General features: G+C 46.2%; 3 protein-coding genes across 6 annotated transcripts; 2 read left to right on the forward strand and 1 right to left on the reverse strand.

The window, feature by feature from the left end:
• Nucleotides 1–16,193: 16,193 nt before the first annotated feature.
• On the forward strand, nt 16,194–18,460 carry LOC123091574 (calcium uniporter protein 6, mitochondrial). The gene is made up of 2 exons (XM_044513120.1): nt 16,194–16,729; nt 17,837–18,460. Exons 1-2 carry the CDS (start codon nt 16,352–16,354, stop codon nt 18,293–18,295), a joined length of 837 nt encoding a protein of 278 aa, XP_044369055.1. The 5' UTR covers nt 16,194–16,351; the 3' UTR covers nt 18,296–18,460.
• A 4,418-nt stretch (nt 18,461–22,878) lies between these two features.
• Nucleotides 22,879–27,533, reverse strand: LOC123091573 (pentatricopeptide repeat-containing protein At4g18975, chloroplastic). Of its 4 annotated transcripts, none has more exons than XM_044513116.1 (10): nt 27,381–27,533; nt 26,296–26,386; nt 25,973–26,013; nt 25,772–25,881; nt 25,540–25,650; nt 24,802–24,945; nt 24,504–24,716; nt 24,188–24,386; nt 23,339–23,443; nt 22,879–23,245 (listed from the first exon to the last, which is right to left on the reverse strand). In XM_044513116.1, the coding sequence occupies exons 2-10, from the start codon at nt 26,382–26,384 to the stop codon at nt 23,157–23,159; spliced, it is 1,101 nt and encodes a 366-aa protein (XP_044369051.1). In that variant the 5' UTR covers nt 26,385–26,386; nt 27,381–27,533; the 3' UTR covers nt 22,879–23,156. The 4 variants fall into 4 exon arrangements, with proteins under 4 accessions (XP_044369051.1, XP_044369052.1, XP_044369054.1 ...); XM_044513117.1 differs by lacking the exon at nt 27,381–27,533 and adding an exon at nt 26,713–27,321; XM_044513119.1 differs by lacking the exon at nt 26,296–26,386 and having other exon boundaries at nt 25,772–26,013; nt 27,381–27,504.
• A 9,338-nt stretch (nt 27,534–36,871) lies between these two features.
• On the forward strand, nt 36,872–39,671 carry LOC123091575 (uncharacterized). Its single transcript, XM_044513121.1, has 2 exons — nt 36,872–37,481; nt 39,277–39,671. The coding sequence occupies exons 1-2, from the start codon at nt 37,016–37,018 to the stop codon at nt 39,339–39,341; spliced, it is 531 nt and encodes a 176-aa protein (XP_044369056.1). The 5' UTR covers nt 36,872–37,015; the 3' UTR covers nt 39,342–39,671.
• Nucleotides 39,672–71,842: the final 32,171 nt, after the last annotated feature.

The raw sequence follows: 71,842 nt of genomic DNA on the forward strand, positions 1-71,842 counted from the left end.
AGCACCCTTAAAAGCAACAAATTCTTCAAATTTTTTGATATCATAGTAACTATGAACACCCTTTGCATAAGAAGATAAGATGGCATTATCATTAAACTCACATAGGTAGGGAAGGTGTTTTTAGGGTTCTTAGAGCAACAAGTAAAATCATAAATTTCACAAAGATTCCAAGCATAACACAGCAAACTGTTTATTTGATTCCATAAGAGTCTTCCTTTTTCAGCCAAACGGTGACGCACAAAATGAGCATGCTCATCTAATGATTTTCCCTCAACTAAAGTAGTTGGGGTTTCAGCATGAGCACATATAGATCTAAGATGATCCAAGTAGAACACTTTAAGTGGATCCATATCAATAGATTTTTAGCAAGAAAATAGGCACATGGAAACACAAACAAAAATACATACGGGAAGATGGCAAAGAAAAGGCAAATCTTTTCGAAAATTGTTTTAGAGGTGGGGGAGAGGAAAACGAGAGGCGAAGAGCGAATAATGTAATGCATGATAGGAGAGTTTATGATGGGTACTTGGTATGGCTTGACTTGACATAGATCTCCCCAGCAACGGCGCCAGAAATCCTTCCTGCTACCTCTTGAGCTTGCGTTGGTTTTTCCCTTGAAGAGGAAAGGGTGATGCGGCAAAGTAGAGTAAGTATTTCCCTCAGTTTGAACCAAGGTATCAATCCAGTAGGAGACAACGCACAAGTCACCGAATACCTGCACAAACAATCAACAACTTGCACCCAACGCGATAAAGGGGTTGTCAATCCCTTCACGGTTACTTGCAAAAGTGAGATCTGATAGAGATAGATAAATGGTAAAGTAAATATTTTTGGTATTACAAAGATACCAAATCATGCATATAAGAATTCAGAGAAGATTCAAATAATATTCATAGATAAGTTGACCATAAATCCACAATTCATTGGATCTCGACAAATACACCACAAAATAAGATTACATCGAATAGATCTCCAAGAACATCGAGGAGAACATGGTATTGAGAATCAAAGAGAGAGAAAAAGCCATCTAGCTACTAGCTATGGACCCGTAGGTCTGTGATAAACTACTCACGCTTCATTAGAGAGGCAATGGTGTTGCTGTAGAAGCCCTCCGTGATCGAATCCCCCTCCGACAAGATGCCGTAAAAGGTCCCTAGATGGGATCTCACGGGTACAGAAGGTTGCGGCAGTGGAAAAGTAGTTTCATGGCTCCCCCGGATGTTTTCAGGGTATAAGAGTATATATATGCGAAGGAGCTAGGTCAGGAGACCCACAAGGGGCCCATGAGGTAGGGGGCGCGCCCTACCCCCTGGGTGCGCCCTCCTACCTCGTGGCCGCCTTTTTGCTTCTCCACTTCATCTCCAAGTCTTTTGGTTTCCTTCTGGTCCAAGAAAGATCATCGCAAATGTTTCATTCCATTTGGACTCCGTTTGGTATTCCTTTTCTGGAAAACTCTAAAATAGGCAAAAAAACTGAAACTGGCACTGGGCTCTCGGTTAATAGGTTAGTCTGAAAAATAATATATAGCATATAAATGCCTATTAAACATCCAAAACAGATAATATAATAGCATGGAACAATCAAAATTTGTAGATATGTTGGAAACGTATCAAGCCGTCTAGATCCGACGACCATCCACAACAACACTGCCACCATGGGATCCCTGGCACACCGGCCACTGCTTGTGTGTGCCACCACTTGAGCCTGGAAGGATGGTCGCCAACCCACTTTGCCAAACCATGAGAATCGCTGAGAGGGATCCACCGGCTCATCATCATTTCTGTTTCGAACCAATCCGGAGCCAAAGCCACCAAATCACCGGCGTAAGTCCGCCTTGGATAGGGACAACACCACGCCATGTCACCACAGGAAGCCCTGGCTTCACCTGCAGCCACCCCGAGATCCAGGATGAATGTCGTCGCCGCCACCGACCAGGTTCCGCCGCTGCCGAACCGCGAAGCGACCGCCACCACAGCCATGGCCGTCGTGACCACGCAGACGCACCAAGTGGCAAGCACCACCTGCTCTTCCACGTGGCCCTACAGCTCTGCCACCTCTACCCACCACCATGCTGCTGCCTTGCACCATAGCCGGAGGCGAGCCACCACGCCGCCGTGACCCAGATCCAGGAGAAGCGCCCTAGCGTCATTGGGTGACCCGCCTCACCCGATCTCGAGGCATGAGGGAAGAGGACCTCTACCACCGCCTTCGGCCGCCCGGCGGACCTCCAGCGGCGACGAAGGATAGGACATGGATGGAAGTGGCCCGACGGCTACATTACTGTAGGATGCTGCTAACGTGACACTACGATCAGAGGCCCTTCGACAAAACTGTGTGCGATGCAATAATCGCAAATGGTGGTGTAAAAAAACGTCAAAAGGTGCAAAAGGTTTGCGATGATGGATGCATCAGACATGGTTCAGATTTTGGTTCCATGTGTGATGCAGGGCATACGGTTCAGTTCAATTAACTGTTGGCGATGAGGAGGAACAAAAGAAACGCTGCCAGATGAAGGTGTGTGCGATATACAGCATACGCTTCACTCGGATGAACTTTTTGTGATTAGGCAACACAAGAGAAACGGTCAGCCAGATCAAGGTGTGCGCGATATAAGACATGCGGTTCACTCGGATGAATTGTTTGCGTTGAGACAAGAGAACAGAAACGATTCAATATAACAAGATGTGTGTGATGCACGGCAAACATGTGTGTAATTAGAAATGTGTGTGAAGACCGATCATAACACAGACGATTGCTTCTAATAAGACGTATGTGATATGCTCTGTCTACACAACATATATTGGCCATTGGGGGACGGGCGGTCATCCGGATATGCCAGAAGGATGCGAAGAGGCATCTTATATCAGCAAGGACTAGCTGTTCCACCAGTAGCTCATGTAAGAGAATTCTGAAGTTAAGTGTGCTCAGGCTGGAGCAGCCATCAGATGGGTGACTGCATGGGAAGTTGTGTCAATGTTAAATTAACTGATAGGATAGGTCATATCTGTCAAATTAAATGATGGATATGACTCATCCCATGAGTTAATTTAACCTCGAGGTCCTTGTTTTTTATTTTTATTTTATTTTTAGCACATGTTAAAGAAGGTCTACCGCATTACTTTTTGACAATGTGTATACGTGGCATATAGTTGATCCATCCAACCTGTTTGTGATGGAATAAGCTGTGTGTGTTGTGGGCAAATACTTGCTAGCGTCAACTGTTTGCGATTGATGAATTCATCACCGACGGGTTCCCTAGTGTGGTACGTGTTCATCTCATCATATCTACTTCTTGTGCTAGCTCGATGTTCCTTATATGCTAAGTTTCCACTAATTGATGGTGTTTTATGAACATGCCACCGTTTCCCGCCATTTCCTCACCTGTTTCCCGCCACCCAGTGATATTGCGCATAAACCTAGGCGCAGCGCGACGCACGGAGGCAACAAGCGCAGACTGTAGCACATCCACCTTTTCCAAGCATGCCAACCCACCAAAGCGCCGCCTCTGCCATCAACCTCGTCGACGAGGAAAACCAGAAGGCGCCATAGCTCATCGAGGTCGCGGTGCTCCCCGGTAATGCGATGGATGGCGTCATGATGTGCGTCATCGCTAGGGTTGAGCAGACCCTTGGCGCATGGCACTTCAGCGCCGCGGATCAAGATAGGCATGTTAGCACCGAGAGGCTGCAGCTTGCCGCACAACATGATTGATGGCGGGCCACAAAGCAAGCTAGGCGCGTCTGCGCCGATAGGCTGCGGCTCGCCGCACGGCGAGACTGTTGGAGTGTCACAGAGCGAGAGGTGCAGCGCGCCGCACAGCAAGAGCGGATCCATCGGTGCTTGCCTGCTGTCGACAGGGCATCGCAGCTCGGTACACGTCCCGTCAGTACCCCCATTCCTCGCCAGGAGTGGGCACAGGCCCTCTGCTTCGTACTTGCACCAGAGGCCGGCCGCATCATACTTGCACCGGATTCCCGCCGCACCGTTCGCATGGGTCGCGTCGTTCGCCTCGTCCGCAGCCCGCTCGATGCCAACGCACTGGTCGGTAGGCTCGACCGCGTCCTTGGCCCAGGTCTCCACCTGGGCGCAGTAGAGGAACATGGTCGTCTCATCCTTGAGGTGGTGATCTCCGATGAAATAGCCAACTTGGAGCTCGAGATCGCGCTCCAGATGTAGCGAGAGCATGTCGACCGCTTGGACGAACGCCTGCACGAGTTCAGGCAGAGCCAAGAGCTACCATAGGCAAGGGCTGCTGGTCATGGTCTCATGGACGTGTTTTATTTTGTTGAGTCGTTTCAACGTGGATAGCTATTTATTCACAGTAATCATAGTATTGCTCTGTTTATTGCTCTGTTTCAATGTGTGTACTCTGTTTTCCATTCTTATATGTTCTATTTCAGTGTTTGTTTATACGCTTTTCATTCTGTATATGTGGATGATAACAGATAGATTTAAATTAGTATACAAAAACAGATAGAAAATGAAATTCATAATATATATAATATTAATTCTTCATTAGTTCATCACAAAATATATATAATATCATCACATATACGTGATGATACTTAACTACTAGGTACAATGCATAAAATTGAACACGAACAATACTAAAACTAATAATCCCTCCTGGGGCCGGTATTCCGACAGCCCCTCGCCAACAGCTTCCTGGTGCGCGGCGTCTTCCTAGCACGGAGGCAGTACTCTGCCTCCTCTGCCTCGCAGCGCTTGATGTACCGATCTGCTTCTTGCAGACGGATGAGCGCGAACGATCTTGCCATTTCGTTGGGCGCCCACCGGAGCTCCTCGTTGGTGGCACGCTGGAGCTTATCGGCCTAGCTCCATGCAGCGATGAGGCGCCCCTTTGGCCTTCCTCGCAAAGTACCTGTCTTTGTACACCTCCTCCGCACGATGACGCGCTCGCCCCCAAAGCTCCGCCGCATTCTTTTTCCAGGCGGCATCACGAGCTTCACAGGTCGCCTGGTACCTGGAATCCTCCTCCGCTATCTCCTTCTTGAAAGCCACTTGCTGGCTTTCTTAGCCGGCGGCAGCGACTTCCCAAGACAAAGATCATACTGGCCTCAAAACCAATCCAAAGTTGGGGGGTCCGGCGCAACCTCGCCCGGTGGTGCGTAGGGGTACTCGTCGCTGCTCTTCAAATGAGCGTCCCCGACGCCGGCGACTCCTCGTCGGCACGTGGGCAGACCGGCGGCACCATGGCAGAGATTTGAGAGAGAGAGAGAGAGAGAGAGAGAGAGAGAGAGAGAGAGAGAGGGCGAGCAAGGGCACGATGTAGATGAGAATGCAGGCGGGACGACGTGAGCAAGGTAGTATTTATTGGCTGCCGGAATCTAGATCAACGGGAACAGTACACGCGTCGGTCGCTGGAATTTACGAGTACTGTAGTTTGAATTACACACGATTCCCGCAGCAAAATCCGTGTGTGAGCATAATAGCTGACGGTTTCCAATGCAGAATCATGTCTGATTAATAATGCCCGCCACTCACCTTCCAAACCTCGAGGCACGAAATAGAGTGCCAATCATGTGGAGGCCAGTTGTCTTGCCAAATTTTACATTTTATTTTTTGAACACCAGATATTTACATCGTCTGATGATTTTTAAACTCACACACAAGTACACAAAATATGATTTTTCAAACTGTTATGGTTAGTCGTTGCATGTAGATGTAGTTCAAATTTGAATTACGGTCATTAAATGGCTAGAAAATCACTTAAATGTCTTCAAAAGGTCAAATGACCCTTGAAATTTTCCAAATTTTCACATGACAGTTGTATTAGTGCATGTTACACGTAGAAAAAACTGAAGGCTGTAAGAGGAAGCTATCTCCCGTTCATCGTCAAATATGCATTGTTCCCTCTCGAAACCACGAGCCTTCTAGTGAGTTGCTCCGGTTTGTGAGGGGTGTGTGTCCAAACTTTGTCAAACAGGCCAATTTTTTTACCACATCATCTTGGTGGCATGACATTACATCAAGTAAGGTTTCATTTTTTTATCATATTTTAATTTTTTGGAATTAAAATATCATGGCACTCCATGCATGTGTCCATATCATGAGACCAATATGTTTGAAAATTCCTTCTAATTTACTGCACATGGAATTAACTCACACACAAGTACACAAATATGATTTTTACCGTTATGGTTAGCCGTTGCATGTAGATGTAGTTCAAATTTGAATTACGGTCATTAAATGGCTAGAAAATCACTTAAATGTCTTCAAAAGGTCAAATGACCCCTGAAATTTTCCAAATTTTCACATGACAGTTCTATTAGTGCACGTTACACATAGAAAAAATTGAAGGCCGTAAGAGGAGGCTATCTCCCGTTTGTCATCAAACATGCATTATTTCCTCTCGGAACCACGAGCCTTCTAGTGAGTTGCTCCGATCTGTGAGGGATGTGTGTCCAAACTCGTCAAACAGGACAATTTTTTTACCACATCAACTTGGTGGCATGATATTACATCAAGCAAGGTTTCATGTTTTTCTGATCATTTAAAAAAATGGAATTAAAATGCCATGGCACTCCATGCATGTGTCCATGCCATGAGACCAATATGTTTGAAAATTTCTTTTAATTTACTGTACATGGAATTAACTCGCACACAAGTACACAAATACGATTTTTCAAATCGTTATTGGCTACATGTAGATGTAATTCAAATTTGAATTACGGTCATTAAATGGCTAGAAAATCACTTAAATGTCTTCAAAAGGTCAAATGACCCCAGAAATTTTCCAAATTTTCACATGACAGTTGTATTAGTGCACGTTACATGTAGAAAATTTTGAATGCCGTAAGAGGAAGCTATCTCCCGTTCGTCATCAAACATGCATTGTTCCCTCTCGGAACCACGAGCCTTCTAGTGAGTTGCTCCGGTTTGAGAGGGGTATGTGTGTCCAAACTTTCGTCAAACATGCCGAACTTTTTACCACATCATCTTGGTGGCATGACATTACATCAAGCAAGATTTCATGTTTTTCTGACCATTTTTAATTTTTTTGGAATTAAAATGTCATGGCACTCCATGAACGTGTCCATGCCGTGAGACCGATATGTTTCAAAATTCCTTCTAATTTACTGCATATGGAATTAACTCGCATACAAGTACACAAATTTTATTTTTTAAACCGTTATGGTTAGACGTTGCATGTAGATGTAGTTCAAATTTGAATTGCGGTCATTAACTGGCTAGAAAATCACTTAAATGTCTTCAAAAAGGCAAATGACCCCTGAAATTTTCCAAATTTTCACATGACAGTTGTATTAGTGCACGTTACACGTAAAAAAATTTGAAGGCCGTAAGAGGAAGCTATCTCCCATTCGTCATCAAACATGTTGTTCCCTCTCGGAACCACGAGCCTTCTAGTGAGTTGCTCCGGTTTGTGAGGGGTGTGTGTCCAAACTTCCGTCAAACGGGCCTTTTTTTACCACATCATTTTGGTGGCATGACATTACATCAAGCAAGGTTTCATGTTTTTCTGATCATTTTTTAATTTTTTTAAATTAATATGCCATGGCACTCCATGCATGTCCATGTCGTGAGACCAATATGTTTGAAAATTCCTTCTAATTTACTGCACATGGAATTAACTTAGCACAAAAGTACACAAATATGATTTTTCAAACCGTTATGGTTAGCCATTACATGTACATGTAGTTCAAATTTGAATTACGATCATTAAATGGCTAGAAAATCACTTAAATGTCTTCAAAAGGTCAAATGATCCCTGAAATTTTTCAAATTTTCACATGACAGTTGTATTTGTGCAGTTACACGTAGAAAAAATTTGAAGGCCATAAGAGGAAGCTATCTCTCGTTCATCATCAAACATGCATTGTTCTCTATCGAAACCACGAGCTTTCTAGTGAGTTGCTCCGGTTTGTGAGGGGTGCGTGTCCAAACTTTTGTCAAACATGCCATTTTTTTACCACATCATCTTGGTGGCATGACATTACATCAACCAAGGTTTCATGTGTTTCTGATCTTTTTTAATTTTTTTGGAATTTAAATGCCATGGCACTCCATGTTTAATTGTGTCATAGCCGTTAGACCAATATGTTTGAAAATTCCTTCTAATTTACTGCACATGGAATTAAATCGCACACAAGTACACAAAATATGACTTTACAAACCCTTATGGTTAGCTATTGCATGTACATGTAGTTCAATTTTCAATTACAGTCATTAAATGGCTAGAAAACCACTTAAATGTCTTAAAAGGTCAAATGACCCCTGAATTTTTCCAAATTTGACATCATAGTTGTATTAGTATTACAAATTTTCTCGTACATTTAAAAACACCATCCATTGCCACTTTACTCCAAATTCGTTTTTCACAGCTAATAAAAATATCTACAACATCACACATAGTTGTTTTCTATGAATCATTTGCGATGCAAATTTCTGGGTCTATTTAAGTCTTCCTCCTTATGCTTCGCCGGCTCGTCTGCTCCAGTGTCGGCAACCCTAGGATCCATAAATCCCGATTCCCATTCCCGCACCCCCTTCTTGCAAATATGACATCGTGGAAACGCTTCGTAAAGGCCCGTACAATGGTCGCGCCCCCCCTCCCCCCGAGCGCCGCCACCTACGCCGAGAGTGCCGCCGCATCCGCATTGAGCGTGTCTGCTTCCACCGACAGGGCGTCTGCGGCAGCCAACAGGGCAGCTGCAGCAGTCGAGACGGCTGCAACTGCTGCTGCGACAGCGGCTGCAAACGCCGAGAGCGCTTGAGGTTGTCGAGCGGGAGCTGGAGATGCAGGAGGCAGCGGAGATCGAGGAGTGCCGGAAGGAGGAGGAGCTATCGTCCATGCCGCCAATGTCGCCCTGGCCCGGGTCAAGGCCATCCATGCCAAGATATTCCAGGCTACCTCAAAATCCAACATGCAACCCACGTACGAAAAGGCGGCGGCGGCCATGGAGCACCTTCTTCCTCATGAGGTCTTCGAGTGGGAGCTGGAGATGCAAGAGGCGGCAGGGATCGAGGAGCACCGAAAGGAGGAGTTGCGCGTGGCCCAGGTCGAGGTAGAGAAGAGTCTGTCCGTCGAGGAATTAGCGGTGGTGTACCAACGCGAGCTCTGGCGCAGCCACTACTATGAGTACTACAACCTTGAGGGCGGCATCGAGTGTTGGAAATATGCCCTAGAGGCAATAATAAAATGGTTATTATTATATTTCTTTGTTCATGACAATTGTCTATTATTCATGCTATAATTGTGTTATCCGGAAACCGTAATACACGTGTGAATACATAGACCACAACGTGTCCCTAGTGAGCCTCTAGTTGACTAGCTCGTTGATCAACAGATAGTCATGGTTTCCTGACTATGGACATTGGATGTCATTGATAACGAGATCACATCATTAGGAGAATGATGTGATGGACAAGACCCAATCATAAGCATAGCTCAAAGATCGTGTAGTTCGTTTAGCTAGAGCTTTTCCAAATGTCAAGTATCATTTCCTTAGACCATGAGATTGTGCAACTCCCGGATACCGTAAGAGTACTTTGGGTGTGCCAAACGTCACAACGTAACTGGGTGACTATAAAGGTGCACTACGGGTATCTCCGAAAGTGTCTGTTTGGTTGACACGAATCGAGACTGGGATTTGTCACTCCGTATGACGGAGAGGTATCTCTGGTCCCACTCAGTAATGCATCATCATAATGAGCTCAATGTGACCAAGTGTCTGGCCACAGGATCATCAATTACGGTACGAGTAAAGTGACTTGCCGGTAATGAGATTAAACGAGGTATTGGGATATCGACGATCGAATCTCGGGCATGTAACGTACCGATTGACAAAGGGAATTGTATACGGGATTGATTGAATCCTCAACATCATGGTTCATATGATGAGATTATCGAGGAGCATGTGGGAGCCAACATGGGTATCCATATCCCGATGTTGGTTATTAACCGGAGAGGCGTCTCGGTCATGTCTGCATGTCTCCCGAACCCGTAGGGTCTACACACTTAAGGTTCGGTGACGCTAGGGTTGTAGAGATATGAGTATGCAGTAACCCGAAAGTTGTTCGGAGTCCCGAATGAGATCCTGGACGTCACGAGGAGTTCCGAAATGGTCCGGAGGTAAAGAATTATATATAGGAAGTCAAGTTTCGGCCATCGGGAAAGTTTCGGGGGTCACCGGTATTGTACCGGGACCACTGGAAGGGTCCCGGGGGTCCATCGGGTGGGGCCACCTATCCCGGAGGGCCCCATGAGCTGAAGTGGGAGGGGAACCAGCCCCTGGTGGGCTGGTGCGCCCCCCCCTTGGGCCCCCCTGCGCCTAGGATTGGAAACCCTAGGGGTGGGGGGCGCCTCCACTTGCCTTGGGGGCAAGCCACCCCCTTGGCCGCCGCCCCCCTAGGAGATTGCATCTCCTAGGGCCGCCGCCCCCTAGGGGCCCTATATAAAGAGGGGGGAGGGAGGGCAGCCGCACCCATGCTCTTGGCGCCTCCCTCTCCCTCTGCTACACCTCTCCCTCTCGCAGAAGCTTGGCGAAGCCCTGCCGAGATCGTTGCTGCATCCACCACCACGCCGTCGTGCTGCTGGATCTTCATCAACCTCTCCTTCCCCCTTATATATATCAAGAAGGAGGAGACGTCTTCCCAACCGTACGTGTGTTGAACGCGGAGGTGCCGTCCGTTCGGCGCTAGGATCTCCGGTGATTTGGATCACGACGAGTACGACTCCCTCAACCCCGTTCTCTTGAAAGCTTCCTCTCGCGATCTACAAGGGTATGTAGATGCACTCCTCTCTCTCGTTGCTAGATGAACTCATAGACTGATCTTGGTGAAAGCGTAGAATTTTTTTTTATTTTCTGCAACGTTCCCCAACACCGAGGACGAGGACGTGGTCAAATTCAGCAGGGGGCGCGGAGTCCACCAACGGCGGCATGTCTCGGGACAAGTCATCAATGTCTCATCTCACACCGGCGATGCATAGGCCAGCGCGGTAGCGGATTTGTTAAAATTACGCGTACTTAGGCTTTGTTTTTAATGCTGGTCTTTTGTTAGAGCAATGTTTAGGTCAATTGGCTCTGTTTAATTACTAAAATTGCTCGATTCAGTAAGTCTGGTATGTGTGTTGTACGCTCTTTTGTGTGCCCAAATTAGCAAGCGATGTTAAGTTATGCAATGACGTACCTGGGGAAATTTCCACCAAAATTTGAATTATCAAATTCATCCCATGCGCGTAAAGCATAAGAATCATATGTGATGCACACTATCGTTCAAAGTGAATGGTGTCCGGCGGCACCACGCGCAAAGTTTCCCTCCATATTTCGAAATTTTTGGCCTACCGTCGAAATATCTACCCCCCCCCTTCCCCATCTCCTTTTCTCCCCGACCGCAAGTCACATTTCCCCTGTTTCCCCCTTCCTTCCTTCCTTCCTTCCTTCCTAAGCTATAGCAGCTTCCTTGCTTGCTTCCTCGCTCTCGCGTCTCGCATCCTACCGCCGGGGTCGCCATGGTCTTCTTCAAAGACCTCTCCAGCGGTTCCTCCTCCTCTGACGACTCCTTCACCACCTGGGTATGCCTCTCTTCTCTCTCTCTCGGGCTATGACTTGGAATGAATGATTTTTACCCGGCGGTCGATTTGAGTCATTTCTTCCTCTTCTAGTTCCCTAGGACAATCAGTTGCAACGAATGGAGCGGAGTGGTAGAAGATTTGTCTGCCTGTTGTCACCATCAATCTCCATGCGTGAAGTTAGTTGCGTTTAAATCTGTGGACAGTGGGAGGAAGTTTCTGACATGTGCAGAGAAGGTTAGACCCTCTTTTGTTGTTACAAATCATTTGTTAGATGTGATTCAGACACTGTCATGGTCCCAACCCATTCATACCACACCTTCAACCAAACACATCCTAAGACGGTGTCACAGTTTGTACCTAGTATCTAAAAATGTTGCCATCTCATCAGCGGTGCCATTAGAAAATTATTTGGCACCGCTTCAGCAGCTTGTGGAGCCAACTTGTCCACACATCCGAGCAGCCAAGTAGTAAAATACTAAATCTTTATGGCACGAAGGAACTGGGCGTCGGAGCAACTAGGTGCTCCGGAGTTCGGGTCCCTAATTTTTTTCCGCTGCATCAGCTCGCCAGTGCAGGGCACCGGTGCGAGATGTAGCAACAATTGTCTTTACACCGGTTTTGGCATATATAGTGGACGACCTTAGTTCTATTAGTTGTATGTTACTAAATTTGTGCATGTACACACTTGTTAGTATCAATTTGCTGTCATCCAAACACTGTCGCTATGTTGTTGTAGTTATATTTACCTTCCTCTTAAAATATTCAATTTGTTACTTATAGTACATGAGTAAGAACTTGTAGCGTTGTTGTAGTAAATTATAGCTTCTGATGTTTTAGAATTTGGTTGTTGTCTCAGTAGCAATTAATTCATTTGCACATTGATCTTTTTAAGAAGATATGTCATAATTAACCTGTTTCTCCAGTTTTTCAAAATAAGCATTGGTGATTTTCTATGTTGAACCCATTTCGCTACAATTGTTACTGATCTAGTTTTAAATATTATATGATGAATGGAAGTATTCTTACTTGGAGTGGGTTGATCAAGAGTGGCCACAGTCTTTGAAGATGTACCTAGCAAAGCTCTGGAGCATGTATCAGGAAGAGAACAGAGGTAGGCTTAGAGAAAGTGTTGTCAACATTGAAGAGTATTTGAAGATGCGGGATAAAAAGAGGAAGGTGAAGAATGAGCTTAGATTTTTTAAATCAGACTTTGCTAAGATGGTGTTGGAGAAGGAGGAGGCACTTTCCAAGCTGGCCAGTGCAAAACAGGTTCTTACTGAACTAAAAGCAGAGGTGGATAAGGCGAGCCTAGATGATCTTGATTAGGGAAATAAATATATTGTTCTAATACTGTTCTTATGAAGTTGAACTATCTATATGATGTATTGTGTTGTTTTCCGGTAGCTATCGTATTGTGATGTTAAAATATATCTATGTGCCTGATATGAAATTGGCAAACAGTTGTTCGATATGAAATGTGAATTTGTGTAATACTAGAATTATTAATTGTAAACTAATAAACCTTCTAAATGGTTCGTGGAACTTTGCAAACGGTTATAGAAGTAAAAGCGCTTGTGATGGATAGCCCAATGCCACATAGTTTTCTTTATCAAATCGTATGTGATGTAGTTGATAAAAGTAGACGGTTAACCAAGGCGGAGTGTGTGTGATAGTTACACCTATCACACACGAGCCTATACATAAACTTGTGTGGGATGTACATACAAATGGAAATATTTTCCCTGGATTAACTATGTGGGATGTATACACGAACAGAAATGTTTTCCCTGGATTGACTGTGTGGGAAGTACATAAGAACATAAACGTTTTTCCTGGATTGACTGTGTGGGATGTACATAAGAAAGGAAACATACTCCTTGGATTGACTGTGTATGATATACATACGAACGGAAAATTTTTTCTGGGGATTCACCGTGTGGGGTGTACATACGAATGGAAACAATTGGGTTTCGATGCCTCGCTCGATCGCACACAAGCTCATTTGCCCCAGCCTGTGTTCCAGGAGGACTATCCCCGGCGGTTTCTGGGTCATGTGGGAAGGACCCTCCTATCGCCCACACTCACTTGGCGATGGTTCCAAATGCCGTCGCGGAAATGGGTTAAAACCCGTTTGTATAGCACTGACGCGTACCAGTGCTAGGTTTAGGGTCTCCGCTCGAGTCGCCCAAGTGTGGGCGACGCGGGGGGCCCCTAACACTGATAATGTGGTCAATGGGAGGGGATCCTACCAAAGCCCTTCGCGGAGTCTCAGTTTGACAGTGACGAGATCCATCCATCGTCTCCATCTTGGGGCCATTGCCAATGTTAGGAGAAAGAGAAAGAAACTCCAATGAATGGCCTGGTTTATTGGACACAATTAAGAAGCTAGACTAGTCCTAAACTACGAAAACAAATATCCATTTGTCCTAGTCGCCATAGGCAAGCCGAGGAGGAGAGGAGAGAGATCGACGGGGGAACGGGGCGACTTGAACGTCGAGGCAAGGGCGAGGGTTGGCGGCTGGTTACATATCTTAATAATTAACAATTGGAGTTTGAAAGAAATAAATGTATGTTGCACGTGTATGCCTTCTAGGATTTAAATAGATAGTTTCATATACCAGAAGTTTGTTGATGTTATTTGCAGAGAAAATTTGCAGGTTGGTGATCACATTATCACTAAATTGAAAATGAAGTTGTGCTATGTCATGGTAGTATCTTGTTGCTTTTAGGTTGGAATGGTCATTTGGATAATCTTGTTTCAGTGATCTTTTTATGTAGATGAATCCACTTCTCATGTTGTTTCTCTACTTCATTTTTTTGTTATTAATGATTAAATCGTTGAAGCGATGCGGTGCAAAGTGGAGCTCATGGCAAAGTGGAAAGAACCTAGTGGCAGAGGTGTTGTTTGACACACAGTCAGAGTCGGTCTCATCGGCCACACATTCACCACTATTTCTAAATACATAGAGTGAGACATAAAGTTGTTATACTTAGAGAAAACACACCACCTCAGAGCAAAAATGAAGAAGGATATGCCCAATGAGTGGTCGTCAGAGAGAAAGCAATTTTTCCATGACGAAAGGGGCAACTTCTCGCCACATGACTAAAACGACAAAATGAAAAATAGTATACCATTTAATCGCCATTGCCACATGTCCCTTTTTTCGTAACGGTACACTGTTTGAAAAATTAGCCATTTGGTTAATGCAATGGAAGGTTTTAAAACCATTTCTACAGGTTAATAAAAAAGATTAACATGACCCCAAATCTCTACGAGGCTTCTAAATATTCTCTCATTTATTTTTAGTTTCTCTAGACTTCGTGTGCCATTTATTTTCTATGTTTTGAATCCACGGGAGGCAAGGTATGTCTCAATAATGTGTTTCTATTTGCTTTTTTCAAGTGTTTTGAAGTTCCATACCCTTGAGCAGCCGTCGACAACGGACAAAAAATGTGTAAGAAAAAAATAGTACAAAAAGTGCTTGACTGCACATATAAAATCTAAAGATTAGGTATATGCAGCATTTTCGGTCATGACGGCGATAGACAGAAATGCCTCCTCGTCCGAAAAGAGGCCGGGGAGGAGAGGAGGAGGGGTCAACGGGGCGACCTGAACATCCAGGCAGGGGCGGGGTTGGCGGCTGGTTACATATTTCAATAATTTACTATTGAAGTTGAAAATAAATAAATGTAGGTTGTACTATACACCTGCTAGGAGTTAAATAGATAGTTTAATCTACCAGAAGTTTGTTGATGTTGTATGCAGGAATTTTGTGTATGTTATAGTAGTATCTTGCTGCTTTTAGGGTGGCATGGTCATTTGGATAATCTTGTTTGAGTGATCTGTTTATGTATGTGAATCCACTTCTTATGTTGTTTCTCGACTTCTTTTTTTGTTATTAATGGTTAAATAGTGAAGCGATGCGGTGCAAGGTGGAACTCATCGCAAAGTGGAAAAAATCTACCAACAGAGGCATTGTTTGACACAGTCAGAGTCGGTCTTATCAGCAAACCTTCACCACTATTTCTCAAATACATACAATGAGACATAAAGTCATTATGTTTAGAGAAAACACGCCACCTCGGTGTAAGAGCGAAGAATGATATGTCCAATGAGTGCTTGTCAGAGAGGAAGCAATTTTTTCATGACGAAGAAGGCAACTTGTCGCCATACGGCAAAAATGACAAAATGAAACATAGTATAGCATTTAATCCCCGTTGCCACATGTCCCCTTTTTTTTGTAACGGTACTTTATTTAAAAATTAGCCATTTGATTAATGCAATACAAAGCTTTAAAATCATCTATATTTGTTAATAAAAACATTAACACGACCTCAAATCTCTTTGAGGCTTCCAGTATACTCTCTCACTTATTTTTCGTTTCATCTAGACTTCATGTGTCATTTACTCCCTCCGTCCCAAAATATAAGAACGTTTTTGACATTATGCTAATATCAAAAACGTTCTTATATCTTGAGACGCAGGGAGTAGATCTTATGTTTCGAATTCATATGAGGCAAGGTATATATCTCAATAATGTATCTCTATTTGCAAGTAGTTTTTTGAGGTTCCATACCCTTTAGCAGCCGTCGGCAGCAGACAACAATTGCATAAGAAAAGAATAGTACACAAAAAGTGTTTGACTGCACATAGAAAATCTGAAGATTACGTTTATGCAGCATTTCCGGCCCTGACGGCGATAGACAGAAACGCCTCCTCGTCCGAAAAGAGGCCATCTCGTGAGCTTCCTCGCCTTCGCACGCGGACCGCCGGCACCGGCCACCACCACCGTCATGTTGCGCACAGCCGCTTCCCGCCTCCTCGTGCCCCTCCGGAGGCCCTCCCTGTCTCCGGCACCCTCCACGGCGGCCTGCACTCTGCGGCACCTCCGCCTCTTCTCCCCGCCGCCGCAGCCGCGTCGGGGTCCGGATGCGGAGGTGACGCCGGCGGAGGCGCGGCGTCTGGTGCGGCTCGTGGGCGTGGAGGCGCTCAAGAGGCGGCTGCGGGAGGACGGGCGGGGCGAGGTGGTCGGCTACGGGGAGCTCCTCGACGCCTGCGTCGAGGCCGGCGCGGCCCGCACGCGCGGCGAGGCGGAGGTGCTGGCCCGGGCCATGGATGACGCTGGCGTCGTGCTTCTCTTTCGGGACAAGGCGTACCTCCACCCCGAGAAGGTCAACATTTTGCTCTTGCTAGGTTTTTCTTCACTGGCACCTTCCCTCTTTCGTACCTAAACCTAACTAAACGAGGTGCTTTCACGACGATCTGTTCTCCGATTCCAATTGGCAGCATTTATTTAGTGATTCGAGTCCTTCTGCACGGAGAGATTTACTCGTGAAAGCGCAAACTTTTTGACTACTACAGTTTAGTAATATTTGCGAATTGGATGTTCTATGATCACTAATTTACCAGATCACTACATAGGTTGAATAGGTTGCAACTCAAAGCTGATCAAATTTGGTAGAAATACAGTGGCTTCAAATGCAATTTCATTCACCTCAGTTTTTATTTTCGGCCTATAATTATGTTGTAAGTGGGAAATGTATGTATTGGGGTCATGCATTCCCTGTTTGAACCGCTGCGCCATAGGGAGTCATGTAGACTGATTTGCTGGCCGAATCAATTAGATAATATTGACCACTGTTAAATTGCGGAATTGTGTTTAATTGCGTGGATGAACAACGAACAGTGGAAAGGACTAGTGTTGGGTATAATTGGGAGGTAACAATAATTTAGCTGAAGTAGCATATATTCAGCAGGTGCGTAGATTAATTTTATCAGAGTTATAAAAAACAAGATTGGACAATTCACCTCATGTGGTAGAAATAAGGGATCTCCCTTCTCTTCACCTACCCTGGTCAGAATAAGGACCTTAGAATCCTGTGAGCAGAAAAGTGGACATTGTGTTCCTATTTAGGTGATGCCTACACCAGTTAAAAGCATCCAAGCATCCACCTCACATGTGGGCAATAAATCCAAAAACTTTATCTTTATTCAACAAGGATTGCCTCATCAATAATTCAGCATAACGTTGTTTCTGTTGCTTTCATATGTGGGCAAGTGACAACTTTGAAATCTTTTGTGGTGATCGTTTATGTATGGTTGTGAGTTACTCCCTCTGTCCCACAATATAACACGTTTCTGCAAGCTAGCCTAGCTTGCAAAAACATCTTATATTATGGGACGGAGGGAATATCTGGTTTTTCTTATGCTATACGAAAAAAGGCGGACATGCAGTTCAATTTTCAACTGATATATTTATGGTCAATCACTGTTTTTAGGTTGTGGACCTGGTCAGAAGGGCGGTGCCGCTTGCACTCGCACCAGACAACGACACGAGAAAGGAAGAGTTTAAGCAGCTCCAGGAAAAGAAGGAAGAGATCGACAAGCTGGCACACAAGCAAGTCCGGCGAGTCCTGTGGACTGGCTTAGGGTTCTTCATGATCCAGGTTGGGATCTTCTTCCGTCTCACGTTCTGGGAGTTCTCATGGGACGTGATGGAGCCGATCGCCTTCTTCACGACCACCTCGGGGCTGCTGGTTGGCTATGCCTACTTCGTCATCACCTCAAGGGACCCGACGTATCAAGACTTCATGGAGAGGATGTTTGAGTCGAGGAGGAGAAAGCTTTGCGTGAAGCATGGTTTCAACATGGAGAAGTACCTGGAGCTGCAGAAACATTGCAAGTGCCCTCTGGAAGACCATCATTCTCAGGGGCATGACTCGCAACACCTGAGCTGAAGTTTCTCAGTTGTTTCTTGATGCTGACAGTGTCATCTCTAGCTTTTAGAAGAGCGGCCGTTTGCATTATCTTATACTGAGTTTGTATTACCAAAGTGATATATATATATTTACATAAACCAGCTGTCGCCTAACAGGTTAAACCTAAGAGTTTAAGCTTATTTAGCCCTGTGTGTATCAAGTGGGTGTGCGAGCTGTGGTTGTGGTCACAGCTCTGCAAGTGTTCAACTATCAATCTTGCAGCGCCGGCAAGGCCAGGGCTTGGGCTGTCAGCCCAATGCGGTGACAAGCTGACAGCCACCATCATCTGCACTTCGTTAGAGCATCTCTAATAGAATATACAAATTTGGAGATGTAAACAGGATACAAATTTGGAGATGTAAACAGGATACAAATTTGGAAATGTAAACAGGAGATGTAAAAATTTGCATCTTCAAAAAGTGCATTTTGCATCTTCAAAAAAAAGGCAACTCCAATAGATTATGTATATTTGTGATGTAAAAGTGCAACTCCAACAGATGATGCAAACGAAGATGTAAACTAGTTCAACGGCGGCATGGAGGTGGTGCGGGCTGCGGACTAAGCGGCAGCGACCGAGCACCGAAGGAGCGCCAACGGCCGAGCGATGAGGAGCGGCGCGGCGCTCGAGCCTTTGCCTTCAAATGTGGCAGCGGGAGCTCAAATGGCCAGCAGCATGGGCTCGAATTGGGCGGCGGATTAACAGCGGCGCGGGCTCAAATTGGGCGGTGGATTAGCAGCGGCGGGGCGGCGCAAGAAGCACGAATCAAGTGGCGGCAGCATGGAGGCGGGTGTGCGGCTCGAATCCAGAATCGGCGGGGTGGTAGGGGAGCTCGAATCAGGCGGCGGCGTCGTGGCGACGAAAAAACGACAGACGCAGCCGATTTTCTAGCGGAGGGCGGCGGATGTGCGGCTCGAATCCGCGGTGGCGGTGCGGCGGAGGAAGCTCAAACCTGGAGGCGACGTCGCGGTGACGAAAAAACAGGTGATGCAGCCGATTTTTAGGCCGAGGACGGCGGAAAAGCGATGGCACCGGCGACGGGGGAAGTCGGGTTGGCGCGCGGCTTTCAGTTTTGCATCTGTGTTTACATCTCCGACGGTTGGAGATGTAAATTTGTATCACGAGGTGTTGTATTTTACATCTTCGTGAGGTGGATCTATATCTTCTGTTGAAGAGGGATTTGGGGACCTTGAAAATGAATTTAGTTATTTTTACATCAACATCATCTATTGAAGATGCTCGTTGCATATTTCGTAACAAGATATTGAAGCCCTAGGTTTTCTCTTATCCTTGGCCACCGCAGCTCATCCAATCTAGATTGATTTTCTTCTTGTTGTTCTTCTTCCCTGACTAACTCTCGGCCTCCTTTCCCTGATTGATTCTCGGTCTCCTTTCGATACAGATAGGTTTGTTCCCCGTCGATTTGTTGCTTCCCACCACCACCCATCAATTTACTGCTGCTCCACTCTCGCAACCTTGCCTGGCTGCTCTTCCCGTCAGCAGTCGTCCCAGCACGTCCTCATGTTCCACGAGGCCGCGGGCTAAACTCCAACCATTTTGTCCACGCGCCAAACGGACACAAAAATCGGCCCAAATAAACGTGCGTCCGCCTTTTATCCGTCTGTTGACCCATTTCCAGTCCAAATTTAGACCTCGTTTGCATCGATGCGGAAACAAGGAGGACGCGCGCGATGCCTGCCTACTTCTCTTCCTGGCCCGCTAGTCGGTGGCACATAGGCCATTCTCTTCCTCCCATGGACAGCCAGCACACCCGGCTGCCCCACCCCGTCGCCACCACCACCCAGTTCTGGTGCCTAGGCCACCCGTCCGCGCCCACATACCTCCCTCGCAGCACGCCACCTTCCAACGTCGCTGCCACCACCGCCTCGCCACATCGTGGCAACTTCCCTGACATCGCCGCCAACACCACCTCGCCCACGTGCCCCCGGCCCTTCCTGAAGCGGACAAAAGTGCAACGACCTCGCTCGTCTGACGCCGCCACGCTTGTCGGGCGCCGCCAAGGCCAGCTACCTGGTCCAGAGGAGGCGCGTGGCGCTTCACCGGTCAGCTTCTTCGACGATGCCCGCAAGCTATTCGACGGTTTTGCTCGCAATGTACAAATGGACTCCGCCGACGAGTTCTTTTTCCACAATTTCATTTGCGACTCTGGTGACTCTTCATCCGACAATGAGGAGCTTGCAGCTGCTGTGTTGGTCGTCCATGACCACCTTAGTAGGCAGCAGCCGATGTTCCGGGGCTCGATCCCGGGGCACACTCCAGCGTTGGATCGCAACCGAGAGAGCGGTCATTTCCTACTCTGGAAGGACTACTTCGAGACACCCAACCCGCTCTTCAAACATTACCTATTCCGGCGGCATTTTTGTATGGCTAGGCATGTTTTCAACCATATCCGGGAGGGAATGGTGGCATACGATAAATATGTCTGAGTGCAAGGAGGATGCCCTTGGGAAGATTGGCTTCTCCTCTTATTAAAAATGCACTGCAGCTATTCGGATGCTTGCATACGGAGTTTCCGGTGATCTCATTGATGAGTATGTCCGTATGAGCGAGTGCACATGTTTAGAGTCCATGTATAAGTTCTGCAAGGCTGTGATAGCAGTGTTTGGCCCTGAGTAATTGAGAGAGCCAAATGTTGCAACAACCCGCTTGTTGGTGATGAATGCCAGCAGGGGCTTTTCGGGGATGCTTGGTAGCATAGATTTTATGCACTGGGAGTGGAAAAACCGCCCTTCTGCTTGGCAGGGGCGGCAAGGGGCCATGTTAAAGCTCGCACCGTCATACTCGAGGCCATGGCATTACAAGATCTCTGGATTTGGCACTCTTTGTTCGGCATGGCCGGATCTCACAATGATATCAATGTGCTTCAACGCTCTCCGGTGTTTGCAAGGCTTGCCGAAGGCAACTACCCGAAGGTCAATGTTAACATCAATGGCCACAACTACAACGAAGGATACTACCTAGCTGACGATATTTATCCTCAATGGACTACTCTGATGAAGACAATCTCCAATCCTGTAGGAGAGAAGAGGAAGAGATTTGTCCAAGAGCAAGAGAGTGCTAGGAAGGATGTGGAGCATGCCTTTGGTGTTCTGCAATCTTGATGGGCAATCGTTTAGTATCCTGCTAGAATTTGGAGCACTAAGTTGTGGGAGGTAATGACTGCTTGTGTGATCATGCAGAATATGATCGCAGAGAATGAGCGTCCGGAACGTATCTATGACCAAGGGTTTCAGTTTCAGAGTGACAATGTTGTGCTTGAGCATGGAGGAGCAGCAACGTTTGCACGGTTCGCCTAATTTCATCATCAAATGCGTTGTTGTGAAACTCACATTTAGCTGCAAAATGATTTGATTGAGTATATGTGGGTTCATGTTGGCAACCAATAGATGTATCTTTTCTTAAATGTATCTGAGACAATTTAATTTTTATTTGTCTTGTAAACTATGATATAATTGTTTGGTTGTAAAACTGTGTAAGATATTTATATTTTTTTTGAAAAAAACACGTCCGCAAGTTGGGTGCACTGCCAACCCAAACGCAAAAGGGGGCGGACGACAAAAATCATCAGCACCTTGGAATTGCTCTAACGTTTGCCATTTCAAAGGCTTGCACCATTATTGGAGTGAGCAAACCTCTGCGAACTGAATTTTTGACAAAAAGGACCCCTTGACCAGCGAAAATGTCAAAAAAGACCACCCATGGACAAAAATGTCAAAAAAGACCATCTACACCGTGGCGGCAGGTGCGCCAGCCGACACGTGGCACCTGCCGCCACGGGATCCGGCGGCAGCACCTGCCGCCACCGGCTTAGGCGGCAGCCTCAGCTGCATAGAATTTTGACCGACGACGCATGCGAAAACGGAACGGGCTGGCGACATGGCACCCGCCGCCCCGCTCTCTGGCAGCAGCCTGTGCTGCTTTTCTGTTGGGCCATAGGTGGCAGACGCTTTGCTAGTCGAGATGCACTGGCCAGATGCCTTTTCTGTTGATTGAGTTAGACTAAACACCTCAGTCGGTCAGTCCTGTATTTAGGATTAATCCAGATGACTCCACATAGCACAGGGCAACGAGAGAGAGATGGGTGCACAGAAAACAAAACGGCAGAGGCACCACGGCCAGCAATGCGTCTGCCACACTAAGAACCAACGGACGTGCCGTTTGGCGTGAAAAGCAGCACAGGCTGCCGCCAAGGAGCGTGGCGGCAGGTGCCACATCGCCAGCCCGTTCCGTTCTTGTGTGTGCCATCGACCGAAATTCTGTGCAGCTGAGGCTGCCGGTCGAGCCAGTTGCGGCAGGTGCTGCCGCCAGATCCCGTGGCGGCAGGTGCCACGTGTCGGCTGGTGCACCTGCCGCCACGGTGCAGGTGGTCCTTTTTGACATTGTCGCTCGTAGGTGGTCTTTTTTGACAATTTCACTGGGCAGGTGGTTCTTTTTGACGAAAAATCCTGCGAACTCGCGCAGAGCAAACATCAACCGCAGTTCCAGAACCAGGATAAAAAAATGTAGCAAAGCTCCACAAAAGCAGAGAAATTAGATTGCGATGGATAACAGGAATTTGGCTTTCTAGTGTGAAAACAGAAATGTCAGCACAACAATTCTCACACTGAGTACATGAGGTAAAGTACTGGTTTCCTCATGTAAACCCTTGGTTGACTACAGCTATGCGCCCACTTGTTCCAATATTCAGACATTACAACTTTTTTGGCCAACGATAACGCTGGGAAATATTTGTCCAAGGCAACATGAAAGTCACCGCACTTCAATGATTTATGGAAGAATAAGGGGGTTCCAATGTTCATGCTGTTTCCTATTAGTAATGGACTATTGGCTGGCCCAGTAAGTGTTACTGGTACAGATTACTAGCTGCATCACGTTCTTGTCTGATACTGATCTCACCATCGGTGTTGTATCTGAAAGGGGAACAACAATAATATAACACGTCAGTGTCAGCGGCTAGAGAAACATAATTGTAAACTAATATGCCAGCAACTGCATTGCTTTACTTCTTATCTTGACACTGCTGGCAACCAGTTCCTTATCTGAAGGGCATGAATTAACTGGTAAGTTTTCAGATGTTTCCATCTCCAATTGTTTGCTGCCATCATCAGCTGAGAAAATAATATTGTTAATAATTAGTTTCAGCATCATAGCAAAAGAAGTAATTTCTAGTAGCTGCCAGAAATTTCAAGAATGTTTGCCGCGTGATGTCTCAAGAAAATTCTGAACATAATGGAAATTCACGAGCATGGTATGAAAAGGTTCTCAGAATAGTTCTGAAGAAAGTGGCGTAGAGTTGAACACTGGGAAATCCTACTACAAAATACACCAAGCACCTATGTCCATGTAACAATGACTGGTATTTTCTTGCTAACAAATCAGTGCAATGAAAGATGAATACCAGGTGCAATAAATTAGCTCCATTCAGAAATAGACGGCATTTTAGAAAGCAAGCAAATTCTTACTTTGACAGGTAAAAATAATATAAAATATCTATTTTCGATTGTGTAAAATTTAACCAACATATTCATATAAAATATAACGGTCAAACTTGCATACTGGAGACCATGCTCATGTATAAATGGTGTTTATTTATTAACTTAAGTAGTAACAAATTTGACTAGATAACCATGCAAATAAAGGGTAAAACTAAATCAGGTATTTCTCCAGAATTAGCACATTTTGAACTTCCAGTATCTTATTCTGCTTAAATGGGTGTGTGTAAACCAATCAGAAGGTTACATATACACGGAAATGGATTTATAAGTATTTAACAGAAACAAGCCATTTCAACTTGTCAGAAATGCTTGACTGTCATTGGGCAAATAAAGGATTACAGGCGCCACAGGACTAACCAGCTTTCTTCTCAGCCTTCTTGAACCGTCGATCTTTCTTTCTATCACTATTTGATGGCTTATTGTACAAATCCTTGTACTTTTCAAGCAAATCCTTCTTCTCTTCTAATAGACCAAGCATTTCATATGCAACTTCAACTTTCCGTATATATTCTTTACTAGGACACTTGCGACCACATGCTTCAAGGGCACCGAAAAGCTAAGCCATCAGAGAAGGCAAGGAATGGTAAGATAATATTAGAAATTACCAGCCAATAACGTGAAGGAAAAGAGTAGATAGAGTCAGTGAAGAGTAGAAGACGTTCGAGGTCCATACCTTGATAAGCCTATCTAGCATATTGTTTCTGTAGTAAATTGCCAACATAAGACCGCAGAAACGCCAAGGAACTGAATGCAGGTCATGGGCTATTTTCTTCTCCCAAATTTTATGTGCTTCCTCTGCTCTGTTGTCCTTCTCAAGTGCACGCACTAATTGCTCGTATGTTCTGATGGTATTTCCTTGCCCTTTGCTCAACATCCATTTTATTACCTAAGTTTATAGTTGGCAGAAATTTAATTCATACTGTATAAAAGATAAATTCAATAAAAATAAATTAAATTATAATCTGCAATACTTGGACAATTCTATGCCATTGTTCCTCCTTTTCAAGAGCTACAATTGCTTGCTTTAATGAGGCGAGTGGAAAGTCCTGCTCAAAGGCGATCCATGCATCAAGGGTGCTGTAAACAGCTTCTTTTGAGTCTTCAAGATCAAGAAGCTGCAATTTAGAGATAACAGTAGTTAATTAATTTGTTCCGGTGGCTAACTGCCAGCAATAAATAAAATCTCTAGTTGGGTTTCACATCTTATCCATACTGTGTTCTCTACATAAATAAAGGCTGCAATTTGTGTACTGAGGTGAATCCCAAAATTTCCTACTCTAGCCCAAAGTGCTATTTTTGTGTACCCAGTACTGCATGCTAAGCTGCATATGATAAGTCATTCCGTTGTTGAAACCAAGATAATGTTTGGTAAAACCTACTTACTTGTAAACAACTAAGCATATTGCAATGAATAAGCTACTAAAAGTTTTTAGGGACAACAGTTGCTAGTTGATTACATAGTGCAAGCTCATTACTTGCCTTGAAGGCGCAAGAAAACTTTTTATAGTTCATATTTGGTATATAACAAGTGAAATTGCACTTCTGCAACAACATTTTGATTGTTAGTTATTACATACAATCCTTTAAATTATGCGAACATGTGATTCGGAGCTCTACAGGCACCAGCTAAAGTATAAGTACCGTTGACGCATGATAAACTCAAAAGACAGAAAAGATAATATTAAGACTATCTTTATGTAATGACATACAGTGTTGGTAAGGAATTTCCTTTTTTCTGCTGATGAAAGGGTGTGCCCAACCGGCCCTTTTTTCAACCCCCTTGTGCTCTTTTGTATGCGATCAATGATTGCATCATTATCCTGTGAAGCAAAATCAAATTACTTAACCTGTTGTCCATCATATTCTTGGGATTAACAGCATGAGGCTATAAAAAAGTGTAAGGCCACATGTGAAGCACAGGGCTAAACTCTGTCGAAATACCTTCACGGCCGTACTTGGCTTCTTCAACTCCTTTTGCCGATACCCTCGACGACCATTGGTAACTTTATCATCTGTAGAGAAATTCCTGGTAGCATGCTTGCCGCACCAACCTGCCATGGATTGATATTTCATCAAAGGCGCCAATCATCTAGAAGAAAATGAAGGGTGATTCAATATGGCGAAGTGAAAGAAAGGTCTTGCATGAAACAAACGAGAGTGACTCGGCGTGTAAACTCCATCCCCTGCACAATGCAGACAATATTATTTGGAGAAGTCAGAGGTGAAAAAAGTTTTACTTTCTCAAAAGTTATCTTGTCATGGAATGGAATTAGAGGCAGTGAAGCAAGCAGAAAGCTTAACTCACGTGCTATAAGCTTATAATTGTGCCACTCAAATTTAGAAAAGTGTAATATTGCACCAGAAATGGAGCAAGAACGCCACCAGCTAACCGATAAGGAGCAAGGATGCTTTTAAAGTAAGGGAACGTTTTGACAGCGGATTGGATAAAAGGGAGCAAATCTCACGAGTATGCAGTGGCAGGGTCGGAGGGAGCGAAGCTGGCGATCGGTAGGCGGCGCAGAATGCCGGAGGATCGCCGGAGATGGCCAAGCATGGCTGCGAGAGGAATGAAAGCCCCTTAATCAGTGGCGGAGCTATAAACAAATTGCTGGGCGGCCAAGCTAAAGAAGAACACATTTCAATTCTGAATGTTGTCATTAATAACTATCATGTAAACAACAATGGATTTACATAAACTGTAAACAACAATGGCTTTGCATAAACTGTAAACAACAAGACATTCAGTGATTTATTTATGCTACCACAGACGAATAAACGATAGCCTAACGCTTCATTTGGATGTCTCCATTGGAGAGCTCCGTATTGAATTGGTCTGAATTCCAAATCAGTGAGGAAATGAAATGGCACGAATACGAATTCACCTGTTTGGTTGTCCAGTGAATTGGCCCTTGAAATGCCTCCGAGATTTCAATACCAGATCATGTTTGGATGACAAACTTTGGAATTAACAAACAACACGTACTCTCAAATTCGAAACAATAAACTTTATGAGACATGGCAGGAAACTTAATACCCATACTGAACACTTGTCTACATTCTCTTGATTATGAAATCAGACATCTCGGCAAAAATATTTTAATGGCTGAACTTTGGTACTAACATCTGATGTAAACATTATAAAATTAGCTAATCAGAGAGGGATATGGAGGGAGGAGGAGAAGAGGAGGTAGGCTATGGCCATGCTGGAAGAGTAGAAGAATTCATACAGGGAGCGGACATGGAGTAGAGAAGCAGAGGAGCTGCAGCTCTGTCAAGCATGGTGCAGAAAGAGGGGGTGTACAGGAGGACGGAGGGGCATGGCATAGGGGGACGTGGATCCAGGGGGTCAGGGCGCGGCTGATCCAGAGGGGGGCGCGGCTGATCCAGAGGGGGGCGCGGGCTAGAGGTCCCGGGCCGCCGCAGACCTCCATCTTGGTCGCCGACCGGCGCTGGGATGGGATGTGGTACGGGGATGGGATGCGGCGCGGTACGGGGATGGGACGCGGTACTGGGGTGGGGCAGAGGAAGAGGGAACGGGGAGAAACGACACCTGCGCAGCCGCCGATGCTCGTGGTGGTCGGCGCCGCCGAGCTCCTAGGTCGCGGCCGACCTCCCTACTCTTCGGCCCTGTTTGGATACTCTAACTCGGTTAAAGGTTAGAGTTAGATTCTAACCCAGAACTAACTCTAACCAAAAAATAGTACAAAATCTAGCTATGAACTAAGGACGCGTCTAGTGGGCGGCCGGCCGCCCTGGGATCGCTAGCCAGCGGCCACCCGAAAAAAAAAACCACCTGGTTCCCCCTCAAGCGAAAAGAGGAAACAGTCCCCCACTCGCCCACTCGCCCACGTGGTCCCTGCCCGTCGGAGCGAAAAAGGCAACTGCCCCGCCCACCAGCTGGCCGCGGGATCACGTGCACCCTCCTCGCCAAACCATGCCCTGCGGGATCACGTGCACCCTCCTCGCCAAACTACGCCCTGGCTATCTTCTTCTTCCTCACGAAAGAAGGAGGATCTGCCCAGGTTGCAGAATCCACTCCATCTCTCGCCCCCACGCCTCAGCCCCACCAACGCTGCCTTCTTCTTCTTCTGCACGCCAGAAACAGATCCAAACGCAATCGCCCCCAGCCCTTCTTCCTCCTCCTACACAGCCGCCATGGGAGCCCCAAAGTAGAAGGAGCTGCTTCAAGATCTAAAGGGCAGGGTGGTCAGAGCCATACCAGGCAGTAAGATCGAGCAGGTAAGCCCCCTCTGCACCTCTTCACTTCCCCCTTCTTCATGGATCCATGGAGAATCTGCTTCAAAAAAGAGGTGAATCTGGCACATCACACCAGATGTTAAACATGCTGGATGTGTTAAACATGCCAAAAACTACCACCTGGATGTGTTAAAACAAGCCAACTAAAAACGAGTTATCTGGCCAATTAAAACATGATTAAAGCCAACTTCTAGTTATTATTTGCAAAATGAACAAAAAATTGACTGCCCAATGCTTTGTTGAACATGTGCAACGAAAAATTCATAAATGTGCAACTAAAACATGGCTCAAAACTCCTTAGTAGGTGAAAGGCCTCCCTCAAATGGTCAACGAAAAGTGCTACAGAACAAAGATGAGGGTAAAAAGAAGGTTTTGGAAAAACTTACAGAAAACCTCAGTGGCATAACAACCTTCTTTGACCCTTCTGGTAAGTTATCCATGATGTGTAAGATTCCAGTCTCAATAACAATTTTTGACAACCATTGAACCGGCTTCATCGAATCAACTAACTCCTTTAAAGAAATGTAGAAAGCACCATACCTAATTATCTCAGGGCTGATTTTTTTTGAAAGCAATAAAAAGACAAGTTAGCTCGAAGGGTCACAGCAGCAAAAAAAATGTGCATGAAAATGAAAAAAGAACAGTGTGCAACTAAAAGTCCTGTTCTGTGCAACATACTATGCTTTCTGTGCAACTAAGTGGCTGGTGCTATGCAACTGAAAAAGATATGTATGTAGGCTGTGGGGAGTTAGTTTACCTGGTAGCTCCATCATTTGCTCCTTTGTGATGCCTGACCCAATACAAGAGGGCAGCGTAAAGCTTGTTCACTACCTCATTGGTGCTGAAAGTCTTGTTCTTGTTGTAGTCGATGAATGGAGACCTTTGAGATGCTGCGGGCCTTCTTACCCTCCTCTGTCTTCGTGCAAGAGGTGGCCCCGAAGAACTGCTCGTGCCAAGTTCTGGTTCTGCGCATATCGGGGTGTGGCAATTCTCTGGTAAACCAACATCTAGTTCTTGAGCTATTGCCTTGCCAACATCAGCAGCATCACATCCTTCATTCACAGCTGCTGGGTCTAACTCACACTCATCGATGCTAATCACACCGGCTTCCGCTGTATCTACTACTGGAGCATCACCATCTATGCCGAGGTCAAAAGATGGTGCATCGCAGAACCCATCATCATGATAAGAGTTTGATCTTCGTAAGGGTTCAAGGACCAGGGCATCTCCTTGCGGCACAAACATGGGTGCATCATTCACTGACTTGGTTTGCAATAGTGTTGTAGTTGGCGGCCTTGGAGGCTTGCACCTACTTATAATGTCGAACACCTCCTCTTGTGTTAATGGTTGCTGAAAGACAACTCTTGAGGACGACACTTTGATAGTTGGATCACCTCCTTTTGTGTTTGGCATTGAAGCATCTCTATCAGTAGGCACCTTGGGACTTGCAGTTGCAGTGGTGCCTTCCTGACCAGCTGTGGTGGTTTTGACTGTGACCATACCGCTAACTGACACATCAGTTGGCACACTGGTATCTGTAGTTGGCATCTTTCCAGTCTGAGTTGGCAGCAACCTGGCAGAGCTTGGCACCCTTGCATCAATGGCTGCGGCTCGCAGCTCTCTCTCGTCTCTGAACCCCGAATCTTTTGTGGCCTGTTCCCCCTTTGCGCCCCTGGCAAACTTGACAATCTTCTGCTTAGGTGGTTTTGGTGGGACTGTTGAAAGGGGAGTCTTCCCCTTGATCTGTTGAACTTCTCTGACATTGGTTGGCTCTCTGCTCACTACTGTTGGCATATCAGTTTGAAGCACAACTTCCTTGACCATATTTACTTCAGCATCTTCACTCACCATCTTCTCCTTGGTTTGAGGCAACTGCAGATTCTTCTTCATTGAAACTGCTTTACACTTCTGGACCATATGAGGGTTTGCCGTGGATGTTGCCTTGCTCTTGCTAGAGCTTAGGTCTGGGAGCTGCTTTAAATATTCCTTGTATTTTTCCTTTGAATGAACCCAGTCAAGACCCTTTCCTGCTTCCTCCATGTCAATTTGATTCTTTTCAGCTTTAGTTGATAAGAACAGGCTCTTGTCAATGGCAAAGTTGATCTTCTCACACATATCTTTGTCGCTGAAATCTGGCACGGGAAAGGTGGTTGGCAAAGCTGGCTTCAAGTTGCAGAGCTTGAACATATCAATGCTTCCCTGAGACTCTGCTTCGTCATTTTTCTTTGACTTTGGCAAATCCTTGTCTTTCCAGCAAGTCTTGTCAATCAACAACTGTAGTGTGCTCCTGCTACTCAATGAATTGCTGCTGCTCGCAGGGGTGGCGTGAATGCTAGTCCTCCTGGATGTGTTGCCACCTGTACCACCAGAACCAGGAGCGTTGTCATCATCATCGTCATCGCTGCTGTCGCTGCCTCCATTGGATCCCCCTTTATCATCACCATAATCATCCTCGTCTTCTTCATCCTCGTCTTCTTCCCTCTCACTGCCATCAGCTGCTGCGCCTTTGCCTTCTCCCCTCTCACTGCCATCAACTGCTGCCCCTTTGTCCCCGTCCCCCTCTCTGGCCTCACCTTCTTCTTCCTCCTCCTCTGCATCACTATCTTCTTCCTTGTTCTCCTCCTCTCCTTTGTCCTCTTCTTGTTTGTCCTCCTCCTCCTCCTCCTCCTCCTCCTCTTCCTCCTCATCCTCCTCCTCCTCTGCATCTTCTTCATTGTCATCCTCATCCTTGTCCTCCTCCTCTGATTCATCCGCATCTGTCTCCTCATCATCGTCAGCATCTATCGCTGCTCCCATTTCCTCATCTTCTTCTGAATCATCCTCAACAAATTCTTCTTCTTCTTGTATAGTTGACCGCCATCTCTTTCTTTTTGGAGCACGGCGTGATGCCCCAGTTTGCATTGATGGCTGCTGTACGTAAGGATCAATATCTGGTTCCTCGTCATCAATCTTGGCAACTTCTTCAATGAAGGTGCCAACCTGTTCAGTTACAGCCTTGCATAGCTCATTGACCACTTTCGCAATTTTTGCCTTTTTCTGCATCAACACAAAAAAGATTCAGTACTGATTCAGTTAGAAAAAATAATAAAAAGTAAAAATGTCTGTAACTGACCATGATGTGATAAGCAAAAACGACTAATACGCACTTTCTGCCCAACTAAAAAACATGATTCTAGCCAACTACACATGCACTGTGGCACAAAGTAAAAACCATGCATTTCTGCCAAAAGTTGATGACAATGGTTGTAAATGAACACTTTGACTATCCAAAAGAACATGTGCAACTACAAAAGCTTATATGTGCAACTGAACATACATCACAGCCAACTAAATTCTGAATTTTCGCAACTACAAAAGTTATACATGTCCAACTGAATATACATCCCAACCAATAGAAAAAATATTGGTAAGTGATACAAGTTTATGTATGCAAAACACTAACCTGCGGATTGTATGTTATTGGTAACTTGGATGCCACAAATGCTTCAGCTTGCAAAATTCCACCAAATAGTGGTGTCTGCTCCGTGCCTCTATACTCCTCTTTAAGCTGATGTAAAAAAAAGAGAAACAGAAAATAACAAGGTTATCAAAATAGATTTGTGTGTTGAATGAAACCACACATTACAACCTGTGCAACTACAAACAAGATACTGGGGTAGACAAATTCAACTATACATATATGCAACTGAACAAAGACACAAAAACTGTGCAACACACATGGCACCTAAAAAAAAGTTCCTACCAACTGATGCAACACATCTGTGCAACAAGATTAGTAAAACTGTGCAACTTAAAAAAGATAGTGTGCCAATTTAAAATGAACATGTGTGCAGATTGCCAAACTTAAAGTTATAATCTGTGCAACTACATGCATTGTTGTGCCAACTGATGACAATTTTCTGTGCAATTTCCAAAAAGAGTGACCAGACATCAAAAGAACATAGAAGGAAGACACTGTTGGAAAAAAACAAAAAAGAACTCACTTGTAATTTGCCGAACACACCAGGAGAGATAGTATCCTTCTTGATCACCTTGGCAATTAGAGTACTATCCCATGCATTCGATCGTATCGCGCAGTTGCTTACTGGGATGTCATGTACGAGCGCATCAAGGTATAGTATCTGCACCAGACCCAAACAAAAGAAAAAGCCAAGTTCAATTATTGTTATGAGAATTTCAGCAAACTATAACTGCACAGAAAGAACAGGAACAGATGGAAAAAAGTGGTCGTTTTCACTAACCATCAAGTGATACAAGCAGCAGCAAACAGTTTGCTTCTCCTGGTCCATGTTCCGGAAAGCTTCGTTAATGTGTTCTGCTACAAAGAGGCAGATGTTTGTATTCTTTAGCATTTGATGATCTAGCACAAGTCCATAACACTTTGGGCTGAGCTTCAAGGCCGTGGTTGGTGCTAGAAAAGTACTGAAGGCAATCGCAAGCCAGGCCATAAAAAATGTGTCATCCGTTCTTCCAGCCATATGCTCAATCATCTTGAGCCATGTAGTGATCTGGGGATGAGAATTTCCAGTTATGTTGAAAGCCTGTCTGAATCTCCTAGTGGCATCCTTGTCAACTAAATATCTGACTTTTGGACCCTTGTTTGGGAGATCAAATACCCTCTGAACACTGTCAGCATCGACACGGATCCTTCCCCTTCCTGGGAAAACCATTTCAGAGGTCTGTGGCTGGTAGGACTGCACCAGAAACTTAGTGAGGTCCGCTGGAAGTGTGTCTGATAAGTTCAATAGCCCCCCGACCGACCTCGAAACTAGCTCTGATTTCTGTAGTGGAGTTAGAGAGGCGTTGAAATTTGCAAAGCGCGCTGGTGATGCCCTTATCCTGCCTGCTTGTGATGGTCGCTCCACATCTTCCCCTGGATACACCTCAACTCCTTCACCGCTGCCCTGTTGATTAGAAAATGAAAGCATTACACAAACATTAAACACAAGAGAAAAAACAAGAATGAAAAAAAACTAGCAATCATCATTTGGATCAGTATTAGAATGAGCTATATATTCATAAAATGGATCATGCCAACTAATATGATGTATTTGTGCAACTAATAAAGCTCATGAGGACAACTGCAAAGACTGCCATTGTGCAACTGAATGTGCAACAATAAAACAGTAAATAAAAAAAGAACGAGACCTGGCAGCTACAAAAAGTTCTAGTGTATGTGCAACAATAAGAAATGATATTGCAACACAAGAAAAACAGTAACTAAAAAAAAGGTTTGCAAAGAACTATTCAAATAGCTCATAAAAACACACAAAAAACCCGCATACCTCAGCATCTGCTGTGGAAGATGCGACAGCTTCTCCAGCAACTGTTGCCTGCACAAAAAAATGACCACTGATGTCAACTATGAAAAGATGCCAACTAGTGAACTACAAGATGCCAACTAATGCCAACTAATGTCAACTGTATTTAAATCAAAATGACTAGAGATGTCAACTACAAAAAGGTTGTTATTGACAGACTAAAAAACAAAAAATAGTGTTCCGAACTGCTGCATAATTTCATCACTATCTAAAAAAGGCGAGAAAAAACACTTATATTTGAGATTTTACTTACCCTAGAAGATGACTCAGCTCCCTTGCCAAGTGTTGCACGTCTAGTCCGCTTTACAACACGGAACTGATCAGCATCCTAAGAAAAAAACATGAGCATGGGAAAAAACAAAAAAATGTTATATGACCCAAACAAAACCAAAAAAATGGACTTGTGTCATCAACATGCCACTTACCTCAACATCCTCTCCCTGCTCAACACTCTGCGCAGGGCGTGGCTGGCGATTAGCAGGACGCTTCGAGTTCCGACGAAGAGGTTGACTTCCAGAACGCTAATTAAGCAACCAAAAGAAAACATGAAAAAAAGACATTAGCATACATGCATAAGTTGAAAAACAACTCAAAAACAAAAGAAAAAAAGTGAATAAAAATACATCTCCTTCATTGCCACCCGCATCTCCTCCTATTATAACCATTTTTTCCCTGCGGAAGGAAATACAACAAAAAAACATAGTTAGAAGATGTGGACAACCAACTACTACAATCATGCAGCCAACTGGGCAGTAAACCTTGTGCAAACTGGACATCAAATAAGCCAACTAACTTTTTTCTGCCTAATTATTACTTGCCAACTGTGACAAGTAATACCTAGATAGAAAAAAGTTAAGTAAAGGCAACAAGCTCAGTGAGATAACTTATTCTGAAAAAAGCGTCCCTAGTTGAACATGAAGGGAGACACATGAAAACAACCACATCCACAACAAAAGACTTGCACACTGAGAAAAATTAAAATGGAAAATTGGCAAGCATTGGTACTAATTTGCACAAATCAAGGGGTCCTAGTTGCACAAAGCAGGAGAATAACACATAAACCACCACAGCCACCACAACGCTGGTGGATTGGGTAGATTATATTGGAAAATTGGCAAGCATTGGTGCTAAAATTGTACAAACAAAGAGTCCCTAGTTGCACACAGCAGAGGGGGGAACAGCCAACTAGTAAAAGTGTATAACATATGCAACTAAGTAAAACCAACTAAGTAGAGCAACTGGCACAAGTGTATAACATATGAATAGCCAACTTAGTAAAAGTGATGCAGCCAACCGAGCAGGCAACTTGTGCAACTGAACACAGTATAGATAACCACCTAGTACAAAAACAGTGAGCCAACTGACCAAAACAACTGCTGCAACTGCAGAGCATATGGACAGCCAAGTACTATATGGACGCAACCAACTGAGGAGAATTTTTTGCAACTAACCACTTAAATCTCTGAACACCAACTACGAAATCAGCCAATGCATTGCACACAAAAACAGTGAGCCAACTGACCAAAACAACTGCTGCAACTACAGAGCATATGGACAGCCAAGTACTATATGGACGTAGCCAACTGAGGAGAATTTTGTGCAACTAACCACTTAAATGTCTTAACACCAACTACGAAATCAGCCAATGCATTGCACACAACATTGCGCACATCTAATACAACTTACAGAATAACTAAGAATCATGAACAGATCTCAAATCTTTGCAAAAATTGAACGGAACATGAAGTAAACAGCCAAATCGCCCCTAAAATCGCGCAAACGGGGACTACACGTTGACCCTGTCCAGCCACCCCCGTGCCGTGAACTACGCCTCCAACGATTCCCCCGCGAGGAGAACCACCCGCAAGCCGTCGCCAACCTGAGCACTCCGCCGCGACGCCCCGTTCGGTGGAGAGGATGGCGAGGAGGAAGACGAAGACGGAATGGGGAGAGAACTCGCTGTGGCGAGGGATTTCAGGCCACCTTGTAGATCCCGACCACCGTTGGGCGCGTGCTGCGAGATGGGAGAACGGAACTCAACGTGACCAAAATCGAAGATAAGCGGGGGTAGTTCGCGTCGTTCCCGAACCCTAGAGAGCATTCCCCTCGCATTTCGGCACCATCCGCGCCCCGCGAGATAGAGAAAGGAAGGAGAAGCACGTAGAAGTGAAGGGAGAGCATACCTCCGGCGGCGAGGAGCACCAGCGATTCCCCGGCGAGGAGAACCACCCGCAAGCCACCGTCAAATCCGAGCACTCCGCCCGCCACGCCCCGTTCGGTGGAGAGGATGGCGAGGAGGAAGACGCTGAAGGAAGGACGGGAGAGAGAGCACGCTGCGGCGAGGGATTTCAGGCGCAGATTTTGAAAACCGCCGCCCACGACCCCCACTACTCTCTCCTCTACCACTGATAGGTGGGCCTCCCACGTCCGGATGCGGACAAAACCGCCCACGACCGTGGTGCGCGACCAATCCAGACCAGGTGGCACCTGGCGGATCTGGGAGCGATCGCTCGCGCGATCGAACGGCCACGGGCCGGCCGCCCGTTTCAGTCAGTTAGTGGCCGGCCACTTTTTAGACTTTAGGATGAACTAATCAGAAGTTTTGTCAACAAATCTAGTTATGGACAACTCTTGCTGACTTGTTGCTCACTAGCTCACTCCATTCGGCTCCGATCACTCCTACTTGACAGATCGAACCAAATAAATGGAGGGCGGCTGGGCATGCGTGTGGTATGTACCTTGACGGCGACCGGAGGATGAGCGGCAGCCGGAGGACGAGCGGCGGCTGGAGGAGGACGAGAAGCGCGGCGTCCGTAGGAGGTCGCGGTCAGAGGAGGACGAGCGGCGGCCGGAGGAGGTCGCGGCTTGGGTGGGCAGCGCGGCGCCCGGGCCGGCGGCGCGGCGCTTGGGTGGGCGGTGCGGTGGGGAACGAGATGGGTCGCGCGAGGTGGTGCGGGATCTGGCGTAGGAGGGCAACTTTTTTAGTTATTTTTTTGTGGGGCCCGGCAAAACTAGCCCAACTAGCATCTCCCCACAGGGATAGTTTTTCTACATAGGTTAGAGCCAACTAACTGAATCTAACCCACCTGTTTGGATTCTTTTGAGCTATTTGAACCCAAAACAACTCAAACTAACACTAACTCTAGGATCCAAACAGGGCCTTCGCCGTGAAGTGGATCTTTTGTCTCGTGAGCGAGCCTGAGTGCTATATGCTCTTGACCTTCGGCTTGTAATAGACTCGCTGCGAACTGCATCTGGCCTATGGCCGGTCCCGAACTTCTCGTGCCACCGCATTCGCGCGGCCTGAGCCTCCGCGCTCGTTTCGTTTGTCCTAAAGACTATTCTGTCACGCTGCCTAGTTGTGGGCTTTATTAATTTAAAGTCGGACGCCCCTAGCGTCTATGTTCTAAAAAAAAGTCCACCCGGAGTGGGATACATTAAACCCTTTAAGAGTCGCGCAAAGAGCGGTCGCTCGTGCGTGCCACGTCTCACAGGTACGACAAAGAAAAAAGAGAAAGATAAAAAGAAAAGAGCAGCGACTGGTCGGGCGCGTTCTCTTCCCCGGGCGGACCTAGGGTTGCCGCCGTCGCCGCCGTCCGCACATCCCATGCTCCCAGCTCCGCCAGCGCCCGCTCCTCCGTCGAGAGGGCAGGAACATGGTGGCGGCGACCGGTGGAGAGGGGGCGTCCGGGTCAATGAGACGTTGTGGTACGAGGTGAATCGGCGGCAAGCCCGGCGCCAGCGCTACGCGCCGCCTCTCCGACTCCTCACTCCGTCCTCGTCCACAATGGCCGCTGCCGCCCTCACCTGCGCTCGTGCCCTCTTCATCTCCGGCCGTGAGCTCCATCCCGTCCAACCTCATCTTCCCGGATCTTCTTGGTTTTGGTCCGGGAGCATACGGGTGCGGATCAAAGCGTTGATGGACAGGTTCGTGAAGGAGTTGCAGAAGGCGCTGGACGCGGACATCCAGGATCGCATCATGAAGGAGCGGGAGATGCCAGCTACATCAGGAACGCAAACGCGAGGTCGCCGAGAGGGAGGCCGTTTGGAAGGCCGAGCTCTCCCGCCGCGAGGTAGTAATCGAAACCCGTCCATGTCTTACTGTCGTCTCCTTTTCTGTCAAACCGATTCATCTGCGTGTTTATACCCTGGTGTTGATTCATTTGATGGTGTCGATGGCATGATGCCTTCAGTAAGGGATCAGGTGCTGAATTCTGGTGCATTCCAAACTATATATTAAATTTACATTTCCACTACCAGTAAACCATGTTGTCATCAATCTCTGATGTGTAGAGTTGACAGAGAAGATTCAGTGTTGCGATGGTCACACTCTCCTTGAATAATGTTTGTGCTGCACGGTCCTACGCCTTCTGGTGAAAGCATTTTTAGGACCTTCAATGAGCTCTTCACTTTTTCTGTTAGCAGTGCTGAGATTTAGTGGGTTTAACTGATATTGGAAAAATGATCTTGATATAGTGAGTTTAACTGGTATTTGAAAAGTTTGAAGGGTTGACGGCTTCAGGCACAACATGCATTTTCTTGCTGTGGTACAACCTAGGCTCAAAACATCATTTTCTGTCTAATGCTTCAATTAAACCTCTTTTTTTAGTCTACTCTTTTAACCTCATTTCTTTAAACTCTCTTTTGAAATAGTTTTGAACTAGTGATTCAAGAAAATTTCAAAACCTATTGCACTTGTTCAGTCCATAGATCAAATTTCACAAAACATAAACCTGAGACTAATCAACTCATAAGTTGCACGCTATCCTGCCTCCCCTCCCCTCGAGACCGCTCGCCACACAGCCTAATAGCCGGCCCTAACCCGGAAGGATTCCGCCCACAATTTTCTTTTCTGTAAAATGTTTGGCACCTGTGTTTTATAATTCCAGTGCCCAGCGGGTTCAATTTAAGGTACTCTTTAGATCTGAAGTTTGTAGTGGAGTTGCTGTTGGTTCATTCATATTCGTTCAGTACTGCCTCTGAATTTTGGTTCTACAAGTCTTTAGACCTCTTATCTTTGCTACGACTAGATTATAGGAGAATTTTCTGAAAAATAGATAGAGAGGGTGTATATCTGATCCAGCAAGTTGCAGGATGATGCTGAGAGTTTTCAAACACCATTAGGTTATTAGCAATCTTTTGTCAATATTTGCCATTGTTGGATATTCACAAAAATTTAGGAATGTATGTTGTCAAAAGATTTTAAACCCTTGGTCATCGGGCTGTGATCATATTATCCTTTGTTATCTGACTGGAGCTATTGTTGAATATTATTGACGAGTGTTTTGCTATTTTGGATTGTCTTCCAATATTTGTTGTTTGAGCTGTTGTGCTTGTTAGTGGAATAATATCTTTACAACAGGTAGTAGTCGCCGGCTCACAAACACAAAGTAATGCGACTTACTTACTCATCTGCTTCTTTAAACTATTGGGAGTTTGGGACCCACTAAAGAATTTGCAGCGACAACATATATGGTGATATCCAACGAAGCTTGTTTGGCTGTCTGTTCTCGATTAATGCAGAGGCCCGAAGCCGAACTCATTCATGGTTCTATCTTTTAGATACATGACAGAGAATCAACAAATTCACTTCGATCTGTTTGATGCAGAGTGTACAGAAAGTGACTGTCGACTGGTAGACTGTTGAATATACGTGCAAATACATATTTATATTGGGTATTTTATTGCTTAATATAGTAAGAACCAGATATTGTTACTGTCTGCCCACTAAGATCTGTAAACCACACCTTGTTGATGCATGTGAAGTTACATGTTAGTAGTTTCTTGGTTATTCCTTGGCTAATATGCTGGATTATTCTGCGTACATGTGTTATATCTTCTTACTTGCATGCTTGTTTGTCTTGACAGATGGCAACTTCTTTGGGGTTGTGTCAGCAAGCTTTATTCAACTTCTTTGGAATGTCGTAGGATAATTGCCATGATTTAGCTTTAGATTCCCACATGTTTCTTGATCTGAGTGTATGCTCATGTGGTAGTTAATTATTTGGTTCCATGACGAGGAATATGGAGATCAAGTTGCACACTATCAAGAGGCCTTCTCCAGAGGTATTCTACAAGTTATCGGAATAGATCCTCTTCATTCCCTGTACCTTGCAGCATCTCCATCTAAGGCTGGAGTTCTGCACCTACCTACCTGTTGGTGTAATAAATTCCAACTATGAAACTAAGCATCAATTTATGTCCTACACATAGTGTTGGCAGTGTGTCATTGGTGCTTATGTTAATTGTTGGGTAGATGTTCAGTACTGCCTCTGTATTTTGGTTCTGCAAGTCTTTAGACCTCTTATCTTTGCTATATGACTAGATTCAAGGAGAATTTTCTGAAAAATTAGATAGAGTGGGTGTATATCTGATACACAGGATGACGCTGACAGTTTTCAAACACCAGTAGATTATTAGCAATCCTTTGTCTAGGGTACAAATTTCGCCACTGGCAAGTCTGACAGTTTTTCTTTTTCTTTTCCTTCCAACTGATGTCTGTTGTAATATAAGATACTACACATTATGGATTTGTGTGAAAGTGAGTTGTTGCTTTTCTCCCTGTTGATTACCCCAACAAGGGTGAGGCTGGGGAAAACACATGCCTTTCTCTGTATTTTTAGTTAATGTGTTAACTTTTTTATTTGCAACTTAGATTGTCTGATGCATTTCGTCTCTGTACAATTAATAAGATCTTCCTCGTCTTCCTTCCTCTCCTTCTCCACCTCTTAATTTCCAAGTGATTTTAGTGTGGTGTTACTTTTAGGTAAACCTAGAAACTTCGGGAACTTAAAAATTAGGCAAACCATTCTTGCAAGAACAACAACTTTGTTGTTGACTGGATGCACTGTGCCTTATTTATGTGTGAGATCTGTAAATTGAGGTGTCTTGCCGTGGTGTTCAACTTCTTACACAGTCTCTAGCTCGCTAGGCTGGGACTTGAACCACCATGCAATCTGAAGGAAGACTACCAGTTGGAAGTTGTGTTAATTAATTTATATGTACTAACTTATATTTATGTGTTTTTAGAGTGGATGGTCTGATGTAATGGTTCGAACTGTTATCCTTCTAAAAAGAGACAAATCGTCGGATTGTTTTGCTATATAGTGTTGATGCCTCCTTAAAACAACCAAGGCTTCTTTTTCATCAGATATAGAACTGTGATTCTGTATATTATATTTATTACTATATCTTTTTTAACAGAATGAATGCCATCTTCTATTTTCTTCCATTCAACACTGTAAATTTCCATCTTCTATGAGGAATCCATAATGTCATGCTAACAACTCTTAGTCTGTTATTAGTAGAAGACAAATGTGTGTAAACGTGTGAAAATGGTTGCATAGGACATGATGAGGTGCTCGAGCAATACAAGTGCGCACAGATACGCCCAAGAGGCACGCCATGGGCGTGCCCCAGACACTAGTCTGATATCGCGGGGAGCACCAAATCAAACGTGGTGTCCCGGACCTCTAAAAAATGAAAATTTTGCTAAATTATGTGCTTCAACATTGACAACATGACTCTCAAACACAAAAGTACAATGAAATGAAGATGCTCTGAGTTTTATCTCATTAATAATTACTCCATACGTGCCCCTAGCATTCTTGTTGATGTCAGCCACCACCTATTGGCAATCAGATCCCACCACAAAGTTTTAAACACCTAGGTCCTCTGCAAGTGCCAAGGCCTCCCGACACGCCATTGCTTCAAGGGAGGCTGGGTCTGTAATCCCCTCAATCACTAGAGCTGAACTTCCCAGATAATTTCCTTCTTCATCCCTGCATACAGCCGCAGCGGAACCTCCTCTTCTGCCTAGAACACCCGCATCCACATGTATCTTGCAGTGTCATGTTGGTGGCTTCTTTGGCCGTGTGTGCACCCGAGTGCTTGGAACCACTCTTTCGGCCCCTCTCTGATCATTCTCCTTAACAATGCCGAGGTCAGCTATAAACCTTGTGATGAAACCGTGGGTCGTATGGGGACTCTGGAAGCTAGCTTCATGGATAGTCTTGCGCCTCGCATGCCATATGGACCATAATGTTACCACTACCAGCACAAACTCTTCATGAGATAGCAATTCCAAGAGCGTGAACAACCACTGCTTCGCCTTAGGCTCCGATATAGCTATGATTTTATGTGTAGTCTCCTCATCGACAAGGGCCCAAACGCTTCTCGACGAAGTGCACTCCAAGATTGAATGACGCCAGGAATCCCGGACTCCGCACATTCCGCATTGAGGGGAATCAGCCATATGACGATGAGCTCAAACATCATTTGTCGGAAGTGAATGTTTCGATAGTCTCCATAAGAACATCCTTACTTTGCCTGGAACTGTTGTTTTCCACAATGTTTTCCAAGCCCCCTCGTCAGCCCTGGAGTTGGAAGGACCTGAAACTTCCTCAAGCCATGCTTCTCATCGGTTCCTGGTAGCAACAAGCATGTTATATGCTGATCTCACAGTGAAGGATCCATGCTTTTCATAATGCCATGCCCAAAAGTTGGCGATATTACACGTGCACAAAGGAATCCCTAGTATGACCTGAGCATCCATCGGCATAAAAGTTGCTTGGACAAGCTGTCTATTCCAGGAAGCGGTCACACTAGTTATGAGCTCAGAGACCAAAGTAGGTGGATTTTGTGAAATACATCCATAAGGCCGCATCATTTCCTCTCTTGGTAACTAGTTTTGTGTCCAAATATTTGTGTCTGCTCCATTCCCGGTCCGTTTGATCAAGCCTTGCTTCAATATGTCTCTTCCCTCGATGAAAGCGCGCCAAACCTGGCTCGGGTGGCCTCCCAACTCCGCTTCCAGGATCTCAGAATTAGGGAAGTAGACACTTTTCAGAACTCGTGCACTTAAAGCTTTTGGATATTGTAGCAGCCGCCAAGCCTGCCGTGCCAACATGGATAGATTGAAAAGCTCAAAATCTTTGAAACCAAGACCTCCCATGCCCTTGGGTTGAGTCATTGTTTTCCAAGAAACACAGTGCGGTTTTCTCTTCCCATCTTTGGTCCCCCACCAGAATTTGCGGATGAGCATGTTTAGATGTTCGCACAACCCTCTAGGAAGTTTGAAGCATGACATGGAGAAAACTGGGACTGCCTGAGTAACAGGTTTGACAAGTACCTCCTTGCCCGCCAAAGACATGGTACGTTTTACCAACCCCGAACCTTACTCCAAAGGCGACCCTTGAGGTACTTAAAAGCCCCATTCTTCGAACTTCCTATATCTGAAGGCATTCCCAAGTACTTTTCATTGAGTGTTTCGTTGGGAAAGTTGAGTGTTTCCTTGATTTCTTGCCTGACCAAGTCAGGTACTCCCTTGCTGAAATAAATTGAAGATTTAGAATAGTTGATATGCTGCCCCGTTGCTTAACAGTATGTGTCTAGTACATGGTACACCTCATTTGCCCCCACACCATTGGCCTTGAAGAACAGCAGGCTGTCATCAACAAATAGGAGATGGCTTACCGGTGGCGCCGTAGGAGCTACCTTTAGACCATGCAGATTGGATGACTCACTTTTTGATTTTAACAGGCACAAAAGGTCCTCTACTGCCAGCAAGAACATGTATGGAGATATAGGGTCCCCTTTTATGATACCTCTTGACAGAATAAATTGTTGGAGCTTCTTCCCATTGAATAACACATAAAACTTAACTATGGTGACCAGGCTCATAATAATATCAACCCAGCGGTCAGAAAAGACTAACTTTATCATTATTGCCTTTAAATAAGGCCACTCTACCCTATCATAGGCTTTCATCGTATCAAACTTGAGTGCACATGACTGATTATTCTTGGCTTTGTTTCTCTTCATAAAATGCAAGCACTCATACGCTGTGATGATGTTGTCCGTGACCAACCTGCCTGGGACAAACGCTAATTGCTCCTCTGAGATTATATCAGATAATACTACCTTTAGTCTATTAGATATCACCTTTGAGGCAATCTTGTACAACACATTACACAAGTTGATTGGGCGGGACTGAGAAAGTAGAGTTGGGTCTTTTACCTTTGGTATGAGAACCAAAATAGTATCATTTATGCTTTCTGTCGACTTCGTGCCATCCACTATCCTCAAAACCGCCTTGGTGACTTCATCACCGCAGTCCCAATGGTGCTGGAAAAAATGCACTGGGTATCCGTCTGGGCCCGGTGCTTTAATTTGGTACATCTGGAAAAGAGTTGTCTTTACTTCCTGATGTGTATATGGAGCATTTAACATTTCATTCATGGCCGGTGTAACTCTGGTTGGAAATGTATCAAGCACCTGTTCCATATTATTGAAGGAAATATGCCCTAGAGACAATAATAAAGTTATTATTTATTTTCTTATTTCATGATAAATGTTTATTATTCATGCTAGAATTGTATTAACCGGAAACTTAGTACATGTGTGAATACATAGACAAAACATAAATGTCCCTAGTATGCCTCTACTTGACTAGCTCGTTAATCAAAGATGGTTAAGTTTCCTAACCATAGACATGTGTTGTCATTTGATGAACGGGATCACATCATTAGGAGAATGATGTGATGGACATGACCCATCCGTTAGCTTAGCATTATGATCGTTACAGTTTCATTGCTACTGCTTTCTTCATGACTTATACATGTTCTTCAGACTATGAGATTATGCAACTCCCGAATACCGGAGGAACACCTTGTGTGCTATCAAACGTCACAACAGAAATGGGTGATTATAAAGATGCTCTATAGGTGTCTCCGAAGGTGTTCGTTGGGTTGGCATAGATCAAGATTAGGATTTGTCACTCTGTGTTTCGGAGAGGTATCTCTGGGCCTCTCACTAATGCTCATCACTATAAGCCTTGCAAGCATTGTGAGTAATGAGTTAGTTGTGGGATGAAGTATTACGGAACGAGTAAAGAGACTTGCCAGTAACGAGATTGAACTAGGTATGATGATACTGACGATCGAATCTCGGGCAAGTAACATACCGATGACAAAGGGAACAATGTATGTTGTTATGCGGTTTGTCCGTTAAAGATCTTCGTAGAATATGTAGGAGCCAATATGAGCATCCAGGTTCTGCTATTGGTTATTGACCGGAGATGTGTCTCGGTCATGTCTACATAGTTCTCGAACCCATAGGGTCCGCACGCTTAACGTTCGATGACGATATGTATTATGAGTTATGTGTTTTTGATGACCTAAGTTTGTTCAGAGTCCCGGATGAGATCACGGATGTGACGAGGAGTCTCGAAATGGTCGAGACATAAAGATTGATATATTGTACCATGTTATTCGGACACCAGAAGAGTTCCGGGAAGTTTCGGGTAAAACCGGAGTGCCGGAGGGGTTACCGGAACCCCCCGGGGGAACTAATGGGACACCATGGGCCTTAGTCGAGAGAGAGGAGGGCGGACAGGGCATGCCCCCCCCTTGGAGTCCGAATAGGAAAAGTGAAGTGGGGCGGCGCCCCCCTTTCCTACTCCCTCCCCCTCTCCTTCCTTCTCCCTCTCTCCCTTGTGGTGGAATCCTACTAGGACTAGTAGTCCTAGTAGGACTCCTCTCTTGGGGCGCGCCCTAGGGGCCGGCCGGCCTCCGCCTTGCTCCTTTATATACGGGGGGCAAGGGGGAACCCTAGAACACACAAGTTTCTCTTAACCGTGTGCGGTGCCCCCCTCCACAGTTACACACCTCGATCATACCATCGTAGTGCTTAGGCGAAGCCCTGCGCCGGTAGCACCATCATCACCATCACCATGCCGTCGTGCCGACGGAACTCACCCTCGCCCCCAACTAGATCAAGAGCACGAGGGACGTCATCGAGCTGAACGTGTGCTGAACGCGGAGGTGTCGTACGTTTGGTACTTGATCAGTCGGATCGCGAAGAAGTTCGACTACATCAACCACGTTATTGAAACGCTTCTGCTTTCGGTCTACAAGGGTACGTGGACACACTCTCCCCTCTCGTTACTATGCATCACCTAGATAGATCTTGCATGAACATAAGAACTTTTTTGAAATTACCGCGTTCCTAATAGTGGCATCCGAGCCAGGTCTATGCGTAGATGTTATATGCACAAGTAGAACACAAAGAGTTGTGGGCGATAATAGTCATACTGCTTACCACCAATGTCTTACTTTGATTCGGCGGTATTGTTGGATGAAGCGGCCCGGACCGACATTACATGACCGCTTTCATGAGACTGGTTCTACCGACGTGCTTTTGCACATAGGTGGTTGGCGGGTGTCTGTTTCTCCAACTTTAGTTGAATCGAGTTTGACTACGGTCGGTCCTTGTTGAAGGTTAAAACAACACACTTGACGAAAAATCATTGTGGTTTTGATGCGTAGGTAAGAACGGTTCTTGCTAGAAGCCCGTAGCAGCCACGTAAAACTTGCAACAACAAAGTAGAGGACGTCTAACTTGTTTTTGCAGGGCTTGCTATGATGTGATATGGTCAAGGCATGATGTGATATAAATTGTTGTATGAGATGATCATGTTTTGTAACAAAGTTATCGGCAACTGGCAGGAGCCATATGGTTGCCGCTTTATTGTATGCAATGCAATTGCCATGTAATTGTTTTATTTTATCACTAAGCGGTAGCGATAGTCGTAGAAGCAATAGTTGGCGAGACGACAACGATGCTACGATGAAGATCAAGGTGTCGCGCTGGTGACGATGGAGATCATGACGATGCTTCGGTGATGGAGATCATGAGCACAAGATGATGATGGCCATATCATGTCACATATTTTGATTGCATGTGATGTTTATCTTTTATGCATCTTATTTTGCTTAGTACAGCTGTAGCATTATAAGATGATCCCTTACCAAATTTCAAGGTACAAGTGTTCTCCCTAAGTATGCACCATTGCTATAGTTCGTCGTGCCAAGACACCACGTGATGATCGGGTGTGATAGGCTCTATGTTCACATACAACGGGTGCAAGCCAGTTTTGCACACGCAGAATACTCAGGTTAAACTTGATGAGCCTAGCATATGCAGATATGGCTTTGGAACACTGAGACCGAAAGGTCGAACATGAATCATATAGTAGATATGATCAACATAGTGATGTTCACCATTGAAAGCTACTCCATCTCACGTGATGATCGAACATGGTTTAGTTGATTCGGATCACGTGGTCATTTAGATGACTAGAGGGATGTCTATCTAAGTGGGAGTTCTTAAGTAATATGATTAATTGAACTTTAATTTATCATGAACTTAGTCCTGATAGTTATTTTGCATGTCTATGTTATTGTAGATCAATGGCCCGTGCTACCGTTCCTTTGAATTTTAATGTGTTCCTAGAGAAAGCTAAGTTGAAAGATGATGGCAACAACTACACGGACTGGGTCCGTAACTTGAGGGTTATCCTCATTACTGCACAGAAGAATTACGTCCTGGAAGCACTGTTAGGTGTACCACCCGTGCCAGCAACTGCAGACATTGTGAATGCCTGGCAAACGCATGTTGATGACTACTCGATAGTTCAGTGTGCCATGCTTTACAGCTTAGAATCGGGACTTCAAAGACGTTTTGAACATCATGGAGCATATGAGATGTTCCAAGAGTTGAAGTTAATATTTCAAGCAAATGCCCTAGTTGAGAGATATGAAGTCTCCAACAAGTCCTACAGCTGCAAAATGGAGGAGAATAGTTCTGTCAGTGAACACATACTCAGAATGTTTGGATGCCATAACCACTTGACTCAACAGGGAGTTAATCTTCCTGATGATAGTGTCATTGACAGAATTCTTCAATCACTGCCACCAAGCTATAAAGGCTTCGTGATGAACTATAATATGCAAGGGATGAACAAGACTATTCCCAAGCTCTCCGCGATGCTAAAAGCTGCGGAAGTACAAATCAAGAAGGAGCATCAAGTGTTGATGGTCAACAAGACCACTAGTTTCAAGAAAAAGGGCAAAGGGAAGAAGGGGAACTTCAAGAAGAATGGCAAGAAAGTTGCTGCTCAAGAGAAGAAACCCAAGTCTAGACCTAAACCTGAAACTGAGTGCTTCTACTGCAAAGGGACTGGACACTGGAAGCGGAACTGCCCCAAGTATCTGGCGAATAAGAAGGATGGCAAAGTGAAAGGTATATTTGATATACATGTTATTGATGTGTACCTTACTAATGCTCGTAGTAGCGCCCGGGTATTTGATACTGGTTCTGTTGCTCATATTTGCAACTCGAAACAGGGGCTACGGATTAAACGAAGATTGGCTAAGGACGAGGTGACGATGCGCGTGGGAAATGGTTCCAAGGTCGATGTGATCGCCGTCGGCATGCTACCTCTACATCTTCCTTCGGGATTAGTTTTAGACCTGGATAATTGTTATTTGGCGCCAGCGTTGAGCATGAACATTATATCTGGATCTTGTTTGATGCGAGACGGTTATTCATTTAAATCAGAGAATAATGGTTGTTCTATTTATATGAGTAATATCTTTTATGGTCATGCACCCTTGCTGAGTGGTCTATTTTTGTTGAATCTCGATTGTGATGATACACATATTCATAATATTGAAGCCAAAAGATGCAAAGTTGGTAATGATAATGCAACTTATTTGTGGCACTGCCGTTTGGGTCATATCGGTGTAAAGTGCATGAAGAAACTCCATGCCGATGGACTTTTGGAATCACTTGGTGCTTGTGAATCGTGCCTCATGGGCAAGATGACTAAAACTCTGTTCTCCAAAACAATGGAACAAGCTACTGACTTATTAGAAATAATACATACAGATGTATGTGGTCCAATGAGTGTTGAGGCTCGTGGCGGGTATCGTTATTTTCTTACCTTCATAGATGATTTGAGCAGATATGGGTATATCTACTTAATGAAGCATAAGTCTGAAACATTTGAAAAGTTCAAAGAATTTCAGAGTGAAGTGGAAAATCATCATAACAAGAAAATAAAATTTCTACGATCTGATCGTGGAGGTGAATATTTGAGTTACGAGTTTGGTCTTCATTTGAAACAATGTGGAATAGTTTCACAACTTATGCCACCTGGAACACCACAGCGAAATGGTGTGTCCGAACGTCGTAACCGTACTTTATTGGATATGGTGCGATCTATGATGTCTCTTACTGATTTACCGCTATTGTTTTGGGGTTATGCTTTAGAGACGGTTGCATTCACTTTAAATAGGCACCATCAAAATCCATTGAGACGACGCCTTATGAACTGTGGTTTGGCAAGAAACCAAAGATGTTGTTTCTTAAAGTTTGGGGCTATGATACTTATGTGAAAAAGCTTCAACCTGACAAGCTCGAGCCCAAATCGGAGAAGTGCATCTTCATAGGATACCCAAAGGAAACTGTTGGGTACACCTTCTATCACAGATCCGAAGGCAAGATATTTGTTGCTAAGAATGGATCCTTTCTAGAGGAGTTTCTCTCGAAAGAAGTGAGTGGGAGGAAAGTAGAACTTGATGAGGTAATTGTACCTTCTCCCTTATTGGAAAGTAGTTCATCACAGAAATCAGTTCCAGTGATTCCTACACCAATTAGTGAGGAAGCTAATGATGATGATAATGAAACTTCAGATCAAGTTACTACTGAACCTTGTAGGTCTTCCAGAGTGAGATCCGCACTAGAGTGGTATGGTAATCCTGTTCCAGAAGTCATGTTACTAGATCATGGTGAACCTACGAACTATGAGGAAGCGACGATGAGCCCAGATTCCGAGAAATGGCTTGAGGCCATGAAATCTGAGATGGGATCCATGTATGAGAACAAAGTGTGGACTTTGGTGGACTTGCCCGATGATCGGCAAGCCATAGAAAATAAATGGATCTTCAAGAAGAAGACCAACGCTGACGGTAATGTTACTGTCTACAAAGGTCGAGTTGTTGCGAAAGGTTTTCGACAAGTTCAAGGAGTTGACTATGATGAGACTTTCTCACCCGTAGTGATGCTTAAGTCTGCTCGAATCATGTTAGTAATTGCCGCATTTTATGATTATGAAATTTGGCAGATGGATGTCAAAACTGCATTCCTGAATGGATTTTTAGAAGAAGAGTTGTATATGATGCAACCAGAAGGTTTTGTCGATCCAAAGGGTGCTAACAAAGTGTGCAAGCTCCAGCGATCCATTTATGGACTGGTGCAAGCCTCTCGGAGTTAGAATAAACGCTTTGATAGTGTGATCAAAGCATATGGTTTTATACAGACTTTTGGAGAAGCCTGTATTTACAAGAAAGTGAGTGGGAGCTCTATAGCGTTTCTAATATTATATGTGGATGACATATTGTTGATTGGAAATGATATAGAATTTCTGGATAGCATAAAGGGATACCTGAATAAGAGTTTTTCCATGAAAGACCTCGGAGAAGCTGCTTACATATTGGGCAACAAGATCTATAGAGATATATCAAGACGCTTAATTGGACTTTCACAAAGCACATACCTTGATAAAGTTTTGAAGAAGTTCAAAATGGATCAGTCAAAGAAAGGGTTCTTGCCTGTGTTACAAGGTGTGAAGTTGAGTCAGACTCAATGCCCGATCACTGCAGAAGATAGAGAGGAAATGAAAGTCATTCCCTATGCTTCAACCATAGGGTCTATCATGTATACAATGCTATGTACCAGACCTGATGTGTGCCTTGCTATAAGCATAGCAGGGAGGTACCAAAGTAATCCCGGAGTGGAGCACTGGACAGCGGTCAAGAACATCCTGAAATACCTAAAAAGGACTAAGGATATGTTTCTAGTTTATGGAGGTGACAAAGAGCTCATAGTAAACGGTCACGTCGATGCAAGCTTTCACACTGATCCGGATGACTCTAAGTCGCAATCCGTATACGTATTTTTATTGAATGGAGGAGCTGTCAGTTAGTGCAGTTCCAAGCAGAGCGTCATGGCGGGATCTACGTGTGAAGCGGAGTACATTGCTGCTTCAGAAGCAGCAAATGAAGGAGTCTGGATGAAGGAGTTCATATTCGATCTAGTTGTCATACCTAGTGCATCGGGTCCAATGAAAATCTTTTGTGACAATACTGGTGCAATTGCCTTGGCAAAGGAATCCAGATTTCACAACAGAACCAAGCACATCAAGAGGCGCGTCAATTACATCTGTCATCAAGTGTCGGAAGGGGACATAGAGATTTTCAAGATACATAAGGATCTGAATGTTGCAGACCCGTTGACTAAGCCTCTTCCACGAGCAAAACATAATCAACACCAAAACTCCATGGGTGTTAGAATCATTACTTTGTAATCTAGATTATTGACTCTAGTGCAAGTGGGAGACTGAAGGAAATATGCCCTAGAGGCAATAATAAAGTTATTATTTATTTCCTTATTTCATGATAAATGTTTATTATTCATGCTAGAATTGTATTAACAGGAAACTTACTACATGTGTGAATACATAGACAAAACATAAATCCCTAGTAAGCCTTTACTTGACTAGCTCGTTAATAAAAAATGGTTAAGTTTCCTAACCAGAAAGGTGTGTTGTCATTTGATGAACGGGACCACATCATTAGGAGAATGATGTGATGGACATGACCCATCCGTTAACTTAGCATTATGATTGTTATAGTTTCATTGCTACTGCTTTCTTCATGACTTATACATGTTCCTCAGACTATGAGATTATGCAACTCCCGAATACCGGAGGAACACCTTGTGTGCTATCAAACGTCACAATGTAAATGGGTGATTATAAATATGCTCTACAGGTGTCTCCGAAGGTGTTTGTTGGGTTGGCATAGATCGAGATTAGGATTTGTCACTCCGTTTTTCGGAGAGGTATCTCTGGGCCCTCTCGGTAATGCTCATCACTATAAGCCTTGCAAGCATTGTGACTAATGAGTTAGTTGCGGAATGAAGTATTATGGAACGAGTAAAGAGACTTGCCGGTAACGAGATTGAACTAGGTATGATGATACCGACGATCGAATCTCGGGCAAGTAACATACCAATGACAAAGGGAACAACGTATGTTGTTGTGCGGTTTGACCGTTAAAGATCTTCGTAGAATATGTAGGAGACAATATGAGCATCCAGGTTCTAATATTGGTTATTGACTGGAGATGTGTCTCGGTCATGTCTACATAGTTCTCGAACCCATAGGGTCCGCACGCTTAACGTTCGATGACGATATGTACTAAGAGTTATGTGTTTTTGATGACCGAAGTTTGTTTAGAGTCCTGGATGAGATCACGGATGTGACGAGGAGTCTCGAAATGGTCAAGACATAAAGATTTGATATATTGTACCATGTTATTCAGACACCGGAAGAGTTCGGGGAAGTTTTGGGTAAAACCGGAGTGCCGGAGGGGTTACCGGACCCCCACTGGGGAACTAATGGGCCACTATGGGCCTTAGTGGAGAGAGAGGAGGGAGGCCAGGGCATGCCCCCCCTTGGAGTCCTAATAGGAAAAGAGAAGGGGGGCGGCGCCCCCCTTTCCCACTCCCTCTCCCTCTCCTTCCTTCTCCCTCTCTCACTTGTAGTGGAATCCTACTAGGACTAGTAGTCCTAGTAGGACTCCTCTCTTGGGTTGCGCCCTAGGGGCCGGCTGGCCTCCCCCCTTGATCCTTTATATACGGAGGTGCTACCTCTTGAGCATGCGTTGGTTTTCCCTTGAAGAGGAAAGGGTGATGCAGCAAAGTAGCGTAAGTATTTCCGTCAGTTTTTGAGAACCAAGGTATCAATCAAGTAGGAGGCTACACTCAAATCCCTCGTACATGCACAAACAAATAAGAACCTTGCAACCAACGCGATAAAGGGGTTGTCAATCCCGTCACGTCCACTTTCAAAAGTGAGATCTGATAGAGATAATAAGATAAATATTTTTGGTATTTTTATTATATAGATTGGAAAGTAAAGATTGCAAAATAAAATAGATCGGAAACTTATATGATGGAAAATAGACCCGGGGGCCATAGGCTTCACTAGTGGCTTCTCTCAAGATAGCATAAGTATTACGGTGGGTGAACAAATTACTGTCGAGCAATTGATAGAAAAGTGCATAGTTATGAGAATATCTAGGCATGATCATGTATATAGGCATCATGTCTGCGACAAGTAGATCGAAACGATTCTGCATCTACTACTATTACTCCACACATCGACCGCTATCCAGCATGCATCTAGAGTGTTAAGTTCATAAGAATAGAGTAACACATTAGGCAAGATGACATGATGTAGAGGGATAAACTCAAGAAATATGATATAAACCCCATCTTTTTATCCTTGATGGCAACAATACAATACATGCCTTGTTGCCCCTGCTGTAAGTGGGAAAGGACACTGCAAGATTGAACCCAAAGCTAAGCACTTCTCCCATTGCAAGAAATATCAATCTAGTAGGCCAAATCAAACTGATAATTCGAAGACGCTTGCAAAGATAACAAATCATACATAAAAAAATTCAGAGGAGATTCAAATATTATTCATAGATAATCTTGATCATCAACCCACAATTCATCGGATCTCGACAAACACACCGCAAAAAGAATTACATTGAACAGATCTCCAAGAAGATCGAGGAGAACTTTGTATAGAGATCCAAAGAGAGAGAAGAAGCCATCTAGCTAATGACTATGGACCCGAAGGTCTGAGGTAAACTACTCACACTTCATCGGAGAGGCTATGGTGTTGATGTAGAAGCCCTCCATGAGCGATTCCCCCTCCGATGGAGCGCCGGAAAAGGCCCCATGATGGGATCTCATGGGTACAGAAGGTTGCGGCGGTGGAAATAGGGTTTCGTGGTGCTCTCGGATGTTTTCAGGGTATATGAGTATATATAGGCAAAAGAAGTCAGGCAGGGAAGCCACGAGGGGCCCACGAGGGTGGGGGCGCGCCTCCCTGCCTCGTGGCCACCTTGTTGCTTCCTTGACGTCCACTCCAAGTCTCCTGGATTGCGTTTGTTGCAAAAACAACTCTCCCGAAGGTTTCATTCCATTTGGACTCCGTTTGATATTCCTTTTCTGCGAAATACTGAAATAGGCAAAGAAACATCAATTTGGACTGGGCCTCCAGTTAATAGGTTAGTCCCAAAAATAATATAAAAGTGTATAATAAAGCCCATTAAACATCCAAAACAGATAATATAATAGCATGGAACAATCAAAAATTATAGATACGTTGGAGACGTATCAAGCATCCCCAAGCTTAATTCCTGCTCATCCTCGAGTAGGTAAATGATAAAAACAGAATTTTTGATGTGGAATGCTACCTAGCATAATTCTCAATGTAATTTTATTTATTGTGGTATGAATGTTCAGATCTGAAAGATTCAAGACAAAAGTTTAATATTGACATAAGAGTAATAATACTTCAAGCATACTAACAAAGTAATGATGTCTTCTCAAAATAACATGGCCAAAGAAAGTTATGCCTAAAAAATCATATAGTCTGGCTATGCTCTATCTTCATCACATAAAATATTTAAATCATGCACAACCCCGGTTTTAGCCAAGCAATTGTTTCATACTTTAGTATTCTCAAACTTTTTCAATCTTCACGCAATACATGAGGGTGAGCCATGGACATAGCACTATAGGTGAAATAGGATGGTGGTTGTGGAGAAGACAAAAAAGGAGAAGATAGTCTCACATCAACTAGGTGTATCAACGGGCTATGGAGATGCCCATTAATAGATATCAATGTGAGTGAGTAGGGATTGCCATGCAACGAATGCACTAGAGCTATAAGTGTATGAAAGCTCATCAAAAGAAATTAAGTGGGTGTGCATCCAACTTGCTTGCTCACGAAGACCTAGGGTAATTTGAGGAAGCCCATCATTGGAATATACAAGCCAAGTTCTATAATGAAAAATTCCCACTAGCATATGAAGGTGACAACATAGGAGACTCTCTATCATGAAGATCATGGTGCTGCATTGAAGCACAAGTGTGGTAAAAGGATAGTAACATTGTCCCTTCTCTCTTTTTCTCTCATTTTTTTGGTGGGCTTCTTTGGCCTCCTTTTTTTATTTGGGCTTCTTTGGCCTCTTTTATTTTTCATAAAGTCCGGAGACTCATCCCAACTTGTGAGGGAATCATTGCTTCCATCATCCTTTCCTCACATGGGACAATGCTCTAATAATGAAGATCATCACACTTTTATCTACTTACAACTCAAGAATCTTAGAACAAAATATGACTCTATGTAGATGCCTCCAGTGGTGTACCGGGATAATGAATCAAGAGTGACATGTATGAAAGAATAATGAATGGTGGCTTTGCCACGAATACGATGTCAACTACAAGATCATGCAAAGCAATATGACAATGGTGGAGCGTATCATAATAAACATAACGGTGGAAAGTTGCATGGCAATATATCTCAGAATGGCCATGGAAATGCCATAATAGGTAGGTATGGTGGCTATTTCACTACAGGAATCCAGTACTTTGCCATCTGCCATGGCGGACGGCAAAGGCAGGGATGGCTGACGGCAAAGCACTTTGCCGTCCGCCGCGGACGGCAAACACAGACGGCAAAGATAGGGTCGGCAAACAGGTCCTTTGCCGTCTGCTTTCCAAGGCGGACGGCAAAGAGCCCTTTGCCTACAGCGGCGGACGGCAAAGAGGGGGGACAGCAAAATGTGGCACGTCCGCCATTGTCACTTCGTTAGGCGGCTAACGGCGGCCTTTGCCGTCCACCAGCGGACGGCAAATTAGTGTGCCTCTTTGCCGTCCGCCAGGTGACATCAACAATACCTCAGCGCCCGTTTTTTTGCCTTCCGCGCGGCGGACGGCAAAGGCGAAGTCTTTGCCGTCAGCCAGGCTTTGTCGTTCGCCACTGTCGGCAAATTGGCCAAATGGTCCACCCCAGGAAGCACAGGTGGGCGCCATGTGCCCCCTTTGCCGTCTGCCACCGACGGCAATGGGCTCTTTGCCGTCTGCCGCGGACGGCAAAGAGCCTGCACTGCCTCTTTTTTTCTGTTTTTCTTATATCCAACAATTATCACAACAAAAATTTCACAGCACATATATATCCATCACATAAATATCCATCACATAGTTCCATCACATCACATATATATCCATCAAAAAATTCACATCACATATATATCCATCACATAGTTCCATCGATCCATACATATTACAATTTGCAAAGTTTCTTCATAGCAAGCCAGCAGAATACAAGTGCATCAAAGGAAAAAACATGAAAAAGCAAGCAATCCATCATAGGAAGCTGGCTTCCGTGAAGTGAATGAAACCTGCAAAATGACAAATAAGAAAGTTAGAAAAAGAAGACTAGAAGAAGAATTAGACTAGAAGAAAAAGAATAGAAGAAGAAGACTAGAAGAAGAAGTATATGCCATATATTAGCTAACTTAGGTGAAATGTATCGTATATGAGCTAACCTAGGTGAAATGGGTAGTTTATGAGCTATCCTAGGTGAAATGGATCATTTTGGAGCTAAGTTAGGTGAAATTGGTCGTTTATGAGCAAACCTAGGTGAAATGGGTCGTTTATGAGCAAACCTAGGTGAAATGGGTCGTTTATGAGCAAACCTAGGTGAAATGAGTCGTTTATGAGCAAACCTAGGTGAAATGGGTCGTTTATGAGCTAAGTTAGGTGAAATGAGTCGTTTATGAGCAAACCTAGGTCAAATGGGTCGTTTATGAGCTAACCTAGGTGAAATAGGTTGTTTATGAGTTAACCTAGGTGAAATGGGTCATTTATGAGCTAAGTTAGGTGAAATGAGTCGTTTATGAGCAAACCTAGGTGAAATGGGTCGTTTATGAGCTAAGTTAGGTGAAATGAGTCATTTATGAGCAAACCTAGGTGAAATGGGTCGTTTATGAGCTAACCTAGGTGAAATAGGTTGTTTGTGAGCTAACCTAGGTGAAATGGGTCATTTATGAGCTAACCTAGGTCAAATGGGTCGTTTATGAGCTAACCTAGGTGAAATGCCACGTTTTTGAGCTAACTAAGGTAAAATGGATCGTTTTAGCTAACTTAGGTGAAATGGGTCATTTTGGAGCTAACCTAGGTGAAATGGGTCATTTTGGAGCTAACCTAGGTGGAATGGGTCATTTTAAAGCTAATGTAGGTAAAATGGATCATTTAGGAGCTAATCTACGTAAAATGGGTCATTTTCGAGCTAACTTGGATAAATTGGATCACTTGTAAGCTAACTAAGGTAAAATGAGTCATTTTAGAGCTAACTTAGGTAGAATGGATGGTTTATGAGGTCAGTAAGCTTATTAAGTCATTTTGGAGGAAAAGAAGCTAACTCTAGGTCATTATGGTAAGCATATTGGAGGAAATAAAGCTAAGTCTAGGTCTTTATGCATTTGTTAAGCAAAACCCTAGAGAAACTTACCGTGATCATGGAGGTGTAGGAGCGGCCTGGCTCGCGCCGGTAGCTAGAGAAGGAGTGGGCTGGCTCGCGCCGGTAGCTGGAGAAGGATCGTGCGATGCGTTTCTGGAGTTAAGCTGCACCAAAGATCATTTCCAATGTCTCATTAGCATTATGACACTCAAATGTTAAGACAAGCAAGTAATGTCCATTCAAATTAAACTCACCGTGCTCCCAGGAGCAATCACTGGCATCGGCGGAGCGGTCTGACCGGACTTCTCGCACACAGACTGCACATTTGGTTTTCACAACAGAGTCATACTAGTTAGTAATGAGACTCAAATGTTAAGACTAGCAAGTAATCTGCAGAAGAAACTTACCACAAGGAGCTCGTACACGGCCACCTCCTTGCTTTGCGAGAAGCTCATACTCTTCGACGGAATCCTTTTGGATCTCCACTCCATACGAGAATATGGCGACGTATCGACTGTATGACATATCTAGGAATACCCATAAGCATGTTTTGTGAGTCCATGCGTGCTTAGTATTATACCCCTTGAAGTACCCTGGACGTTGTGGATCTGGCTCGAGAACGTTTAACTGATCCAGGGTCTGTTGGCCTGTCAATGCAGGTGGTGCAGAGTTTTTGACAACTCTACCCCTGATGAAGTTCCTCTTGTCTTTCCTGAACTTATGGCGAGGATCCAGGTTTGTAGGCATTACATGGCCTTTGGGTAGAAAGCGTCCAAATACTGTCATAATTGCGTCATAGCATTCTCTGCCCAAGTTGAACTGAGCCTTCAGAGCCATTACTTGTGAGATGGCATCCAACTAACAAAGCTCAGTGTGCTCGTGGAGCGGACGTTTTGAAGACTCCAACATTTCATTGAAAGCCTTTGCAGATTCCTCCATCTCCTCGTCCGAATCCCGAGCATCATCATAGCCTTGCACCATGCTTTCCATCCCGGTACCATGCTCGTCGGTGCGACGATGATCCACCTCAGCTCAGTCACGTTGGGCAGACTCACCATGAAATGTCCACATCGTATAATCGGGCGTAAAACCAGTCTTCTGCAGGTGTTTGCCCATTTCAGCCTCTGTCTTCTTTTCCCAATTGCCGCACCGGAAACAGGGGCACCAGGTTTTCTTTTGGCCATTTGCAAATGCGGCTTGCACAAACCCCTTGGTTTTTGTGAACCATTCAGCGCTCCATTTGTTCTGACCAGTGTGACCGGTATACATCCACGCATGGTCACTCATCTTGACTTTCAGAGCTACTGGACACACAACAATTATATATGTAATTCACCATGTATATATTCATCAGTTTATCTATTTTGTCAATTTTATTACGTCCATGCAACCTACACTCTAATAGGTAATGATAGGTCCTAATCCCACCCGTGTATGTGTAGATTGAGTTCATTTTCCCATGCTATGCTCCGGATCCAGCGCAAAATTTCGGCAGCACCTCCCCGCTGTTCTCCTGATACACGTCTCTGCAATAAACAGAGAGGATGGGTACCCGGAGAACAACAGGGGAGGCACTGACGAAATTTATGCGTCGGATCCGGAGCAAAGCATATGGGAAAATGAACCCAATCTACACATACTCGGGCTATCCATGGATAGCGTTGGACAATTCGAAAGAATCAAGGTTATAAATATGCAAATGCATACATTTTTGTAACTATGACGCTTTCGAACGGGAGACACATATTGGTTACGCATACTGATGATTCAAGACACATATATAGCTAGCTATCAAGTTTCATCGGAATAGATCAAATAATTAATGGGGGAGGAGGACTTGTCATTTGTGCTCACCCACGAACGAAGGGGCAGAGCTCGTCAAACGCACGGCGAGGTCGTCGAACAGCAAACCTCGCAGCGATGAAACAACTGCACATTTAAAACTACACGATCAACACAATTACATATGATGTTTTTCATAAAAAAATCGAGAAATATATGACCTAACTAATAATTCACAAATATATGACCCCGTCGGCCTCTGGAAGCCAAAAAACACCTTTTCGGGAGGTGTCGATGGTCGGGGTGTCCTGTCGGTGTCGGGGTCGGGGTGCTGTTCCGGGGTCGGGGGGTCGGGGTCAGGGGGTCAGGTTGTCGGGGTGTGTTGTCGGGGTCAGGGTGTCGGGGTCGGGGTGTCGTGTCTGGGTCCGGTGTCGGGGTATCGGGGTGTCGTGTCGGGGTCGGGGCGTGGTGTTAGGGTGTCGGGGGCTGGGGGTCGGGGTCGGGGTGTCGGGCCGGGGTGTCGGGGTGGCGTGTCGGGGTCGGGGTGTCGGGGGTCGGGGTCGGGGTGTCGGGGGTCGGGGTCGGGGTGTCGGGGGTCGGGGGTCGGGGGTCGGGGTGTCGGGCCGGGGTGTCGGGGTGGCGTGTCGGGGTCGGGGTCGGGGTGTCGGTGGTCCGGGTCGGGGTGTCGGGGGTCGGGGTCGGGGTGTCGGGCCGGGGTGTCGGGGTGTCGGGGGTCGGGTTCGGGGTGTCGGGGGTCGGGGTGGGTGTGTCGGGGGTCGGGGTCGGGGTGGCGCGTCGGGGTCTTCTTCTTCTTCTTCTTATTCTTTCTTCTTCTTTCTTCTTCTTCTTTTCTTTCTGCTTCTCCCTCGTCCTCTTCCTCCTCCTCCTCCTCCTCTTCTTTCTTTCTTCTTCTTCTTCTTCTTCTTCTTCTTCTTCTTCTTCTTCTTCTTCTTCTTCTTCTTCTTCTTCTTCTTCTTCTTCTTCTTCTTCTTCTTCTTCTTCTTCTTCTTTCTTCTTCTCCTTTTTCCTCTTCTATATTGTTATATTTTTTAACTTTCTTCTTATTCTTCTTCCTTTCTTTTCCTTTTTCCTCTTCTTCTACTTCTTCTTTTTTTCAACTTTCTTCTTCTTCTAATAATCTAAACCTATATCTAGCACTAACCTAAACCAACCACTAACCTAAACCTATCAATAACCTAATTAAACCTAAACAGCAAAGAAAAACAGTAGAAAAAAACAAAAAAAATGCTCACCTTGGCTCCTCTCGATGGAGGATGGAGGGGGCGGCGCGGGCGCAGGGGCGGCGGCGAGCCTGGCTCCGGGGCGGGGGGCGCGAGGCGGACGCACTGGCGGGGGGGGGGGCGAGGCAGACGCAGGCCTAGGGGCGAGCCTGCCTCCGGGGGCGGCGCGGGCGCAGGGGCGGCAGCGAGCCTAGCTTCGGGACGGGGGGGGGGGGGGGCGAGGTGGACGCAGGGGGCCCGCGGCGAACCTGGCTCCGGCGCGGGCGACGGGACGCCGGGGTGGTGGCGGGTGGTGGGGGCGACGGGGCGAGGGCCGGTGGGGCCAGGGGGCGGTGGCGGGTGGCGGTGGTCGTCGGGGAGGAGAGGAGGACAGATCGAACAGAGAGAGATGGGCGGGGTGGGGCGCCGTTAGTAACCTAAACGTTTGCCGTCCGCCCCACTTTGCCGTCCGCCACTTGCTCTTTGCCGTCCGCTAGCGGACGGCAAATAGGGGGGGCCATTAAGTTTTTTTAAACCAGCTCGTCGGTGGGGCCCCTCCCTCTTTGCCGTCCGCTAGCCGACGGCAAAGCTTCTTTGCCGTCCGCTAGCGGACGGCAAAGAACTGGCTGATGGCAAAGAAGTACTTTGCCATCAGCCAGTTCTTTGCCGTCCGCTTTTGGGTAGCTGATGGCAAAGAGCTTCTTTGTCGTCCGCTAGCAGACGGCAAAGAGCTGGCAGATGGCAAAGTAGCTGCTTCCAGTAGTGTTTTGAGGAAGGTATATGGTGGGTGTATGATACCGGCGAAAGTTGCGCGACACAAGAGAGGCTAGCAATGGTGGAATCGTGAGAGTGCGTATAATCCATGGACTCAACATTAGTCATGAAGAACTCACATACTTATTGCAAAAATCTACAAGTTATCAAAACAAATTACTACACACATGCTCCTAGGGGAAGGGTTGGTAGGAGTTAACCATCGCGCGATCCCGACCTCCACACATAAGGAAGACAATCAATAAATAAATCATTCTCCAACTTCATCACATAACGGTTCACCATACGTGCATGCTACGGGAATCACAAACTTTTAACACAAGTATTCCTAAAATTCACAACTACTCAACTAGCATGACCCTAATATTACCATCCTCATATCACAAAATAATCATCAAGTATCAAACTTCTCATAGTATTCAATGCACTTTATATGATAGTTTTTATTATACATATCTTGGATGCTCGTCATATTAGGACTAAAATTTTAATCAAAGCAATTACCATGATGTTATAAAGGACTCTCAAAATAATATAAGTGAAGCATGAGAGATCAATAATTTCTATAAAATAAAACCACCGCCGTGCTCTAAAAAGATATAAGTGAAGTACTAGAGCAAAATTATCTAGCTCAAAAGATATAAGTGAAGCACATAGAGTATTCTAATAAATTCCGATTCATGTGTGTCTCTCCCAAAAGGTGTGTATAGCAAGGATGATTTTGGTAAACTAAAAAGCAAAGACTCAAATCATACAAGACTCTCCAAGCAAAACACATATCATGTGGTGAATAAAAATATAGCATCAAGTAAAGTTACCGATGGACGAAGACGAAAGAGGGGATGCCTTCCGGGGCATCTCCAAGCTTAGGCTTTTGGTTGTCCTTGAATTTTACCTTGGGGTGCCTTGGGCATTGATGATCCACAAGTGTAGGGGATCAATCGTAGTCCTTTCAATAAGTAAGAGTGTCGAACACAACGAGGAGCAGAAGGATAATGATAAGCGGTTTTCAGTACGGTTTTCTCTGCAAGCACTGAAATTGTAGGTGATAGATAGTTTTGTGATAAGATAAATAGTAACGAGTAAAAAGTAAATAAAATAAGTAAAGTGCAGCAAGGTGGCCCAATCCTTTATGTAGCAAAGGATAAGCCTGTACAATTTCTAATAATGAGAAAGGAGCTCCCGAGGACACATGGGAATTATCGTCGAGCTAGTTTTCATCACGTTCATATGATTCGCATTCGGTACTTTGATAATTTGATATGTGGGTGGACCGGTAATTGGGTACTGCCCTTACTTGGACAAGCATCCCACTTATGATTAACCCCTATTGCAAGCATCCACAACTACAAAATAAGTATTAAGGTAAACCTAACCATAACATTAAACATATGGGTCCATATCAGCCCCTAACGAAGCAACGCATAAACTAGGGTTTAAGCTTCTGTCACTCTAGCAACCCATCATCTACTTATTACTTCTCCATGCCTTCCTCTAGGCCCAAATAATGGTGAAGTTTCATGTAAACATTCACATAACACCACTAGAGGAAAAGACAACATACATCTCATCAAAATATCGAACGAATACCAAATTCACATGACTACTAATAGCAAGACTTCACCCATGTCCTCATGAACAAACGTAAATACTCACAAAGCATATTCATGTTCATAATCAGAGGAGTAATAATATGCATAAAGGATCTGAACAAATGATCTTCCACCAAGTAAACCAATTAGCATCAACTACAAGGAGTAATCAACACTACTAGCAACCCACAGGTACCAATTTGTGGTTTGATACAAGATTGGATACAAGAGATGAAGTAGGGTTTTGAGAGGAGATGGTGCTGGTGAAGATGTTGATGTAGATTAACCCTCTCCCGATGAGAGGATCGTTGGTGATGACGTTGGCGATGATTTCCCCCTCCCGGAGGGAAGTGTCCCCGGCAGAACAGCTCCGCTAGAGCCCTAGATTGGTTCTGCCTCATGGCGGCGGAGTTTCGTCCCGTAATCTTGCCCATGTTTTTTTCCAGGGTAAGAGTGATGATATAGCAGAAGATGGACACCGGAGGCCCACCAGGGGGCCCAGGAGATAGGGGGCGCGCCCTATAGGGGGGGGGGGTGAGGGAGTCCTGGATTAGGGGGTGTCCGGATAGCCGGACTACCATCATCAGCCGAACTATCATCGGCCGGACTATCATCATCGACCGGACTCCAAGACTATGAAGATACAAGATTGAAGACTTCGTCCCGTGTCCGGATGGGACTTTCCTTGGCGTGGAAGGCAAGCTTGGCGATACGGATACGTAGATCTCCTACCATTGTAACCGACTCTATGTAACCCTAGCCCTCTCCGGTGTCTATATAAACCGGATGGCTCTAGTCCGTAGGACCCAACAACAACCATTACAATCATACCATAGGCTAGCTTCTAGGGTTTAGCCTCCTTGATCTTGTGGTAGATCCACTCTTGTAAACATCCACAATATCAATATCAATCAAGCAGGACGTAGGGTTTTACCTCCATCAAGAGGGCCCGAACCTGGGTAAAACATCGTGTCCCTTGTCTCCTGTTACCATCCGCCTAGACGCACAGTTCGGGACCCCCTACCCGAGATCCGCCGGTTTTGACACCGACATTGGTGCTTTCATTGAGAGTTCCTCTGTGTCGTCACCGATAGGCTTGATGGCCTCTTCAATCGACAACGACGCAGTCCTGGGTGAGACTTTTCTCCCCGGACAGATCTTCGTATTCGGCGGCTTCGCACTGCGGGCCAACTCACTTGGCCATCTGGAGCAGATCGAAAGCTACGCCCCTGGCCGTCAGGTCAGGTTTGGAAGCCTAAACTTCACGGCCGATATCCGCGGGGACTTGATCTTCGATGGATCTGAGCCACAGCCGAGCGTGCCGCGCTGTCACGATGGGCACGACCTAACTCTGCCGCCGGACAGCACCTTGGAGGCCGCACACGAATCCGCTCCGACCCATAGTCCGGAGCCGATCGCTCAGATCGAGGACGGATGGCTGGACACCGCCTCGGGAGCTGCAACTTCTACGGCGATGGAGCCGAACACTTACCTTGTCCCGCATAAAGCTCATGACTCCGAGGTGCCGGACTCTCTGCCGGACTCCGAACCTCCTGCGCCCCTGCCAGTCGAATCCGATTGGGCGCCGATCATGGAATTCACCGCTGCGGACATCTTTCAGCACTCACCCTTCGGCGATATCTTAAATTCGCTGAAGCATCTCTCGCTATCCGGAGAGCCCTGGCCGAACTACGGCCAGGATGGTTGGGACGCGGACGACGAAGAAATTCAGAGCCCACCCACCACCCACTTCGTAGCCACCGTCGACGATCTAACCGACGTACTCGACTACGACTCCGAAGACATCGACGGTATGGACGACGATGCCGGAGACTATCAAGAACCAGTGCCTACAGGACACTGGAAGACCACCTCGTCATACGACATATACATGGTGGACACCCCAAAAGATGGGGACGGCGAAGAAGCAACGGAGGCCGATTCCTTAAAGAAACGGCCCAAGCGCCGACATCAGCGGCGCCGCTCTAAATCCCGCCACAGCAAGAATGGAGATTCCGGCACAGGAGATAATAACACCCCAGAAAGTGCCGAAGACAACCCCCTCCAGCACGATCCAGCGCAGGAGGAGGCAGAAGCAAGCCCTCACGAGAGGGCGGCAGACGAAGAGGTCGAGGATGATAATTACTTACCTCCCTCCGGAGACGAGGCAAGCCTCGACGACGACGAATTCGTCGTGCCTGAGGATCCCGTCGAACAAGAGCGTTTCAGACGCAGGCTAATGGCCACGGCAAACAGCCTAAAGAAAAAGCAGCAACAGCTTCAAGCTGATCAAGACCTACTGGCCGACAGATGGACCGAGGTCCTCGTGGCCGAAGAGTATGAACTCGAACGCCCCTCCAAAAGTTACCCAAAACGCAAGTTGCTCCCCCGACTAGAGGAGGAAGCGTACAAACCTGCATCACCAGCGCACAATACGGCAGACCGACCACCTCGTGGCCGCGACAGAGAGGCATGCAAGCCCTCCACCAAAACCGTACCCCGGCATCGCTCAAAAAGCATGAAGCCACAGGGGAACGCGCCGGACTTGCGGGATATATTGGAGGACAAGGCAAGACAATCCAGATCTATCTATGGATCACGTGGGCGCCCCAAGACCCACGACGAATACCGTCGCGCCGGATACAACTACTCCGGCCGGGCCGAACACAGCAGACAACGCTCTCTCGAGCTACGTCGCGATATTGCTCAATACAGAGGCGCCGCACACCCACTATGCTTCACTGACGAAGTAATGGATCATCAAATCCCTGAAGGGTTTAAACCCGTTAATATCGAATCCTACGATGGCACAACAGACCCCGCGGTTTGGATTGAGGATTATCTCCTCCATATACATATGGCCCGCGGCGACGATCTTCACGCCATCAAATATCTCCCGCTCAAGCTTAAAGGACCAGCTCGGCATTGGCTTAACAGCCTGCCCGCAGAGTCAATTGGATGCTGGGAAGACCTGGAAGCCGCATTCCTCGACAACTTCCAGGGCACGTATGTGCGACCACCGGACGCAGATGACCTAAGCCACATAATCCAGCAGCCAGACGAATCGGCCAGGCAATTCTGGACACGGTTCTTAACAAAGAAAAATCAAATCGTCGACTGTCCGGATGCAGAGGCCCTCGCTGCCTTCAAACATAACATCCGCGACGAGTGGCTGGCCCGGCACCTAGGACAGGAAAAGCCGAAATCCATGGCAGCCCTCACATCACTCATGACCCGCTTCTGTGCGGGAGAGGATAGCTGGCTAGCTCGCAGCAACAACCTCAGCAAAAACGCTGGCAGTCCGGATACCAAGGACCGCAATGGCAGGTCGCGTCGAAACAAAAACAAACGCCGCATTAACGGCGACAGCAATGAGGATACGGCAGTCAACGCCGGATTCCGAGGCTCCAAGCCCGGTCAACGGAAGAAGCCATTCAAAAGAACCACTCCGGGCCCGTCCAATTTGGACCGAATACTCGACCGCTCCTGTCAAATACATGGAACCCCCGAAAAGCCAGCTAACCACACCAACAGAGATTGTTGGGTATTCAAGCAGGCAGGCAAATTAATCGCCGAAAACAATGACAAGGGGCTACACAGCGATGACGAGGAAGAGACCCGGCCGCCGAACAACAGAGGACAAAAGGGATTCCCCCCTCAAGTTCGGACGGTAAACATGATATACGCAACGCATATACCCAAGAGGGAGCGGAAGCGTGCACTAAGGGACGTATACGCGATGGAGCCAGTCGCCCCAAAATTCAACCCATGGTCCTCTTGCCCGATCACTTTCGATCGAAGAGACCATCCGACCAGTATCCGCCATGGCGGATTCGCCGCATTGGTTTTAGACCCAATCGTCGATGGATTTCACCTCACGAGAGTCCTGATGGACGGCGGCAGTAGCCTGAACCTGCTTTATCAGGATACAGTGCGCAAGATGGGCATAGACCCTTCAAGGATTAAACCTACAAAGACAACCTTCAAAGGCGTCATACCAGGTGTCGAGGCCAGTTGTACAGGCTCAGTTACACTGGAAGTGGTCTTCGGATCCCCGGATAATTTCCGAAGCGAGGAGTTAATCTTCGACATAGTCCCATTCCGCAGTGGCTATCACGCTCTGCTCGGACGAACCGCGTTCGCAAAATTCAACGCGGTGCCGCATTATGCATACCTTAAGCTCAAGATGCCAGGCCCTCGTGGAGTCATCACGGTCAATGGAAACACGGAACGCTCCCTCCGAACGGAGGAACATACAGCGGCTCTCGCGGCAGAAGTACAGAGCAGCCTTTTAAGGCAATTTTCGAGTCCGGCCGTTAAACGACCGGACACGGCCAAACGCGCCCGGAGCAACATCAACCAAGACCACCTGGCACGTTCCGAGCACGCGTAGCAATGCGGCCTCAACCCCAGCCCTCGCACAATTGTAAGACAAACTCTCCGCGTACATAATTACGCCCTGGAGATACCATGGGCATAGGGGGAGAGGCACAACCACAACAGACCCAGAGTGCGGTTCGACCACACCAGGGGCTCCCAAGTGTGTCGCTCTTTTTATCTTTTATTTCTTCTTTTTTATACAGAACTCTGTCCGGCGGCGAACCTGCCGAACTCATGATGCAACAGCCAGGGAGGGACAAAGGCTGCGACGAACACTCAGGTGGTCTCCATTACGAGCATTAAATTTGTTAAATACACCATTCCGCGGCCTACCCCTGGAGGGAGACGCCTTTAATTCGTCCAATCCCTTGCTTTCCGCACTATTTGTATCATTCCGCACTCATAGCAGATCTTCTCGAATAAAATGCAGCACTTTTTGCCCATAATTGCATTACCTTATATATATATATGTTCATTTACGACATGTTGCATCCGTACATTTTGGTACGGCCAAATACACCAGGGGCTTATGTTCCCCGCATTATGGTGTGATAAAGTCCGAACACTTTCACAAGTGCGGCACCCCGAACTTATAGCATTATATGAATCGGCTCCGAATCATGTCTTGGGTCAATAGTTGGGTTTGCCCGGCTCCCATGTTTGGCACCTTACGTTCCGTTCTATCGGCTAAGGTAGCACTGGGAGAACCACTGCGATTGCGCCCCGGTTGAGCCGGGTTAACGCCTCAGTGGAGAAAGCTAAAACTGACTGTCATGATAAGGCGAGAGACTGGTCGCTGTTCGAGAGGTCCTTTCGGGTCCTTAAAGACCTACGCCGCTTCGAGCGAAGTTCCGGATAATGTCCGACGAAGGCGTGGATAGCGCCCCGAATTCGGTCTTCCGAATACTAGGGGCTTCGCCGAAATTTAAAATTATAGAATTCTATGGCTAAGTGAGAGTGTTCAAGCACTATAAGTCCGGTTGCCTTGTTCGTTGTGTTGAGCGCCTCCCTAGATGGACCCAAAAATGGGAACAAGAGTGCTCAAGTTTATCCCGAACACCCCAGCACTCGTGGCATGGGGGCTGAAGCCGACGACTTGCCATCTCTCAGATTTAATAAACGGCCGCACAGAAGGTAATATTTTAAATTAACAAGCGTTGCTTAGCGCATATGAACAAAGTTTTCAGCGCACAGGATAACACATTGCGAATTTACTCAATAATTACATCCCTGGGGCACTCATCCGCAATCTTGCGGGCACCCTTCAGGACAGTCTTATAGTACATCTCGGGCGTACGATATTCCTTGCCCGCTGGTGGCGCGTCAGTGATTAGCTTCTCCGCATCCAGCTTGCCCCAATGCACCTTTGCGCGGGCAAGGGCCCGACGAGCACCTTCAATACAGGCGGAGCGCTTGATAACCTCCACCCAGGGGCACGCATCCACCAACCGTCGCACGAGGCCGAAGTAGCTCCCAGGCATGGCCTCTCCAGGCCACAGCCGGACTATGAGGCCCTTCATGGCCTGCTCGGCCACCTTGTGGAGCTCGACCAGCTGCTTCAGCTGGTCGCTAGGGGGCACCGGATGGCCGGCCTCAGCATACTGAGACCAGAAGACCTTCTCCGTTGAGCTCCCCTCCTCGGCTCGGTAGAATGCGGCGGCATCAGACACGCTGCGAGGCAGATCTGCAAACGCCCCTGGAGAGCTCCGAATTCGGGTAAGTAACACGTAATTTACATTCACATGCTTGCTTTGCATGAAAAATGCCTTACCCGCCGCTATCTTCCTCACCAACTCAATCTCCTGAAGGGACTTATGGGCATCGGCCTTGGCAGTTTTGGCACTTTCGAGAGCCGAGGCAAGCTCGGACTCTCGAGTCTTTGAGTCACGCTCCAAACTCTCATGCTTTTCCATGAGAGCCTGGAGCTCTTGCCGAACCACCGCCACCCGCGCCTCCTGCTTTTCTCGCTCTGCCCGTTCCGCGGCCGCATTGCGTTCGGCCGCGGACACGGCCTCCTTCAGGGTCGCCACCTCGTTCGTGGCCCCTGCAGTACCCATGTTATCCTTGTTATTTTTTGTTGCAACCTAAATCCTTTTCTGTAAGGTACAAGTTCAAAGTGGTGTTACTCACCTTCTTTGTCCTGGAGCTGCTTCTTGGCGCGGCCGAGCTCTTGCTCGGACCGCTCGAGCTCCTTCTTCAAAGCACCGACCTCCGCAGTCAGTGCGGCAGAGGTCAGCAGCGCAGCCTGCAACCCATATTGACATAATTTTTTAGCAACCCTGCGTATATCTTTTTTTTCAGATCCTCAGTTCGGCTTTTCTTTCCGAACACTGAACCGAGCATCAGGGGCTACTGTCTATGCGGTATTACATTGCATATTTTTAACTTCTTACCTCAAAGCCTGATAGAAGGCTACTGCAGGCTTCGGTCAGCCCGCTCTTGGCAAGCTGTACCTTCTGAATCACCGCACTCATAATAGTGCGGTGTTCTTCCTCGATGGAAGCGCTCTGCAGCGCCTCCAACAAATTGTCCGGCGCCTCCGGTTGGACGGAAGCTGCCGGCGTCACGGTCTTGCCCTTCGTGCGAAGGGGCCGCCGGCCGGACTCCGGAACCACTGCGGGTTCTGATGTGGAGTCCGGCGCAAAGTCCGGGAGGCCGCCTTGTGGCGCCTCCGGAGCCTCCCCCTGATGGGTCCCTTCTTGGGATCCCACCTCGGCGTCCTCGGTGTCGCGAGGGGTGGAGGCGGTCGGGATGGAGTCTACATCCGACGGAGCCAACGACCCGCTCGATGAAGCGGGGAGATCATCATTGGCCGGACTACAGGCAGCATGCGGCATCAGAATGACACTATGTGACGCAGAAAAAGAAATTATAAATCATTCAGGAATCCGGATACTTACGATCTCGCCGGAGGCCTGGCCCTTGAAGGCCATTCTTCCTCGCCAACGTTGATGTTGGCGGAGCTGTCCGGGGGAATAGTCCTTCCCCTCTTGGACCCTTCGGCCTCCCCTGTTGGGGAAGCCTTCCTCTTCCTCTCTCCCTCCTCTGGGAGAGAGTCCTCTTTCTCCTCCTCGTTTTCGGGGGAGGAGTCCGCCCCGGAGTCGTCGGACACCTAAAAACGGGAACTCTTTCGAGCACCCGTGGCCTCCTTCTTGGCCTTCTTCTCCGGCACCACGTGCGGTGCCGGAACCAGCAGCCTCGCTAGACGGGCGTCTACTGGGTTTTCTGGCATAGGAGCCGGGCAGATAATCTACTCCGCCTTCCTCATCCAGTCCTGTCAAAGGAAAAGGGGAAATTAAAACCCGCATAGAGTCAAACTATGAAAAGCAAGTGTCCCGTAAAGGGGTAGAATCACTTACCTCGTCGACTTGGCACTGCGAGCGAAATCCGCGATCTTCAGTCGCGGATGCGGGGGCTTCGGCGCCCTTGAACAACACCCTCCAGGCACCTTCGTACATCATGTCGAAGAGCCCGCTCAGTGCCTGGTGCTGTTCCGGATTGAACTCCCACAGATTGAGTGCCCGCTCTTGGCATGGGAGAATCCGGCGGATGAGCATGACTTGGACCATGTTAACCAGCCTAAGCTTCTTCACCAGCCTCTGGATACAGGCTTGGAGTCCCGTCAGCTCCTCCGAACTACCCCACAGCAAGCCCTTCTCTTTCCAGGAGGTGAGCTGCGTGGGGATACTAGATCTAAACTCGGGGGCCGCCGCCCACGTAGGGTCGCGCGGCTCGGTGATATAGAACCACCCCGATTGCCACCCCTTGACGGATTCCACGAAGGCCCCTTCGAACTAAAGGACGTTGGGCATCTTGCCCAACATGGCGCCTCCGCACTCCACTTGAGTGCCCTTCACTACCTTCGGCTTGACATTGAAGGTCTTGAGCCACAAGCCGAAGTGTGGCCGGATGCAGAGGAAGGCCTCGCACACGACGATAAACGCCGAGATGTTGAGGATGAAGTTTGGCGCCAGATCATGGAAATCCAGGCTGTAGTAGAACATGAGCCCCCGGACAAAGGGGTGAAGTGGAAAGCCCAGTCCGCGGAGGAAGTGGGGAAGAAAAACGACCCTCTCATGGGGCCTGGGGGTGGGGATGAGCTGCCCCTCGTCGGGCAGCCGGTGCGCGATGTCGCCGGACAGGTAGCCGGCGCTGCGCAGTCTTTCGATGTGCTCCTCCGTAACGGAGGAGGTCATCCACTTGCCTCCCGCTCCAGACATGACTGGGGAAGGTTGAGACGAGATGTGCGGGCTTGGGCGCTGGAGCTCGAGTGCGCGGAGATGGATAAGCAAAGGAGGAAGAAGGCGTAGGTGAAAAGGTGAATCCTTATCCCTTATATGGGCGGGCGAAGTCTACGCGTCCCCCACCGGCCTGGTAAAACTCGCTTATCCCCCAAGCGTCACCATCAATGGCGCGGTTGGGTTACCCACGTCCGTATTGATGAGAATCCCGGATTAAGGGGGAACACGATCTCTGCTTCGACAAGACGTGCCAAGGAAACCGCTTCGCTAAATGCGCTGAGGTGGTAGAGTAAAAAACGATTCAAGTAATGGCTTGGTAGTGGCGTGACGTCATGCCGCAAAAAACGTCAGCAGATTGAACTTGTGTATATATTATTCTCTCTACGGTGGAATGTGGAATTTATTTTGCAGAGCCGGACACTATCCTGGTGTTCACAATCTTCTATCATTCGGAGGAGGAACCCGCCTTGCAATGCCAAGCAATATACGCGCCGGACTTATCGTCATTGAAGCCTGGTTCAGGGGCTACTGAGGGAGTCCTGGATTAGGGGGTGTCCGGATAGCCGGACTACCATCATCAGCCAAACTATCATCGGCCGGACTATCATCATCGACCGGACTCCAAGACTATGAAGATACAAGATTGAAGACTTCGTCCCGTGTCCGGATGGGACTTTCCTTGGCGTGGAAGGCAAGCTTGGCGATACAGATACGTAGATCTCCTACCATTGTAACCGGCTCTATGTAACCCTAGCCCTCTCCGGTGTCTATATAAACCGGATGGCTCTAGTCCGTAGGACCCAACAACAACAACCATTACAATCATACCATAGGCTAGCTTCTAGGGTTTAGCCTCCTTGATCTCGTGGTAGATCCACTCTTGTAAACATCCACAATATCAATATCAATCAAGCAGGACGCAGGGTTTTACCTCCATCAAGAGGGCCCGAACCTGGGTAAAACATCGTGTCCCTTGTCTCCTGTTACCATCCGCCTAGACGCACAGTTCGGGACCCCCTACCCGAGATCCGCCGGTTTTGACACTGACAGGGGGGCTGTCTCCTGGACAGGGTGTGGGCCCCCTGGTGTATTTCTTTCGCTCAGAAATTCTTATTAATTCCAAAAAGTTGTTTCGTGGAGTTTCAGGACTTTTGCGGTTGTGCAGAATAGGTTTCCAATGTTTGCTCCTTTTCCAGCCAGAATTCCAGCTGTCGG

This window comes from Triticum aestivum, chromosome 4B (assembly GCF_018294505.1).
Source record: "Triticum aestivum cultivar Chinese Spring chromosome 4B, IWGSC CS RefSeq v2.1, whole genome shotgun sequence".
Classification (NCBI taxonomy): domain Eukaryota; kingdom Viridiplantae; phylum Streptophyta; class Magnoliopsida; order Poales; family Poaceae; genus Triticum; species Triticum aestivum.

Excerpts from the sequence above, each read along its gene's own strand:
- LOC123091574 (XM_044513120.1), top strand. The coding sequence starts at position 16,352 with ATGTTGCGCACAGCCGCTTCCCGCCTCCTCGTGCCCCTCCGGAGGCCC. Across the intron at positions 16,730-17,836 it reads CGTACCTCCACCCCGAGAAG|GTTGTGGACCTGGTCAGAAG; the intron begins GTCAACATTTTG and ends CACTGTTTTTAG.
- LOC123091573 (XM_044513116.1), bottom strand. The coding sequence starts at position 26,384 with ATGCTTGGCCATCTCCGGCGATCCTCCGGCATTCTGCGCCGCCTACCG. Across the intron at positions 26,014-26,295 it reads GACCCTGCCACTGCATACTC|GGGATGGAGTTTACACGCCG; the intron begins GTGAGATTTGCT and ends TGCATTGTGCAG. Across the intron at positions 23,246-23,338 it reads CAGCAGTGTCAAGATAAGAA|ATACAACACCGATGGTGAGA; the intron begins GTAAAGCAATGC and ends TTCCCCTTTCAG.
- LOC123091575 (XM_044513121.1), top strand. The coding sequence starts at position 37,016 with ATGCTCCCAGCTCCGCCAGCGCCCGCTCCTCCGTCGAGAGGGCAGGAA. Across the intron at positions 37,482-39,276 it reads CCGAGCTCTCCCGCCGCGAG|ATGGCAACTTCTTTGGGGTT; the intron begins GTAGTAATCGAA and ends TTGTCTTGACAG.